Source organism: Homo sapiens, chromosome 17 (genome assembly GCF_000001405.40).
Source record: "Homo sapiens chromosome 17, GRCh38.p14 Primary Assembly".
In the NCBI taxonomy this organism is placed as follows: domain Eukaryota; kingdom Metazoa; phylum Chordata; class Mammalia; order Primates; family Hominidae; genus Homo; species Homo sapiens.
Genome location: NC_000017.11, coordinates 71,581,975 through 71,654,063, shown reverse-complemented (window position 1 = coordinate 71,654,063; position 72,089 = coordinate 71,581,975). Strand labels below are relative to the sequence as shown.

The window sequence follows — 72,089 nt, the reverse complement described above, 5'->3', positions numbered from 1 at the left end:
ATTAGCCTCAGCCTCCCAAAAATTAGCCAAGAATGGTGGTGCATGCCTGTAACGATTACACCACCATGCCTGGCTAATTTAATCCTTACAGGCATGCACCACCATGTCTGGCTAATTTTTATATTTTTAGTCTACTCACCATGTTGGCCAGGCTGGTCTCAACCTCCTGGCCTCATGTGATCCACCCACCTCGGCCTCCCAAAAATGCTGAGATTACAGGTGTGAGCCACTGCACGCGGCCTCTCAGGTAGTATTCTTTATAGCAGCGTGAGAATGGACTAATACAATACATAATGGACTAATGTAATATATATTCACTCTGTGTTCCAATATCCATTGACCTATAGAGACCCTAGTCTCTCTGTGTGCAGTTGAGAAAGTCACTCCTCTGAGCCATGTCATAAAGGAAGCTTAGGACCCGTAGGAGACACTACAGCTCTTGATAAAACCTGGACACTGAGAAATTAGAATCCAGAGGAGCAATCCGGGAAACGAGCCTCTAATCAATTGACAAAGATTTTCAGCCGGACAAAACTGGCAATAGCTCAGCTCCATCCCTCATAGCCAAGGTGATCTAAAGAAGGTGCTGGTGTCCTTAACAACTTGTCATCCTTAACAGATTCTTACCCATGGCCTAGGTCAAACTTCAGCATGCATCAGCATTATCTACCCGGAGGGCTTGTGAAAACAGATTGCTGGGTCTCATTTTCTGTTTCTGATTCGGTAGATCTGCAGTGGGCTGACAACTTTTATTTCTAACAAATTTCCAAATGCTGCAGATATTGCTGATCTGAAGGTCCCGCTTTGAACACTTGATCTAGGCTACAAATAAGTGTACTTGCATTGTAGGAACTCAAGAAATCTACAACTTCTACCCTATGTGCTTTATCTCTCTTCTTTTTTTCCCCCTCAGATAACTTTGTTTTTTAAATGATGTTGTCTTATATCTTAAATTTTCCTTCCTTCCTGGTCCGTTGTTGTTATTTTTTATTTTTTATTTTAGAATGAGACAGGGTTTTACTCTGTTGCCCAGGCTGGAGTGCAGTGGCATGATCATGGCTCACTGCAACCTCCACCTCCTGGGTTTGAGGGATTCTCCTATCTCAGCCTCTCAAGTAGTTGGGACCACAGGCACATGCCACCACATCTGGCTAATTTTTTGTATTTTTGGTAGATATGGGGTTTCGCCATATTGTCCAGGTTGGCCTTGAACTCCTGGCCTCAAGTGATCCACCTGCCTCAGACGTTCAAAGTGCTAGGATTATAGGCATGAGCCACTGTGCCTGACGCTGGGCTGTTGTTTTTAATGCAAGTTTAGTTACCTGATCTTAATATTATCCTCCACATCCAAGCCATAGTGTTTTTAAAATGCAAATTTGATCATTTCCCTAATTAAAACCTTTCAAGCATGTCCCATGTGCTTAGAGTATATTATAAGGGAAGCCTTCTGCCCATCTCTTCAGCTTTCTACTTTGCTTTATCAGCTAGAATGCTCTCATTTACAAGTAATAAAAGTAACTAAATGCATAACACAGCGTCCCAACACTCAGTGTGGCTTAAAACAATTTATTATTTAACATTGATTATTGCTTATGAGTCCATGGGTCGTCTGGGCAAATCTTCTGGTCTTGGCTGGACTCACATATATGTCTGTGGTCAGCTGTTGGTTGGGTCGGCAGCTCTGCTGATTTTGGCTTGGCTGTCTCTCGTGTTTGGGTGTCGGCTAACTGTAGACGAGTCTAGGATGGCCTCAGCTGAGACAGCTCGGCTCTCTTCCATGCGGTCTTTCATTATCTACAGGCTGGCCCGGGCTGGTAGTCATGACAGTGGCAGGATTCCAATAGAACAGAGACACTCAAGGTCTCTTGTGGTCTAGGCTCAGAACCAGCACACCATTAGTTTTGTCACGTTCTATTGGATAAAGCAATTTTTGTAGTTAGAGTGGGCAGATCCTACAAAGCTGCAAGGCAAAGAGCTTGGATCCAGAAACATCATTAATTGGGACCATCAATGCAATCAACCTGCCATAGTAAACAATATAAAATTTGCTTAAACCCTACATGGATTAATTATCTCACATGCTAGGAAGCCAAGATGAAGTGTGGACTACAGAGTTGTTTGACTAAATGACTCAACAATGTCATCAAGAACGTAGACACTTTCCAAGTTTCCTCTCAGCTATTCCGCTATTGGCTCAACCTTGCACTGGCTCATTTCAAGGTCTCAAATGGCTATCAGCAATAATTGAAAAAATACACTTCAGTGTTCATATTTGGTAAACTGTTTTATCCAAGAGCTTAGAGAAAGCCTCTTCTGTGTTGCATTGGTTCAAATTGGCTTATGCCTCCCTATTTCCAAACCAATCACTTGCTTTGAAATGCAAGTTAGAGACTTCCATACCAAACGTGGCTTAAACAACTGGAGGCCATTCATATCTCATATACAAAGATTAGAGTTGTGACAGTTCCGGGATAGGTTCATCAGGTTAATAATGGCATAAGAAAATCAAACTCTTTCCATTTTTTTTTTTTTTGTTATCCTTAGGGTTGACATTCTCCCCACCTCATGCTGCAACTCTAAGTATCATGTCCTTACTCAACACCCAAATTCTGGAAGAAGGAATGTGGAGAAGAGAGTTAGTCTCATGCTTTCTCTAATTCTACCTCAAAGGTCCCAGAGCAGATTTCTCCTTAGGTCTAATTGGTTGCATTCCTACTCCTGGCCTCAAGGGAAGCTGGAAAAATGAGCATCTGTATCTGCTTTCTCTCTCGTGGGAGGCAAACTATTTCAGCATGAATGAAAAAACTAAAAATGGCTATTGTGTGTGCCAAACTTTTTGTCACACAAATTTCAACACACCAAAATGCTATCTCTTTAAATAAAGGTCTACACAACACTAATTACTTGGTGTTCATTTATTGAATTCCTAGGCAACTGAGGGTGTGGACATTTCTTATGCTATTATCAGAGAACAAAGGTATTTCTGAAAAGCAGAAAGAAATAGATATATTCAGGTATTACTGGTAGATTAGGACATCAATTTTCTTTGGAAAAAGTTTTCAGGTTAACCTTCTTATTCATTGTCTGTGACTGAGTCACAGATAAATGAGGCTAAAACACTGATCCTCTGTGAAGTTAAGTGTCCAGTGTGAAGTTAGCCTGAGTTACCATGCTCTTGCAGGTAACCCTTTCATGCATAGAACTTGTGTGTAGAAACAACTAATACTCTGTTATATGTGCATCGCACACCAGCCACTCCTGTTTCAGTTTGGTAGGATGTGTCCTGTATCTTTGTTCTATCTTTTCATCTGTCATTCATCACATATCATTGCATTGATTGATGTACAACCCTCTTCTCAGGCTGCCTGTCACTTAGTAAGAATCATAATAAATTCTAAGTTCTACAAATGAGTTGTTGAATGAATGTGTTGTTATCCTTTCCAAGTTTTCCATTGCATCTAAGCAGGCTTGTACTAAACTCGAGAACCAGATGGTTAAAGGAAGAGTTTAGGGGCACAGAAGTCATCAGATCATTGTCATATAAGAAATATGAAAAATGATACAATAGAGTTTTGGGCACAGACTTTCTCATGTTGCAAAGATTTCCAATTACATAGTGGTTTTAGCCACAGATAGATTCATCAATTGCTAAACAGAACTCTCACTTTCTTCTTGTTGGTGCCTTTAAAAAATGTCGCTAAGGGAAAACATTGAAAACTATTTGTCTAAGAGCATGTTACCAGACACTCTATCTTGCTTATTTTCCCCTAATGGAATATAAATGGTGGGTTATGAGTCACCCATCACCATTCACCATCTTAAGCTCAACTATCAAATGCTGGCTTGGAGGAATGAGAGGCATGTGGTGCAGAAAAAGAGGGTATGTCAGAGAAGCCTGGAAACAAAGGGTACCTGAAGGTCAGTCAATGCTTTTTCCTTGTTGTTTAAGCCAGAGCTTCCTCTTTGAGGGGGCTGTGATTTCAGCCTCTTCAGTTGGGAGCTTAGTTGAACAACAGGAATGATTAGTTCATTTCCCAGTCAGAGTTTATTGTTGCAGGAATGGTTTTAATATACACAGGGCTTTGGCTTTGGTTTTTGCTTTCAAACTCCAGCAAGTCTTGAGTTGTTTATTGAATTTATGTTGAGAAACAGAACACAGAGATGAAGCTAATAATTGGCAAGAGTCCCAGTCCTTGTGTCGTTATGGTCATTAATTAGGGTAAGGGTAATGCAGGGAAAGGTTGCTGATTTGAAGCACTTGTGTCCAGAGATTTTTTTGGAGAAGGAGTTATAATGAAGAGTTCAATTTGCTTTTTGTTCATAAACATAGAGATTGCATTAGAAAACAGAAATGATGCATACTTAATAGATTTTTTTTTTTTTTTTCGAGACAGTCTCACTCTTTCATCCAGGCTGGAGTACAGTGGCTTGATCTCGGCTCACTGCAAACTCCGCTTCCCAGGTTCAAGTGATTCTCCAGTCTCAGCCTCCTGAGTAGCTGGGATTACAGGCATGTGCCACCACATCCAGGTACATTTTTGTATTTTTAAAAGAGATGGGGTTCTGCCATGTTGGCCAGGCTGGTCTCAAACTTCTGACTTCAAGCAGTCCATCTGCTTTGGCCTGCCAAACTGCTGAGGTGATAGGCTTGAGCCACTGCACCCCGCCTGATATTTTGTTTCATTGGTAAATTTGCCAAATGAGAATAAACTGAGCTTTTTCTTCATTATTATTTTCAACCCCAAACCTCACTGTATTAATCAGTGGAATACTTAGGATAAGAGCATCTTCACTGAAAATTCACAGCAAAATAATTACTAGGCTGCATACTCCACTCATCTTCCTCTTCAGAAACCAGAGGCTGATGTCATAACAAAAGGCTGATGTCATATCTTCCATGGAGCACGGTTCTATTCTATTGGAGAAGGAACAGTTTCCCAGTGCCACCCAGTTCCTGGGTCCCAGTGTGCACTTCATTTTGCAGGCTTGCCTTGGGAATTACTTCCTTATTTATGTTAGCATTATTGGATCTTTCGTCTACATTTTAGATACCATTTTCTGATTTTTGTCATGAAATATGTATATATTTTATATATGCTTTATCTCATTGAGCATTTTTCAAATTTAATTTAATTTAAGTTCGGGGATACATGTGGAGGATGCGCAGATTTGTTACATAGGTAAAACATGTGCCATAGTGGTTTGCTGCACCTATAAACCCATCACCTAGGTATTAAGCCCAGCATGCATTAGCTATTTATCCTGGTGCTCTCCCTCCCTTCACTTGCGCGCAAGAAGCCCCAGTGTGTGTTATTCCCCTCCGTGTGTCTGTGTGTTCTCATTGTTCAGCTCCGACTTATAAGTGAGAATATGCAGTGTTTGATTTTCTGTTCTGGTGTTAGTTTGCTGAGGATAATGGCTTCCAGCTTCATCCATGTCCCTACAAAGGACATGATCTTGTTCCTGTTTATGGCTGCATAGTATTCCATGACATATATGTACCACATTTTCTTTATCCCATCTATCATTAATGGACATTTGGGTTGATTCCATGTCTTTGCTAGTGTGAATAGTGCTGCAATTAACATACAAGTGCATGTATCTTTAAAAGAGAATGATTTGTATTCCTTTGGGTATATACGCAGTAATGGGATTGCTGGGTCAAATGGTATTTCTGGCTCTAGGTCTTTAGGAATTGGCACATTGTCTTCCACAATGGTTGAACTAATTTACATTACCACCAACAGTGTAAAAGCATTTCTATTTCTCCACATCCTCGCCAGCATCTGTTGTTTCTTGACTTTTTAATAATCTCCTTTCTGACTGGTGTGAAATGGTATCTCATTGGGGTTTTGATTTGCATTTCTCTAATAATCAGTGACGTTGAGTTTTTTTCACATGTTTGTTGGCTGTATAAATGTCTTCTTTTGAGAAGTATCTGTTCATGTCCTTTGCCCACTTTTTAATGGGGCTATTTTTTTTTCTTGTAAATTTGTTTAAATTCCTTGTAGATTCTGGATATTAGACCTTTGTCAGATGGTTAGATTGCAAAAATTTTCTCCCGTTCTGTAGGTTGTCTGTTTATTCTGATGATAGTTTATTTTGCTGTGCAGAAGTTCTTTAGTTTAATTAGATCCCATTTGTCAATTTTTGCTTTTGTTGGAATTGCTTTTGGTGTTTTATTCATGAAGTCTTTGCCCATGCTTATGTCCTGAATGGTATTGCCTAGATTTTATTATAGGGTTTTGGTTGTTTTGTGTTTCACATATAAGTCTCTAATCTATCTCGAGTTAATTTTTGTATAAAGTGTAAGGAAGGAGCCCAGTTTCAGTTTTCTGCATATGGCTAGCCAGTTCTCCCAGTACCATTTATTAAATAGGGAATCCTTTCCCCATTACTTGTGTTTGTCAGGTTTGTCAAAGGTCAGATGGTTGTAGATGTGTGGTCTTATTTCTGAGGTCTCTATTCTGTTCCATTGGTCTATATGTTTGTTTTTGTACCAGTACCATGCTGTTTTGGTTACTGTAGACTTGTAGTATAGTTTGAAGTCAACTAGCATGATGCTTCCAGCTTTGTTCTTTTTGCTTAGGATGGTCTTGGATATAAGGGCTCTTTTTTGGTTGCATATGAATTTTAAAGTAGTTTTTTCTAATTATATGAAGACTGTCAATGGTCATTTAATGGGAATAGCATTGAATCTATAAATTATTTTGGACACTATGGCCATTTTCACAATATTGATTCTTCCTATCCATGAGCATGGAATGTTTTTCCATTTGTTTGTATTTTCTCTAATTTCCTAGAGCAGTGGTTTGTAGTTCTCCTTGAAGAGGTTCTTCACTTCCCTTGTTAGCTGTATTCCTAGGTGTTTTATTCTATTTATAGCAATTATGAATAAGAGTTCATTCATGATTTGGCTCTCTGCTTGTCTATTGTTGTTGTACAGGAATGCTTGTGATATTTGCACAATGACTTTGTATCCTGAGACTTTGCTGCAGTTGCTTATCAGCTTAAGAAGCTTTTGGGCTGAGACAATACGGTTTTCTAGATATAGGATCATGTCATCTGCAAACAGACAGTTTGACTTCCTCCCTTCCTATTCAAATACGCTTTCTTTCTTTCTCTTGTCTGATTGCCCTAGCCAGAACTTCCAATACTATGTTGAAGTGAAGTGGTGAGAGAGGGCATCCTTGTCTCGTGCTGATTTTCAAGGGGAATATTTCCAGCCTTTGTCCATTCAGTCTGATATTGGCTATGGGTTTGTCATAAATGGCTTTTATTATTTTGAGGTATTTTCCATTAATATCCAGTTTATTGAGTTTTTAACATGAAGGGATGTAGAATTTTATCAAAGGCCTTTTCTTTGTCTATTGAGATAATCATGTGGTTTTTGTCTTTAGTTCTGTTTATGTGATGAATTATATTTATTGATTTGTGGATGTCGAACCAGCCTTATATCCTGGGGATGAAGCCAACTTGATCATGGTGGGTAAGAGTTTTCATGTGCTGCTGGATTCAGTTTGCCAGTATTTTATTGCGAATTTTTTGCATTGATGTTCATCAGGAATATTGGCCTGAAGTTTTCTTTTTTGTTGTATCTCTGCCAGATTTTGCTATCATGATAATGCTGGCCTTATAAAATGAGTTAGAGATATGTCCCTCCTTTTCAATTGGATTAGTTCAGAAGAAATGATAACAGCTCCTCTTTGTATCTCTGGTAGAATTCTGCTGCAAATCTGTCTGGTTGTGGGCTTTTTTGGTTGACAGACTGCTACTTATTACGGCCTCCATTTCAGAACTTGTTAATGGTCTACTCAGGGATTCAGCTTCTTCCTGGTTTAGTCTTGGGAGGGTGTATGTGTCCAGGAATTTATCTATTTCTTCTAGATTTTCTAGTTTATGTGCATTGATGTGTTTATAGCATTCTCTGATGGTTGTCTGTATTTCTGTGGGGTCAGTGGTAATATCCCCTTTATCATTTTTTATTGTGTCTATTTGATTCTTCTATCTTTTCGTCATTAGTCTAGCTAGTGGTCTATTGATTTTATTAATTTTTCCAAAAAAACTCCTCCTGGATTCATTGATTTTTTGAAGTGTTTTTGTGTCTCTGTCTCCTTCAGTCCTGCTCTGATCTTGGTTATTTCTTGTCTTCTGCTAGCTTTGGGGTTTCTTTGCTCTTGGTTCTCTAGTTATTTTATTAATAGTTGTGACTTTAGTGTGTCAATTTAAGACCTTTCTAGTTTTTCTATGTGGGCATTTAGTGCTATAAATTTCCCTCTTAACACTACTCCAGCTGTGTCCCAGAGATTCTCGTATGCTGTCTCTTTGTTCTCATTGGTTTCAAATAACTTCTAGATTTTTGCCTTAATTTTATTATTTACCCAAGAGTCATTCAGAAGCAGATTGTTCAATTTCCATGTAGTTGTATGGTTTTGAGCAAGTTTCTTAATCTTGAGTTCAACTTTGATTGTGCTGTGGTCTGAGAGACTGTTATTGATTTCAGTTCTTTTGCATTTGCTGAGGAGTGTTTTACTTCCAATTATGTGATCACTTTTAGAGTAAGTGCCATATGACACCAAAAAGAGTGTATATTCTGTTTTTGGGTGAAGAGTTCTGTAAATACCTATCAGGTACACTTGATTCAGAGCTGAGTTCAAGTCCTGAATATCCTTGTTAATTTTCTGTCTCAATTATCTGTCTAATATTGACTATGGAGTATTAATGTCTCGTGCTATTATTGTATGGGAGTCTAAGTCTCTTTGTAGGTCTCTAAGAACTTGTTTTATGAACCTAGGAGCTCCTGTATTGGGTGCACATATATTTAGGATAGTTAGCTCCTCTTGTTGAATTGATCCCTTTACTGTTAAGTAATGCCCTTCTTTCTCTTGTTGATATTTGTTGGTTAAAGTCTGTTTTGTCAGAAACTAGGATTGCAACCCCTACTTTTTTCTGCTTTCCATTTGCCTGGTAAATTTTACTTCATCATTATATTTTGAGCCTACATGTGTCTTTGCACATGAGATGGGTCTCTTGAATACAGCACACTGATGGGTCTTGACTCTATCCAGTTTGCCATTCTGTGTCTTTTAATTGGGGGCATTTAGCCTATTTATATTTAAGGTTAGTATTGTTATGTGTGAATTTGATCCTGTCATCATGATGCTAGTTAGTTATTTCACAGGCTTGTTGACGTAGTAGCTTCATAGTGTCATTGGTCTTTGTACTTCAGTGTGTTTTTGTGGTGGCTGATGACAGTTTTTCCTTTTCATATTTAGAGCTTCCTTCAGGAGCTCTTGCAAGGCAGGCCTGGTGGTGACAAATTTCCTCAGCATTTGCTTGTCTGAGAAGGATTTTATTTCTCCTTTGCTTATGATGCTAGGTTTGGCCAGATATCAAATTCTAGGTTGGACATTGTTTTCTTTAAGAATATTAAATATTGGTCCCCAATCTCTTCTGGCTTATAGGGTTTGCACTGAGAGGTTTGCTTGTTAGTAGGATGGTCTTCCGTTAGTGGGTGACCTGGTCTTTCTCTCTGGCTGTCCTTAACATTTTTTTTCCTTCATTTTGACCTTGGAGAATCTAATGATTTTATGTCTTGGGGTTGATCTTCTCATGGAGTACCTTACTAGCATTCTCTGGATTTCCTGAATTTGAATGTTGGCCTCTCTTGTTGGGTTGGGGAAGTTCTCCTGGATGATATCTTGAGGTATGTCTTCTAACTTGGTTCCGTTCTCCATGTGTCTTTCAGGTACCTCAATCAGTTGTGGGTTTGATCTTTTTACATAATCCCATAGTTTTCAGAGGTTTTGTTTGTCCTTTTTATTCTTCTTTTCTATAATCTTATCTGCCTGTCTTATTTCAGCAAGATAGTCTTCAAGCTCTGAAATTCTCTCCTCTGCTTGATCTATTCAGTTATTGATACTCATGGTTGCATTGTGAAGTTCTTGTGTTTTTCAGCTGCATCAGGGCATTTCTATTCCTCTCTAAACTGTTTATTCTGGTTGACAGCTCCTGTAATGCTACACTATCATTAGACTAGAAACCCCAGTAATCTTGATTTTAGTTGATTAACTTTGAATGTCATGACTCATTCCAAAGAAATATTCTGCACAGATAAAACTAATGTAAAATTAAAAGAAGCATCAGTGAAGATCCAGATTCTTAGGTTCTTTGCATTAGGTTAGAACATGCTCTTTTAGCTCAGCAAAGTTTGTTATTACCCACCTTCAAAGCCCACTTTTGTCAATTCATCCGTCTCAGCCTCTGCCCAACTCTATGCCCTTGTTGGAGAAGTGTTGTGATCATTTGGAGGAGAAGAAGCATCTGGCTTTTTGAGTTTTCAGTGTTTTTTCATTGATTCTTTCTAATCTTCATGAGTTTATTTAGCTTTGATCTTTGAGGCTGCTGACCTTTGGATGGGGTTTTCGTGGGGTCTTTTTTGTTGATGCTGTTGAGATATATATTATATATATAATATATAATTATATAAATATATATAATTATATATTATATATTATATATTATATAATATATATAATTATATATTATATAATATATAATATATAATATATATAATTATATATTATATAATATATATTATATAATATATAATATATATTATATAATATATATTATATATAATATACATATTATATATTATATAATATACTTATTATATATTATATATAATATATATTATATATTATATATATTATATATAATATATATATAAATAAAATATATATAATATGTATATAATATATATTACTTGGCATAGATTAAAATCTTCAGGAAAATAAGCAATTACCTACCAGAAGTTAGAGTGACCAAACTGACTTCCTCTCATCCTCCCCTTGTCCCTTCTTCCCTTAATTGGAAGCCTATGGTTGAAATCTGAATCTTCATTGATGCTTCTTTTAATTTTACGTTAGTTTTATCTGTGTAGAATATTTCTTTGGAATGAGTCATGACATTCAAAGTTAGTCAACTAAAATCAAGATTACTGGGGTTTCTAGTCTAATGATAGTATAGCAAGATTGTCCTAGAGCTGGGTTTCTTTGGCAAACTTGATTGGACAATTAAATTATAGGGATGATGATATTATTATTAAGAAAATAATATTGTGTGTGTTGGGGGGGGTTGTTGATTTTCTGCCTGTACTTTTGTCTTGTTGCAGAAGACAGCTGTTCTGCTCCCCAAGGCAATCCTTCCTAACTTTTTCAGCAGATTCTTTCAACATTTATGTACATATCTCTAATTAATGTTTGATAATATCACTATTTAAAAAAACTTTGCTTTAAAAATTATTTCTTAAACTACTATTATAGAAGATGGAGAGTTGGCTATCTTTTCCTTACTCCTTGTCTACAGGAATCTTATCAACTCTTCTTTAGAAGGGAGTAATTTGGTAATTGTTATTACATCAACATTCATTTCTGTATGATATTATAACTATGAAAACCTTAGTCACAGCTGAGTCATATAGTATATTATAATCATTTTTCCTTTAAAAGTTTTTGTTGATGATAATTGCCTTATTCCTTTTTTGATTTCTTTGTACTGATTATTAATTCAAGCTGAATCTTTGCTTCAGCTCTGTCTGTTTCTCAGTAAGATTATAGATGTTCGATAATCTATCATTGTTGCCTTCTGACCTGGTCTTCTGAAACTTTCTAACATACTCTAGTCAAGGTGGATTGCTCTCTATATTAGCTGCACAGCTGCTGCCCTGGGATTTCTCTTAACCATCATCTTGATTTCCTTCATCTTTCCAAGCTGGTTTCCTATTTCCCAGAATTCATGTCTTATTTTTTCTGCATGGATGCTGTGATAGTAGGTATGGAGGAGTAAAGTTTTGACACCTTATACATCTAAAGATGTCTTGACTCTGCTTTCACGATGAATTGGGAATTTAGCAGGATGTATAATTTTTACTTTGGAAATACTTTTTTCTAACAATGTTGAAGATATTTCTCTACAGTATTTTGGTATCTACAGGTACTATTGAAAGAAAATATAATCATAGATTTCAGAACCTTATTATAAAATCCATTTTTCTACAAAATTATGGGATCTTAGTTGCAAGAGTAGACATTTTACAATGTTGTGTCTTGGAATAGATCCACTTTCATCCATTGTCCTGTGGACTCTCTGGACATTTTAAAACTATAAAACCTATCTTTTTTTTGGGGGGGGATGTTGTTTTGAAATTTTCATGTGATTATTTCCTTTCTATGATTCCTACTATTTTATTTGTTTTCTGTTTCTGATCTCCTCAACTTTATCCTTCACACTTTATATTGAATTTTTCAAAAATTTCTGCTCTTGTATTTTTAATTTCAAAAAGCATTTTTTTAATTCAACAAAGATACCTTTCCTCTAGCATTCACTTCTTCTTTGCATAAATACACTTCTTATCTCTTTGAAAATAATAAATTCTCTTCATTTAGTCACCTGTCTACTTGCTTAGTTTTTATTCACTTGCTTTTTTTTTTTTTTTTTTTACTTGCATATTTTGTCTCTGTTTTCAATACCACATTTTTTTCCCTTCCAATGTCTGGGACTTGTTTACTGTGATCTTCCTGTAAGTCATATCCTTGTGCAAGCCCAAATACAGTATTTTAAATCTTAATTCTTGGTGTAGTCAGGTTTCCTAGAAGAGAGACTTTCTATTTTCTATATGGATGGCGAACTCCTGGCTTCCACAGTTCTAGAATCTAAGTGGGTGAAAAATGTTGGGAAGTACCTCTTCATCAATGGGCCTTATTTCTCAGTGTGGAGTCCTTTATGCTTTGCTCTTTTTAGAACATAAATCTCTAGTCTTTTGCTGGGATGGGGGATGGAAGCTTGCTTGGCTGCACATACAGATGTCACTACCCCTCACCAAGGTGATCCTGCAGTGGGGTCAGGGGAGTTCTACTTTTGTCTTAGATTTTCAACTAATCTTTTTTCCCCACCTTTACTTTTAATACCAGAAGTAACTGATGCTGCCAACTTCTAAATTTTTGAAAACATTGTATGGTACATAAAATGCCGTTTTGACCTCTTGCTTTGTCATTTTAGGATTCAGCGCTCTCTGGTATGCCAAATCCATGACCAGTGACCACTCATTCACAATCATCTGCCTTCTAGCTTAAAAGTCTGAACTCTGATCTTTTCATCTGTTTTTTTTTTTTTTTTTTTTTTTCTGGTGTGTGTGTGTTTTGGTCATTAAAAAATTTCCTTTATTGTCATTTTATTGATTTGTTTCCAAGAAATAGTAGCACAAAATTGCAGAGTACTAATGTTAATATTTATAATTACCTCTAGCATTAGTTCAAGTCTTCTAGGAAGCAGTTGTCATGATAGAACTAGATGTGCAAGGGATATACTGGGGGAAATGCCTGTAAAGGATAAAGAGGAGAGAGAACAGGAATAGGAGGGAAGAACCTTCAGAAGTGATGCAGTTCTTATGCTTGTGGAAGGAGAGAGAAAAGGAAGGAGATTTGAGTAGGAAGAGCCTCAGGCTACAACATAGCTCTGAGAAAGGCTTGGCCAGCCAGGCTGATGGGCAGTCCCAACACAAAGGTTGTCCATTACAAATGTTGCACATTGGGCCGAAATAGTCTTGCTCTAGAACCTGTTCTATGCTTCGTCATTGACTAAGAGCAGCTCAGGGAAAGAAAGGTCTTGAGGTGAATGTTGTGGTAGATCCCAAAGATGTGGCAGATGGAGACTGTCCACAGACTCTCCTTATAGCAGAGTCTTCCTGGAAGTAATATCTGGTCATTTCATGCCCATGACCACCACATCTCTACTCTACAAAAGCATCAATTGAGTACCAACTTTATGTAGAAGAAGTATGAGTGACTGTATTAGTCAATTTGGCTGCTTTAATAAAATACCAGAGACTGAATGGCTTATACACAACAGAAATTTATTTCTTACTGTTCTGGAGGCTGGATGTCTGAGATGAGGGTTGTATGAACAGCATGGTTTGATTCTGGCAAGGGCTGTCTTCCAGGTTCCAGATTGTTGACTTCTGGTTGTATGCACTTGATGAAAAGAGAATGTGCTGACTTTCTGGCCTCTTCTTACAAGGGTATGAATTCCACTCTTATTACATAATTACCTCCCAAAGATCCTACCTTCAAATACCATCACATTGGGGATTAAATGCCAATTTATGAGTTTTGGAGGGATACAGACATTCAGTCTACAACAGTTATTATTTAATATCTTTGCATAAAAGCAAAGTGATTATCTTTTCATGAAAGAATATACAATGTAGATTAGGAGAATGACATGGAGCACTAGAATTTCTCGTGTAAGCTGTTATTGAACTCTCATTTAATTCCATAGTAAAATAGAACATCACTAGCCCATTGCAAAAATCCTGACATTAGTAACTCAAAAATACATTATGATTATGTTTCCTTGCTCCTTCTCCATTGCCAATATTATTTGCTACCTGAACTATCTGAAATAACCTGTCAACTGGTCTTTTTAATTCTTCTCCTCCTGATGACCATTCATTTACCATCTAACAGCCCCAAGTGTGAACTTTTAAAAGTAGAATCAAATCTTGTTGTTTCTTCTAAGCACACTCTGCTGCTTTCAAACTGCTCTTTACGTGGCCTGCAAACCCTCACATGATCTGGTAAGTTTCTCTACCACAATCCCAGCCCTTCTGCCTCCAGAGCTTTGTGTTGTGTTTCTTTGGTCTTTGCCTTTTCCTTGCTCTTCCCACTGCCATCTCCTTCTCATTCTCTATATTTCAAATACTGTACAAGTTGCATACATTCGATTTGGTCTGCTTGTAACCCAGGGCAAAACCAAGACCCTGAGTTTTATGATCAGCCCAGGAAGTTCCTATTACCAATACTCAGATGTCCATCAACAGCTGCCTAACCTGAATAGAGCTGGTGTTTGCTCTCTTGGAAAGGCTGAGAAAAAAGAGAAAAATTAAAGAAGCTCTTCTGTCTTAGGTTCTTTCTGTCAACAGCCTAGTCAAATATTTCCTTTGTAAATGCAGATTTTCATGCAAACTGGTAGAGTGCTAAATATGAGAAGACATTGACATTTGGAGGAATGCCTGAATAAAATGAATTGTTTACACACAGTGTGACTGTACGCTTAATTTTTTATTATAGCTAAGTATGTATCTAGACTGCTTTCAGACCGGTGACCCATAATATAGTTCCTTGGGTACAGCAGGTTCTCAATAAAGTATCTTGAATGGAACATGTAAACACCAGAAGCACAGGATTTCTACGTAGATAACTATATTTCAATTTTGTGGTACCTAGCCTGTCACAAGTTGTGAGTACAATTTATTTACATATCCTGTTTTAAAAGTTGAGTACTCATGAATATTTGAGGAATGCTGGCTTGGTGGAAAGTGAAGTGATAGACACGGAGAGTTTATTACTCCCTGCTTCACTCATTCTTTCCTGTTTTTAAATTAATGTTCTTACCTACAAAAATGGGGAGGGTGAGAAAAAAGTCCCAAAGAGAGGAAAACAAGGAAATTTCCAGTAAATCCGTTGCTCCTTTTCCTATATTCTTATTTCTTTGTCATTTTTAAAAGAGAACAAATAGGAAGATAATTTGTTCCCTATCTTGTATACCATTGATATGGTTTGGCTCTGTGTCCCCACCCAAATCTCATGTTGAAGTGTGATTCTGAGTGTTGAAGTTGAAGCCTGGTGGGAGGTGATTGGATTATGGGGGTGGTTTCTAATGGTTTAGCAGCATCTCCCTACTGCTGCTTCATGATAAAGTTCTCATGAGATCTGGTTGTTTAAAAGTGTGTAGCATTTTCCCCTTTGCTCTCTCTCTCTCTCCTACTCTGCCATGGTAAGATGTGCCCGCTTTTCCCTTCACCTTCTGCCATGATTGTAAGTTTCCTGAGGCCTCCCAGCCATGCTTCCTGTATAGCCTGTGGAATTGTGTGTCAATTAAACCTCTTTTCTTCATAAATTACCCAGGCTCAGGTAGTTCTTTATAGCATTGTGAAAACAGACTAATAGAATCATAGTGAGCAAAATATTAAGTAAATTATGTAATATTAATGCTGTGTTGATTATCTATACAAAGGATTGGCAAACTTCCTGTACGGGCCAAATAGTTAAAATTTTAGTCTTTGTAGAGTATATGGTTGTTGTTGCATCTTCTTCTCTGTCTCCACTTCCTTTTTTTTTCTTTTTTAAATAATGCTTTAATATGTAAAAACATTAGCTCATGGCTGGGCAGTGATCAGATTTGTCCTGCAGGTGACCCTTGATCTATACAATGATCCAACTCAATTTACAGAAGTCAAAATCAGAAAGAAGCTGTCATCTGAAATTTTTATAAACATAGTGCAAAATATTAAACTAAATTTATGAGAAACTTTATTATTTTAATTATATACAAGGAAAAATTAGAACATGCATTTGCACATGAACAGAAAAAATAAAACCAGAAATATACAGCAATTCAGATATAGAAGCATTTCCTATTTTCTTGTGCCTTCTCAGTGAATGTTATAGAAACTGCATTTTTAAATTTATGGTTAGAATTTCTCAATTTCCAGTTAGATTACAGGTGAGAGAAAAATATAAATGTTCCACATTATGATGGGAAACAAGGATGGGTTGTCCCCCACAGTATCTGGGGAGTGTGATTAATGGATTAACTTTCTGCTAGTCTGGGTACCATCAGGCTGTGCATACAGACAGCAAAGCACTAGTATTCACAAGGGTGTTGCCAATGGCATGATGATAGATCTGATCTCTAAAATAAAATAAAAAGTATTTGCTGCTGGGCATGGTGGTTCACACCTGTAATGCCAGTACTTTGGAAGGCCAAGGCAGGTGGATCACTTGGGCCCAGGAGTTCAAGACCAGTCTGGGCAGCATGGTGAAACCCCATCTCTACAAAAAAATACAAAAATTAGCCAGGTGTTGTGGTGTGTGCCTGTAATCCCAGCTACTTGGGAGGCTGAGGTGGGAGGATCACCTGAGCCTAGGAGGTCAAGACTGCAGTGAGCCATGATGGCACCACTGCACTCCAGCCTGAGTGACAGAGTGAGACCTTGTCTCAAAAAAAAAAAATAGTATTTGCTGATTTTTTCTGGTGTAAATACTCAAAATGTGGTCCATTTCAAGCTGTCAGTGGTTTAATAATCAGATAGCAAAATTCTTGAATATGTAATAATCAGCTGTAGGAGCTTGTTCTGAGATAATGCTGGCTTTCTGTCATCCACTTAAGAGAGAGTTTTCCAGATCTCAGATTACTTTCTTTGAAAGCTATTTATTATGATGTCAGATTGATTCATGTTCAGTATTTTTAAAGAAACAATAGGTAAAACTCTGAGCATCGTTACATTATAAAAAAATAGTATTCTGTTTCAATGGTAGACTACAACCCATTGGCTGAATCTGGCACATAGCCTGTTTTTGTACAGTCTATCAGCTAAGAGTATTTTTCACATTTTTAAAGGTTTGTAAAAGAAAGAAAAAGAGGAGGAAGGAGAATATTAAACAGCAACCATATGTGGCCAGCAAAGCCTAAACTATCTGGCCCCTTACAAAAAAATGTGTGTGATCCAGTTCTGCTTTATCATCACCAGAATTTAAAAATAAGATATATTTTAGTCTTCTATAAAAGGCATAGAGTATTAAGTAGAAATCCAAAGACAATATTATTTTCTGAAAACAAGAGGTAAGAGAGGTAGAAACATGAGTGTAATTAACAGTGATGGATGCTCATTTCTTCACTGTAGTAACCTCTTTACTATCTCTATGTATCCCATAACATCATGTGGCACACCTTAAATATACACAGTAGAATTTATTTTTAAGAAAGACATGTTAACAAAAATAGAGCAATATAAATACTCAAGTTAGATTGTGTGTTTTTTGCTTAAAGATACTTGGCATTTTAATCCCTAAGAATACAAATTTCAAATTCTTGCCAGTCTTTGGAATGGCAAAGGCATGGAGCAACTGCAAGTCTAATTCACAGTTGTTTCTTATCACATTAGCATACCCTTAGTATGTGACTCAACAAGTCTACTCCTAGCTACTTCACCAAGAGAAATGAAAACATATGAACACAAAATGACTTGTGTAAGAATTTTAACACAGCGTCATTTATGACAGCCCCAAACTGGAAACAACTCATATGTATGTGAGTATGGCAGTAAGGAAACAAATTGTGGTATATTTAATGGAATACTACTCAGCGGTAAAAAGGCCCACTTGCTATTACATGCAACAGTATAGATGAATTTCAAAAGCTTACAGTGAGCGAAGAAGCCAGATTGAAAAGATCGTACACTGTTTAATTCAATTTTCTGTAAGAAGACCGAATAGTAAGTATTTTCAGCTTTTCAGGCCATATTGTCTTTGTTTCAACCGCTTAACTCTGTCACTGCAGCTCAAAAACAGCCACAATCAATATATAAGGAAGGAGTGTGACTGTAACAATCAAACCTTATTTGTGAACACGGAGATTTTAATTTCATAAGCATTTTATCTATCATAAAATATTCTTCTTGAAAAATCATTTAAACATGTAAAAAATATTTTTATCTTTAGACCTTTACTAAAAAAACTTGTGGGTCATAATTTGCAAATGCTGTGTTGTAGATGACACTGTACTAACGTAAATGTCATAAAGCAGATAAATAGTTGCCTGACGCAAAGGACGGGGTGGGGTTGATTGCAAAGAGGCACAAGGGTAATCTTGGGGGGTGATAGAAATGTTTGCTATCTTGATTGTAGTGGTGGTTATATATGAGTATATATTTGTTGCAACTCACCAACTGTACATTTAAAATGGGACGTTTTGTTACACGTAAATTATTCCTCAATAAAATAATAAAGTTAATTTTTCACAAAAAAAGAAAAAGAATAAACTGCAAGTAGAAGTAGATGTATTTATTTCACTCTTATTCTCCCCCAAAACTTTCACTAGCTTGAATGCTATTTTACAAGACAGCAAGCCTATCTTAGGAGGTAACAGAGTTTCCTCTGTTTTGGTTTTTTTTTTTTTTTTTTTTTTTTTTTTTGCAACAGTTAGGAATGGGGAGACTTGAAGGAAAAGAAAAGAATTAACTGATTATTGAGCTCTTAACTAGTTAGTTGAATCTATGGTATCACGGTCCTATACCAGTATCATGGTTACTATACCAGTAAGATACACCACGTTTAGAATCTTTTAAAAATTAATTTGATTCAGAGCTGCTGATTTCATTATCATTAAGATATACTGTACAATCATGGAAATGTGCTGAAAAATAAAGGAAGCAAAAACAATTTTAAACATTATATTGACATAAATGATAAAGCTACATAATAATGTCAACAATCAAGCTTAATATCAATTTAATGCTAGTATTATACTACATGCTTTACCTGTGTTATCTAAATCCTCAAAACATCCTTCTGAGGTTTGATCTCTTTATTGTCTTCCTTTTTTCATGGGAAAAGTGAGACTTGTTGAGGTTAACCAGCATGCTTAGACTTGCACAGATGGAAGCCAGGCTGTCTAACCCTAGAACCTTAGCTTGATAAGACCGAGAAAAGATTTTCTTTCCCAGAAGTCTTTATTAGAATAACAACAAAAACAACAACAACAAAAGACTAGGTATCCTGGCTTTAAATCCTCTGGGGATTTTGAAGGATGAGAATATAAGGGTCTTAATTTTCTAAGTCCCATTCCTTAGTATTGCTTTACTTAGTATTTACTTTGCTTTATAGTGTCTTAATTTTCTAAGTCCCATACCTTAGTATTGCTTTACTTAGTATTTACTTTGCTTATAAGTGTGCAAAAAAAGTTTGTGGAATGAAAGAATTATTTAGGAATTGTTCCCAGAGTGTTTTGGCCTTAATTCCTTATGTAAATGTTTTCTCACCATTTAAAATTCTTTTTTATTAAGATGGAATTCACACAACATAAAATTAATCATTTTAAAGTGTACAATTGAGTGGCATTTAGTACATTCGCAACATTTTGCAACCATCACCTCTATCTAGTTCTCTTTCCCTAATTTTTAAAATAAGTATAAACTTTAGGGTCTATACATTATTTTTGTGTCTTCAAACCCAGGACAAAAATATATATTCAGCTAGAAATGTTTTTGATCACAACTGCTGTCTTGTCTTTAGCAGTGTAAACCACTTCAGATGTTCGAGGCTTCTTGGTCTGGGTACCACCAACATACTCTCCTAGCTGTTGAATGAAGAACACATTGGCAAGTCAAGACAATCTTTTCAAGATCAGGCATTTGCTGGTTATGCAACCTGCATTGCTGATATTGGTCCAGTTGCTTTTACACTCCTGGAGTATGTCATTCCTTTTTGATCACTCACAGTATTTGCTGTCTTGATGGGAAATGAGCAAGAGTGTTACACTCAACCAAAGTATGTCTGGGACTAGGTTACAATTCTTAGAGTTCTCTTCACTGTCCTTAAATAGAGATAGGGAAACCGTGATTTGAAAGTTGTTGCATGCTTTCAGATGGTTTGGAAGTCGGAAATTGTAGACACCTGGGCTGTTATATTACTCATGGGCTTGTTTTATGACCAGGATTGATGCCAGATGAATGTTGCTTGGGCAGGCTGCGGTGCTCACTCCCAGGTGAGAGTTTATAATGCCCTTCTGATAAGGAGAGAGCCACGGGGCAAATTACTGCTGGGCTCTGAAAGTTCACCAGAGATGGCGATCAACAGCAGACATCTGTTTACTTCCTTAACTTTGTGTATGAAATTCCCAGATGTGTATGCATCAAAAATGAGGGAAAAAATGAGTTACATCTTCTTTTATCAGTTGTCTATGTCATTCTACTTCTTCATAATTGTTTTTTTAACTAGAGTAAGATGTATCTGTTTGTATTAAACTGCTTTCTCATGATATTTTGGGGAACCTACTGAGTGGGAAAGGAAAAGAAGAAAAATAAGAAAAAAAAAAGAAGCAATCTTTTGGATAATCAATCATCAATCAGTCTTCCTCCCAGACCATGCACCTGTTCCTTTCAAGTTCATTGCAGAAGTGAATGAGAAAGGATTTTATTATATTGTGACCTTCTGTCTAAATTTTCCTTTATGAAGCAGTTGCAGCAGATAGTGAGGCTCCAGGAACTGCAACTGCAAGCACTATAAATACAGTTAAACAGACACATCTGGGAACAATGGTTATTTTTATGATAGAATAAAATTTCTATGTTTAAATAACACCCCATGAAAACTAATTAATCTTTAAAGTGTTAAAAATGTCCAGAAAATTATATTGCCTTGTTGCAATACATAAGAAGAGGGCATTCAAATCTGATGTCTGCTAAACTCTGTGATGACTTTTTATTTTTCTGGTGTCACTGTTCAGGCTTTGAAAACCAGATATACAATTCAAACAAACTACATAAGCAGGTGAATGCTCCAATTTCATTTTTATAGTGTGACTCAGCAGCTGTACTCCATCTAAGGCAGGTTGGACATAATAATAATTCACTCTAATTACTCCTTTCTGATAATGGGTACTCTTGGCATAATCCCCGAAAGAAAGCTTTGAAGTTGGCTCAAGTTACCAGCAGGAATCATGATAACACATTTTTATGATTCTTAGAAGTTTTTGTCCCCAGAGATCTCCAGATAGTTCTCTTTCAATGATTCATATACTTAGTGTTGCCTTATGACATATTTCCTGGAAAACTTTTAATCTCAGATGTTTTCCCTATTTGCCTAGCGTTTTCTCCTGCTACCCAGAGAGCCTCATTCTATGAAATGACACCATAGTGAATATAATACATGAACTGCACATACAGAAAAATATCACAAACTATGATGGAAATGACTTTTTCATATGACACCATTTTTGGAATATCCATGTGACTTTCTGAGTTTATAGAAATGATCAAGAAACGTATATACATCAATGGAGAAAAGATCTTTTATGGGCCTGCTATTTTTGCCTGCTGCTTCAACTACAAGTCTAAATAAAAGGAAATCAGAGAAATGTTTCTCAAAAAAGAAAAATACTGAAGATCAAAATAGTTGTAAGATGGTACAATGTTCTCCATAGACTTGACCTTAAGCATTCTGGTAGAGTGGTCATTTATTTTCTCAAGGATTTGATTTTCATGTCATACCGCTCTTCAGCAAATGCCACCCAATGTCATTTCTGTTAAAGTCCTAAATATATGCATTCTAAACCACAGCTCAAATAATATTTAATTGTTATTCTCTTGTGTTGTAATTCTATGCCAGTGAGGGGGTGGAAGAGTGGTAACTTATCACCAAGTATAGCATTTCATAAAATCTTTGAGCAGACAGAAATAACTTCCTTCAAAAGTATACAGGGATACTTTGATGTAGAACATATTTGTTCTTGCCCTCTGGAAGTCACTCATCACAGGAAAGACAGTTAATGACTTTCCCCAGATACGCATTTCTTCCTGTTTCTGTCATTCTTTAAATACTTGTCTTTTGCCACTAGCTTTTAGTCATTCATTACTGTGTAGATTTGAATAGCTGCAAATTCCAGAGGGAGTAAAATTGAATAATATCTAAACTCATATGGCCAAACATACAGACAGGGCTTACAAAGTACCTCAGTACCCAGGGTCCTATTTGCTTAAATTGTTTAGGCACCACTTGGGAAGGAACTCACCCAAGAAAAGAGTCCACAGACACAGCATATGGATAGGGGTGGTGTAGGCAGAGTTTGTGGATGGGTATGTATTTTGGTATTGGGAGAAGATAAGAAATTATCAACTGGGGCATAAGTTAAATATGTATAAGTTACATAAACTGCACCCATTTTGAGCATATACTTTGAGAAATTTTGAAAATATAACTCTGTGTAATCACCTCCACAACCTAAATATAGAACATTTATCAGCCCCAAAATTGTGCCCCTTTGTAGTCAATTTCAATTCTTCAACCTCTGACCACAGGCAACCACTGATTAGATTTGAATTTTTTGCAGTTTCATGTAATTATAATCTTAGAGTTTATACTCTCTTGTGTAAAGCCAGTGTTGTTGTGATTCATCCATGTTGTTGCATAAAAGTAGTATATTCTTTTCATTGCTTATCGTAATTTCATTTCATGGATATGCCACATTTATTTATCCAGTCACCTGTGGATGGACATTTGGGTTTTCTCTCATTTGGGCTATGGCAAATAAAGGTGCTATGAACATTCACAAACATTCATGTACTACTCTTTTTGTAGATATGTGTTTGCATTTATTTTGGTCAAATATCTAGGAGTACCATGGCTGATGGTCAGTGTATGATTATCTTGTTAGAGTAACTGACAAGCTGTTTTCCTGACTAGTTGTAATATTTCACATTCTTACCAGCAGTGTGGAACAATTGTCCTACATACTTGCTGACTCTTGGGACAGAGAAGCTTTTTAATTTTAGCCATTATAGTGGGGTTATAATGATATCTATTTGTAGTCCTAATTTGCATTACCTTGATGAATAAAGATGCTGAGTTTATTTTAATGTCCTTATGGTTATTTATACATCTTCTTTTGTGAAGTGTTGGAACAAAACATTTTTATGTAGGGTTATTTGATCTATTACTGATTTTTCAAGTGTTCTTCATATTCTAGAAATAATTCCTATACCAGATATATTTATTGCGAATATTTTCTTCCAGTCTGTTTGCTATTTCATTCTCTTATCAGTATCTTCCTTCCAAAGGGCGAATGTTTTCTCTCTTTTTATGATGAAGTCTAAGTTGCCCATTTCTCTTTTATTAGTTGTATTCTTTGTGACTTACCTAAGAAATCTTAACCTATTCCAAGTTTGTAAAGATTTCTCTTGTTTTCTTTTGAAAGTTTTATATTTTCTTTTGGAAGTTTACATCTATGTTGCATTTCAAGTTAATATTTTATATAGTGGAAGGGAAGAGTCAAGGCTCACTGTTCTGTATGTATAAATACTTATCCCCATATCATTGTGCAAAAGACTATCCATTTCTCTGTTGGATTGTCTTGGTAGCTTTGTCAAAGTTAACATATATACATAGCCACATATATGTGTGGGTATATTTCTGACTCCCTGATATGGTTTGGCACTGTGTCCCCACCCAAATCTCATCTCAAATTTTAATTCCCCTAATCCCCATGTGTCAAGGGTGGGACCTAATGGGAGGTGATTGGATTATGGGGGTAGTTTTCCCCATGCTGTTCTCGTGACATTGAGTGAGTTCTCACAAGAGCTGATGGTTTTATAAGGGGCTCTTCCCCCTTCATTCATTTGCTCTCTTTTGCCTGCCGCCATGTAAAATGTGCCTCCTCCCTTTCCACCATGATTGTAAGTTCTCTGAGGCCTCCCCTGCCATGTGGAACTGTGAGTCAATTCACCTCTTTCCTTTATAAATTACCCAGTCTCAGATATGTCTTTATAGCAGTGTGAGAACTGACTAATACACTTGCCATTCTGTTCCACTAATATATATTTCTATTTTTATGATAACAGCACACTTAAGAATAAGTAATAAAATCAGATATTATTCTCTTTGTAATTTTTTTTCCCTGCTATTGTAGGTTATTTGCATATCCATATATATTTTCAACTTAGCTTGTCAATTTTTAAAAAAATGTAGACTTGGTTATATTTAAAATATAGGCTGTTAACTTGGTTGGGATTGCATTAATTTTATAAGTAAAATTATAGAAATCTTAACAATATTGAGTCTTTTAATCCATGAACATGTTATAACTCTCCATTTTATTTAGGCATCAGCATTGTTTTGTAGTTTATGCAATGTTCTGCAGTTTTTAGTGTACAGCTCATGCTCACGTGTTGTTAAATTTATACTTAAACATTTAATTGCAATTGTAATAGTATTTTTAAAATTTTAATTTCTAATGCTTCATTGGTGGCATATAAAAAACAATTTATATTTGCATACATTTGACAAACTTACTTAGTGCCTTTTTTGTTATTTTGTAGGTTGTTTGGAATTTTTAGATAGGTAATCATATCATCTTGCAAATAAGGAAGTCTAACTTTTTTTGTTCCAATATGTATGCCTTTTACTTATTATTATTTTGTTATTGAATTGACAAGGATCTGTAGCACAATGTTGAATAGAAATGAAAACAGTAGATACTATTGTCTTGTTCCTAGTCTCAGAAGGAAATCATCACTTCTTTTACTGTTAAATGTAATGTTAGTATTATGTTAGCTTGTTTTTTCATCAAAACCCCTACGTGACTAGGGAAAATTCCTTCTATTCCTAATTTCTGAAAACATAAATAATGAATAGCTATCAAACTTTGTCAACTTAATTTCCTGCATTTTTGATGATCGTATGGTGTTTCTTTTTTATTCTGTAAATATGATGAATTTGATCTTTTGAATGTTACAGCAAACTTACTTTTCTGTAATAAATCTAAATATTCCTTAAATATTTTACAGAATTGTGTTTCAGTTCTATTGCTGCATAACCAACCACTTTAAAATTGATGAGTTTCAAACAACCTTTTTTTAGTGCACATAGAGTCTGAGTCAGGCATTCAGACAGACCACAGCAGAGATGGCTTATCTTTGCTCTTCTACTTTGTGTGCCTCAGGTCGCTAGATTCAAAGGCTAAAGTCACTTGATATCTGAGGACCAGACTCAACTCACATGTCTGGTGGTTGATGCTGGCTCTCAACCAAAAGATATATGGGTAGCTTTCCCATATCTTCTCATTGTTATATATTGGAATCACCTTTTATAACTAGAGTTGGAAGTTAAGCAGTGTAATTCTACTACATTCTATTAATTAAAAGCAAGTCCTACAATCACTCAGATACAAAAAAAAAAGAATCATATTACGTTTCTTTATGGAGTGTGACAAGGCTTCAAAAGAGCATGTGTGATAAAAGATATTAATGCAACTATATTTGGAAAATACTATTGGCCAAAACCAATAAAGCCATCTGGGACTGGAATTTTCTTTCTAAGAAGATTTTTACTTACAAATTCAGTATCTTTCATTGGCATTAATCATTCAAATTTTCTATCTCTTCATCAGTCAGTTTTCTTAATTTATGATTTTCAAGGTATTTTTTAGTTTTATCTAAGTGGTCAAATTTATTATGAAGTTGTTTGAAATATTCCCTTATTATTTTAGTCTCTGTGGCATCTCTAGTGATGTCCCCACTTTTATTCCTGATGTTGGTAATTTGATAATTTGTTTATTCTCTCTGTTACTCTCTGTCTGTCTCTCTTTCTCCCCATCTCCCACCCTTTTTTTCTCCTTTTCCCTTCTCCTCTTTCTCTCTAGAGCTTTAAGTCTACCAGTTTACTGCTCTGTAACAAGAATAAAATTTTGGTTTTATTTATTTTTTCTATTATTTGTTCATTTTCTATTTCATTGACTTGCACATTTTTCATTAGTATTTTTTCATTTCTATGTATGTGACATTTAATGTGTTCTCTTTAATCTAGGTTATTTTTCATAGTGGAGGGTTAGATCATTGATTTTAGATCTTTTCTAATATAAAATTTTAATGCTATGAATTGTTCTCTAAGCCCTTTTAGCTCTATTCCACAAATTTTGATGTGTATTTTAAAATTTCTTCTCAGTGAAGCATATTTTATAACTTTGGTTTTGATTTATTATTTTATTCATATGTTATTCGAAAAGGTGCTGCTTAATTTTCTCTTAAGTTTTGGAATGTAATTATCGTTTCCTTAATAGCTGTTCAAAGTCCTGCTAATGCCATTTTTTCATCTTCTCTATATGAGTCATTTTCTATTAACTGATTTTTGTCTTGATTATGGACAACATTATCTTCCTGGTCATTATGACTGTTTTTTGTTTGTTTGTTTGCTTTTGCCCTGATGTTTGTTGTATGTCTTTAAAGGATGTTAATGTTGAGTAGTTAGTCGAGCCTGTTCCATTTGAAGCTTGTTTTTAAGCTTTGTCATGATGGGTTTAGAGTACTCTTTACTCTAAGGCAAAGTCTGAGTCACTACTAAGGTGTGACTTTCCTGGGATCACCATCTAATGTCCAGGTATTCCATGAGGACTCTGCATTTTGGTGAATAGTAACTAGGGCATTTTCCAGCCCTGTGTGAACTCTGCTAATTGTTTAGCATATATTTCCCTGGCATTCTGCTTTATGTAACTTTTATTTCCCTGGTACACTGCCTTACATAGTTTCATAGCATACATGCATGTGCAATTTTATATTAATAACAGATTCAAAAGGACCACATTATGATTTCTGAGAGTTCTTGCTCTACACACCTTTGTCTTAGTCAACTTGGGCTATATAACAAAATACCATAAACTAGGTGGCTCAAACAACAGAAATTTCTCACAGCTCTGAAGGTTGGGAAGTCCAAGGTCAAGGTGCTGGCAGAGTTGGTGTCTGGTCAGGGTTCTGTCCTTGAGTTGTGGCCTTCTTGCTGTGTCTCTACATGATAGAGAAAGAGAGAGAGCTCTGTTTTCCCCTTCTTATAAGGACATCAGTCCCAACATGGAGACCCACCTTCATGACCTCTTCTAACTCTGGTTACCTCCCAAATGCTCCACCTCCAACATTAAATTGGGGTTAAGGCTTCAACATATGAATTTTGAGGGGACACAATTCCATTCATAGCAACCTCCTTCTTTTTTGGTACTCTACGCTGAAAATTAAAGCCACCTGAGTCTGGCTGAACATCAATCTTTACCTAACTCAGTGAAACCACCATGCTATGTTTGGGATGGTCCTAGTGATAGGTATATACTGCTATGGTATATAAACCACTTCCAGTCAGTTCTGGAAGAAAGTATGAGACTCACCTCTTTTGTGTCCCCTCTCTCAGGAATCACAGTACTGTGCTACCAGTTTTTCAATGTCTAAAAACTGTTTCCTTGTGTATTGTATTCAGTTTTCTAGCTGTTGAAGGCAGAAGATATCTTAGTTCAGGCTGCTATAACAAACTACCATAGCCTGGGTGTCTTATAAACAACAGAAATTTATTCATCACATTTCTGGGGGCTGAAAGGCTGAGATCAGGGTGCCAACGTAGTGAAGGCCCTCTTCTCGATTGCAAACCCTTGCCTTCTCATTGTGTCAACATGTGGTGGAAAAAAGGTAAGAAACTTCTACGGGCTCTCTTTTTATAAGGGCACTATTCCCTTTCATGAGGGCTCCAACCTAATTACTGAGTTACCTCTCCTAGGCTCTACCTTCTAATACTATCACATTGGAGGTTAGGATTTCAACATGTAAATTTGTGAGGGGTGGAGGTTGGGGGAACAAACATTCAGTTCATAACAAGGAATTAAATCTAGTCCCATTTTCTCCATCAGGAGAGTTTTGAATACGGCAGAGTCGATCAGTCTCCATGCCGTTGACATTGATCTCTAGGTATCCCTTATCCCTCTGGGACTGATCTTAAATATCTGCAGAACAGAGAGTGAGACAATAACAACAAAAGCAGGATTGTTAAAATCTCTGTAAGACATGGAAAGCTAAAGTTGGTTCTGCTTTGTTTCCTAGGTAGCAGGGTGGAGCCCAAGTTGGCATGGAAATTATTTTGCCTACCTTAGCATTGGTGCATGGAACTGAAGAACAATTCCTGGAATGTAGGAGGAGATTTTAGTAGCCAGGCCAGCTTTTATCTGCATGGCAACTTGGGGGTCAGAACCTAGGATGCTAACTGTAGAAGCAAAACCGAACCAAAAAACAAACAAACAAACAAAAAAAACAAAGCCAACTTGTTATTCAGTAGTCTGGGAAGAAGGTATCAGAAGCAAACCTGTAACAGTACAGAAACTTAAACTCTAGGCATACTTAGAGCTATCCAAGGTCAGGAAAACGATCTTGATTTTATACATGTAGACCTTGTCTGTTAAAGTCGTAGGGAAAAAGGCAGAAGCACTTACTCTAACAGTACTCACGGATCGGTGTGATTAATAATCACAAGCAGAAGTGGGAAGAATTATTCAGGATGACCTTAAGGATTAGTTTTTGAGCCATATGTGATACATTGCCTGGGAGTTCTGAACTAGTACAGAGCTCTTTGGGGAAAAAAAATGCTACTTTTTCAGAAGTTCCATAGGTGGTATTTTAAACAGAGATACTGTTAACATATCTTATACCTGTAGGCTCTGTCTTTGGGGGAATATACAAGACCTATTTGCTTCAAAAGTATCTCCAGATACTTTCTTTTTTTTTTTCTTTTTCTTTGTTTGAGACAGGGTCTCACTCTGTTACCCAGACTGGAGTACAGTGGCTCTATCATGGCTCACAGCAGCCTCAACCTCCTGGGCTCAAGTGGTCCTCCCAGCTCAGCCTCCTGAGTAGAAGGGGCTACAAGCATGAACCACCAGGCTCAGCTAATTTTTGTATTTTTGTAGAGACAGAGTTTCCCCATGTTGCCCAGGCTGGTCTCAAACTTCTGAGCTCAAGTGATCCTCCCATCTTGGCCTCCCAAAGTGCTGAGATTACATGCATGAGCCACCACAGTTGGACTTACCAGATACTTTCTGAAAGGGTTAGAATATGTGGCAGGATCCTAGATGTGTCTATTGTTAAGACCATTTTGAGAGAATGATTTTTTAAAATTTCACTAGGTATTAGTTTTCTACTGTTGCCATAACAAATTATCACAACCTTAATGACTTAAAAACAACTCAAGTCTATTATGTTAGATTTCTGGAAGTCATACGTCCTAAAATCAAGGTGTCAGCAGGACTGTATTTCTTCTGGAGGTTCCAGGGGAGATTTTAATTCTTTGTCTTTTCCAATTTCCAGAAGCCCCCTGCATTCCTTGGCTTGCAGCATGTTTTCTTACATCACTTTGACCTCTACTTACATCCTCACATCTCCTGCTTTGACTCTCACCCTCCTGCCTTTCCTTTATAAGGACCCTTGTGATCAAGGATAATCTCTCCATATCAAGGTCCCTGACTTCACATCTGCAAAGACTTTTTTTTTCTTTGAGACAAAGTCTCACCCTGTAGCCCATGCTGGAGTGCAGTGGCACAATCTCAGTTCACTGCAACCTCTGCCTCCCGGGTTCAAGTGATTCACCTGCCTCAGCCTCCCAAGTAGCTGGGATTACAGGTGTGTGCCCCCACACCTGGCTAATTTTTGTATTTTTAGTAGAGATGGGGTTTCACCATGTTGGTCAAGGTGGTCTCGAACTCCTGGCCTCAGGTGATCTGCCTATCTCTGTCTCCCAAAGTGCTGGGATTATAGGCATGAGTCATTGTGCCCAGTTGCAAATACTTCCTTTGATATGTAAAGTAATATATTCACAGGTTCTGGGGATTAGGACATGAATATATTTGGGGAGCTTTTTTTAATTTTTTTTGGCCTACCACACAGGCTGGCATCTCTTCAGAGGATTCTTGACATGCTTTTCCTATTTGAGGAATGTTATGAACTGAATGTTTTCATCCCATAAAACTCACATGTTGAAATCCTACCCCTCACTGTGATGGTATTAGGAGGTAGGGTCTTTGGGAGGTAATTAGGTTGTAGGGGTGGAGCCTTCATGAATGGAATTAGTGCCCCAATAAGAGATACTCCAAAGATCCCTCTTGTCCTCTTTCCTCTATGTGATGATACAATGAGAAGATGGCCATCTGCAACTTGGAAGAGGACACTCAGCAGAAGCTGACCATGCTGGCACCTTGATCTCAGACTTTCAGGCTCCAGAACTGTGAGAAATAAATTTCTGTTGCTTATAAGACACCCAGGCTATGGTGTTCTGTGATAGCATCCTGCACTCACTAAGACATGAAATTGGCAATTGAAGGATGCCTTTCTTTGGATGATCAAAAGTCATCCATTGGCTCAGGCCTGTAATCCCAGCACTTTGGGATGCTGAGGCGGGAGGATCACCAGAAGTCAGGAGTTCAAGACCAGCCTGAGCAACATAACAAAACTCTGCCTCTACTAAAAATACAAAAATTAGTCGGGCATGGTGGCAGGCACATGCAATCCCAGCTACTCAGGAAGCTAAGGCAGGGAGGTGCCCGCTTGAACCCGGAAGGTGGAGGTTACAGTGAGCCCAGATCATGCCACTTCACTCTCCAGCCTGGGTGACAGAGCTAGACTCTGTCCAAAAAAAAAAAAAAAAAAAAAAAAAAAAAAATCATCTGTGGTCCTTAAATGGCACAACAAGAGTTGTCAACTTGGGGCTTCACTTTTCTTAGATAAGGTGTTGTTAGTCTTTACAAGCTATATCCTAGGCAGCCTGGAGAATACCTCTTTGGCTGCTAAAACTGTCCACACCATGCATCATGCTCTTGTATGTATCCCAGCATAAACTATGAGACTGTGGGCACATAATGTATAATGACAACACTCACAACAATACAACTGTCTCCCTGAATACCTATGGAGGAATTTGTCACTCCCTTTCTTGATGCTTACCAATTACACAAAGAACCTGTGGTTAAAGGGTGAAAAATCTTATATTTTCCTATGTTTTTGGCCTAGACTGTGGGGTGCGTTAGGCACCTGGTTTTAATGATTATTTTAATGGCATTTTAAGCCACAGGCTTAGATTGCTCCTCTCTCTTGCCAGTTCTTACTTGTCTTTTATGTCCTACAAGCCCTGTTCTTAAAACCCCACTGGGCAGAGATAGAGCTTTCTCCTGTGAGGTGTGTGCAGTGCCAAGCAAATCACTGGCCCTCCGCAAATAATAATAGTGTTTGGGGCTGTGACAGGAGATGGAAACTGGACATTTTCTGACCCTCAGTTCCAGCGTATTCTCAGAGCACATTCATTTTGGCATATACTTTGGAAACTGAAAGCTCTCTGAGGGAGTATCAATCACTTTTATGGTGATGTCAGTAACTATATGTATGTGGTCATATGTATGCACTTTGATTACAACATCCATAACTTCATTTCAAAAATGGCTGAAGGCCTACTATGTGTAAATCATGTTGTCGAGCATAGTGGGGTGAAAGATGATGAAAGTTGCTGTAGGTCTGTTGCGTGTGTATGTAGCATGCAAGTGAACACACATGAACACATACATAAGTAGAATGCATGTACACATGTGTATATAGTAGCTTTTTAAATTAGGTTGATAATTTGATTCTTTTTATTTGAAAGAATACTTTGGAAACCAAACCTAATTTCAACTGAAGAAGTTTCTTTTTACCATTGGCAACACTTGAAATAAACAGATGACTTAGGGGCCATCAAAGCATCCTTAAAGCCACTTGTCTCTCAATATTTTTTTCACTTTTGACTCTGATGATATCAAAATGACTTAATAGTATTTAAGTTCTAGAATCTTTGGCACTGCCAGTGTTTGTTCAGCACAGATTTGAGGAAGTAGAGAGGACACGGGATAAATTTCTATTCTCTCGTGTATGTGTGCATGAGTGTGTATAGACAGTGTCCTATTTAGATGCTTCTAAGCAACAAGGATGTTCTACGTGGTGATGGCAGGTATGAGTATAGGAGTGGCTTCCTTTGGGTGGAGGCACAGACAGCAAGTTTATTTGATGAATGCTGACGGCAAATATCATCCAAGAGAGAATATATGGGAAAGGCGCTGTGATAAGAGAGCCTAGGGAGCCTTCAGGATAGATAGAAAATCTCACCAGGGGAAGACAACATGGCTCTGGGAGACTGGGAAGGTCCTCAGCCATTCAGCACCGTAAGGACGAGCTCTGCCCCATGGGCCAGTCATCCCGACAGGATATGCCTCACAAATGCTTCATAGTCGATACAACCATTGCTGCCCTCGTTCCCTGCCACCAACACCTCTACTTCTTCCTCTGTTATCTTCTCACCCAGTGTGACAAGAACGTGCCAGAATTCAACACCCATGATGGTGCCATTTCCTTCCTTGTCAAACACCTGAAGTCCTTCTACGTAATCTTCATAGGTGCCTTGGTCCTTGTTCTTGGCCACCATCTGCAGCATGGGCAGAAAGTGCTCAAAGTCCAGCAACTTCACATTCATCTCATTACTCTTGGGGTTCCTCAGAACCTTGACCACCTCAGTGTTAGTGGGATTCTGACCTAGGGGCCTCATCACATCCCCACATTGGTTGTACAGGATCTTGCCATCACCTGTTCGGTCAAACAGCTGGAAGGCCTCCTTGAACTCTGTGGTCTGGTCCTCGGTGAAGTCACACATCATGACTGCTCAGCTCTGCGGGACTTTTCCCTGCAGTAATGGCCAGGAGTGGCTTTTTGTAAAGGATTTAAACTGATATCCGCCTCTCTACCCTGCCGCAGACTTTCCTGGTTAGTAGCAAAGGGTGACTTGAGATGTAAGAAGTTAGCTCCGGCTGCTTCTGGAGACTCCTAGCCCACAGTTGACTAAATGTCACTTATTTGGAGATAAAGACTGTTCAAAAGTTTGAAGAATTCTTCTCTCTTTCCTCTCCACCCCTCCCTGGGGAATGAGCCCTGAACCACACTCCTACTCTTACACTAAAATCCCCTAATTAATCCATTTAAAAATTTCTTCGTGAGACCTTATTCATTTTCAATGGCTTTGATGTTGCTGTAACAATGGATGCAGAAATCGTTTTGGTTAATGAAATTTGACTCTCTGGAAAGCCCCATTCCTTCATTCCCCTTTGAAACATGCCTCTAATGATTGTGACAATGTACTATGGCAATTAAAAAAAAATATATAATTCCCTGTCAAACTTTTTTAAGCTCCTCCTATTCTTAACAATGTCTTGGGACTATTGCTTTGATACTTTGTCCCCACAGTAGGCATCTGCCCAATGAAGAACACCATCAAAGTAATATTTTTAAATGACGTTTTTATTTTTATTAAAACATTTTTAAGGAGACAAACTCTTACACATTTATCACTTCATATTATAACTACTTTTCTTTTTAAATTCCTGTCCATTCTTTTGAATATCTGCAATAGTTTAAAAGATTTAGAATGGATAACTGAACTTAGCAGATATATGACAACTTCTTTTGTCATCTGTATTAGCCTGCTGATAAAGACATATCTGAGACTGGGAAATATACAAAAGAAAGAGGTTTAATTGAACTCACAGTTCCACGTGGCTGGGGAAGCCTCACAATCATGGTGGAAGGTAAGGAGGAGACAATCCTGTCTTACATGGATGGCAGCAGGCAAAGAAAGAATGAGAGAGATGCAAAAGTGGGAACCCCTGATAAAGCCATCAGATCTCATGAGACTTATTCACTACCACGAGAACGGTATGGGGGAAGCAGCCCCCATGATTCAAATTATCTCCCAACAGGTCCCTCCCACAACATGTGGGAATTATGAGAGTAGAATTCAAGATGAGATTTGGGTAGGGACACAGCCAAATCGCATTGTTTCACCCCTGGCCCCCGAAAATCTTATGTCCTCACATTTCAAAACCAATCATGCCTTCCCAACATTCCCCTAAAGTCTTAACTCATTTCAGCACTAACCCAAAAGTCCACAGTCCAAAGTCTCATCTGAGTCAAGGCAAGTTCCTTCTGCCTATGAGCCTGTAAAATCAAAAGAAAGCTAGTTACCTCCTAGATACAATGGGGGTACAGGCATTGAGTAAATACAGCCATTCCAAATGGGAGAAATTGTCCAAAACAAAGGGGTTACAGGGCCCATGCAAGTCCAAAATCCAGCGGGGAAGTCAAATTTTAAAACTCCAAAATGATCTCCTTTGACTCCAGGTCTCACATCCAGGTCATGCTGATGGAAAAGGCGGGTTTCCATGGTCTTGGGCAGCTCTGTTCTTGTGGCTTTGCAGGGTACAGCCTCCCTTTCAGCTGCTTTCATGGGCTGGCATTGAGTGTCTGTGGCTTTTCCAGGCAAACAATGCAAGCTGCCAGTGGATCTACCATTTTGGGGTCTGGAGGACGGTGGCCCTCTTCTCAGCTCCACTAGGCAGTGTCCCAGTAGGGAGTCTGTGTGGGGACTCCAACCCACATTTCCCTTCTGCACTGCCCTAGCACAGGTTCTCCATGAGCACCCTGCCCCTGCAGCAAACTTCTGTCTGGGCATCCAGATGTTTCCATACATCTTCTGAAGTCTAGGAAGAGGTTCCCAAACCCCAATTCTTTTTTTTTTTTTCACATATTTTCTTTTTTTTAAAATTATTATTATACTTTAAGTTTTAGGGTACATGTGCACAATGTGCAGGTTAGTTACATATGTATACGTGTGCCATGCTGGTGCACTGCACCCACTAACTCGTCATCTAGCATTAGGTATATCTCCCAATGCTATCCCTCCCCCCTCCCCCAACCCCGCAACAGTCCCCAGAGTGTGATGTTCCCCTTCCTGTGTCCATGTCTTCTCATTGTTCAATTCCCACCTATAAGTGAGAATATGCGGTGCCAAACCCCAATTCTTGACTTCTGTGCACTCACAGGCTCAACACCATGTGGAAGCTGTCAAGGTTTGGGGCTTGCACCCTCTGAAGCTACAGTCCGAGTTGTACACTGGCCTTTTCCAGCCACAGCTGGAGCAGCTAGGATGTGGGGCACCAAATCCCTAGGCTACACATAGCATGGGGACCGTGGGCCCACTCACGAAACCATTTACTCCTAGGCCTCTGGGCCTGTGATGGGAGCCGTGAAGCCCTTTGACATGCCCTGGAGACATTTTCCCCATTGTCTTGGGGATTAACATTTGGCCCCTCGTTACTTATGCAGATTTCTGCAGCTGGCTTGAATTTCTCCTCAGAAAATGAGTTTTTCTTTTCTATCACATTGTCAGGCTGCAAATTTTCCAAACTTTTATATTGTTTCTCTTTTAAAATTGATTGCTTTTAACAGCACCCAAGTTACCTCTTGACTGCCTTGCTGCTTAGAAATTTCTTCTACCAGGTACCCTAAATCATCTCTCTCAAGTTCAAAGTTCCACAAATCTCTAGAGCAGGGGCAAAATGCTGCCAGTCTCTGCTAAAACATAACAAGAGTCACCTTTACGTCAATTCCCAACAAGTTCCTCATCTCCATTTGAGACCACCTCAGCCTGGACCTTATTGTCCATATCTCCTTAGGCTTTGGTTAAAGCCATTCAACAAGTCTCTAGGAAATTCCAAACTTTCCAACATTTTCCTGTCTTTGTCTGAGCCCTCCAAACTGTTCCAACCTCTGCCTGTTACCCAGTTCCAAAGTCACTTCCACATCTTTGGGTATCTTTTCAGTAACATCCCACTCCTGGTACCAATTTACTGTATTAGTCTGTTTTCACACTACTAATAAAAACATACCTGAGACCAGGCAATTTACAAAAGAGGTTTAATTGGACTTACAGTTCCACATGGCTGGGGAAGCCTCACAATCATGGCAGAAAATAAGAAGGAGCAAGTCCCATCTTACATAGATGGCAGCAGGCAAAGAGAGAATGAGAGAGATGCAAAAGTGGAAACCTCTGATAAAACCATCAGATCTCATGAGATTTATTTGCTACCAAGGGAGAACAGTATGGGAGAAACTCCTGCCGGGATTCAAATTATCTCCTACCGGGTCCCTCCCACAATATGTGGGAATTATGGAAGTACAATTCAAGATGAGATTTGGGTGGGGACACAGCCAAACCATATCATCATCACTATTTCTTCTTTTTTTCCTTTACAATCTAATGGGAGCTCCAGACAAGAATTACCCTTTAATTAGTTGGGTTTTTGGCTACATTATTCTTGCTTCTCCATTCACTTTTGGTTAAATGCGTTTATCATTAGTGCATCTCCTTTTCCTCCTTCTCCTTGTTCTTTTTCTCCTATATCTCCTCCTCTTTCTTCTTCCTCTTCTTTTACTTCTTACTCTTCGTCCAGACACTGCCAAGTATTTCCATGAATTATCTTTTATACCCTTTATCACAGCTCTATTATGGACGTACTATCCTATTTTAGAGATGAAAAAATGGAAGCTCCAGAAAGGGAAGACACTTTCTGAAGATCAAAAGCTAGAAGTGGTTAAAACAGGTCAATTTTTTGCCAGCCCCTAAATTCCTATTCTATTCATTCACTCGTTCATCATTTTAATTATTCTTTCATTTAACAAATACACATTTAATACCTAATTATCTTTCAAGTACTATGTTGGGTGCTTAGTTAGATACAAGAAATAAGATATAATATCTATGCTCAGGTTTGTATGCGGTATGTGTGGTGTTTGTGTGTTTTTTGTGGGATGCCAAATAAGTAAATAATCCCACTATTGCATTTCCAGTGTGATTGATACAGTGGAGATAGTTACAAAGCGTCACTTAAGTACTCACGAAGAGTCACTCTGGAGAACCAAATAAGTATTCACAAGAAGGTAACATTTGATCTGTATTTTGAAGGTTAAATTTACATTCACAAATGGAAAAGACAGGAAGAACTTTCAAAGTTATAGAAGATTACATTTTCTTTGAGGAATAAAAAGAAGTTCAGGTTAGCAGGAACACAGGGACATCATGGAATTATAGGGAAATGATTGTAGACAGTGTTAGGGATAGGATGTGAAAGACAGCATTCAGTTCAGGAAACAATAGAGAGTTAAAGGGGGAGGTTTAAGGTCTCCTGATTTTTTTAAAGAAAGATGTGAATGACATATTTTAAAAAAGCAACTGTATTTATTCATACATTTAGCCAACAACCATTTATGATGCATTTATTGTTGGCAGGCATTTTGGAAAACAATAGATGAGTAGATTATAAACAGGAATCAGATATTCAGGAAATACACTCTTTTGTGGGAAAAATAATACATACTAAAAAGCCTAGAAAGTAACATTGTAAGATGATCTGATATAAATTTTATGAACATGCTGCAGAGACAGGGGACAATGGAAGACATGTGTGACAATGAAAAGGAAGAGAAAAGAAAGAGCCACAAAGATATTACCTTCCATCCCACTAAATATTACTTTCCTCTAAGAACAAAACTAAACATAAAATTAGTGATTAGGAAAGAAATGTTTGTATCTCAGTGAAGAAGACTCATATCATACTTAGAAAAGGTTTATCCAGACTCTGACGATAAATATGACCTATATTCTTTATGCTATAATGACTTGAGGTTCCTGGATGGAACTGACCCAATGATACTCTCCCTTGAGACAATCAAAGTCTCTTTTAAAAAGACTAGCAAAGATTTATGTCATACATTTCCAGTCCACAGACAATACTCAGAGGCCAACAGGGATCCTATAAATGACGAAGAGAAAGATAAGACGTTGTTAGACTGAGCTGAGCCTTCTACTCATGATTGGTGTACTTCACTTGCAAAAGCCTCATAAAGGTTGTCCTGCTGGTGCAGTCTTTAAACATAAATATCACAAAGTCTCTTGCAGGGTTTTTGCTGGGGAGCCGGGGTGTCTATTGTAATATCCTGAGTCTCTGGGTCCAGTCCTTGACATCAGCTTCCTTAAAAATAACTCAGTTTTACTGGTTAACTTAAGGTTCTTTACATAGCCTCAAAATACACTGATGCTGCACTTATTTATGCAGAAAAGTTGCTCCCAAACTGGGGAAGCTTTGATCTTCTGTCGTCAAAAAGCCAGTGTCGGTACAATGATTATAAAAGGCTTCTTAGATCATGTGTGAACAAATAAGTATATGAAGAAAGTAGTAGTAAAGACTTACTTTTTGTTGTCCTATTTATTTTTTATAAAAGAGAATTCAATTATGGATAAGTCATAGAAACACTAAACCTTTTCTCTTCACCTCTGCTTCTATTTTTAGAAGAGAGATTTTTAAAGTTCCAGAAGATGATGAGGAAATGACCTGTGTGCAAGCTGCCATGTCTTTAATAATTAAAGCATTTTGAAAGTTAGGTGAAAAGGCAGTCTCCAGGGATGGTTATGTCTGCATGGGAACAAATAGGTAAAGTTGATAATCTCAAGAGACTTCCAGCACAATGTAAGCACTAGACTTTACTCTTCCCAGTCTTTTTTGTACGTGGGACTTGGTGTCAGACTACACTTAGGTTATAAACAACGAGAGGGCAATGTTTCTTGCCACCTGGCTTGTTACCTCATGCTTATCTATGCTGCCATAAACATTTTGAACATTATTAAATGTACTTTTGAGAATAATGGTCATGGAAATGTTACCTATTTAGAATGGAACAGAATAACCTAGAAAGAAAAAGAACAGAAACGTGTCTAAGAAGTAACAATACATTTTTTCTTACTTCTAAAGAAAAGGGATCTCACCAATTTTAAAAGAACAAAAAGATACATCCACTAATATAATATATTCTGGATTTCACTTTGAATCTCAATGAAAGCATGTCGATTCAAGTTTCCTTGCAATGTAGTGCCAATTTTATTCACTATTCTAAGAGATGGTAGTGGCACACTAAACTATAGAAACCATAAACCTCTAATCTACTATAATTCAATGGTCTCTGTTATATACTTAGTAAATAATCAGGGTAATGGAGTGACCCTTAAAACCAGAGGGCTTTGCTGAGTGGCCTTATACAGTCTATATTTTCTGTCTACCTCTGTTTCTAATTCTTCAGTCTGAGCCTCATAATTTCTGACTTCTCTTTCCATGCAAGCACGCTCTGAAGAATTGAACTGATTTCTCAAATGTAGATGCAATGGTGACTATGTGATAAGCTAACATAAGTTATCAGGGTTTTTGTATCCGCTGACAAATGCCAGGAGGATATATTAGACAATTCTCTCAACTACCTGGCTGTCCTCTCATGCCCACATCAGAATAAAAAGAAATATTTTTTGCACGGAAGTATTTTTTCCATGTTTGTATGGAAGCAGCCAAATCCATATGGTCCTCTGAGCATTTAGTAAAGGAATAATAAAAGGCAAGGCAGCCAGTTCACTGCAGGGGACTCCTGAGGGTGGAAGAAGAATTTCAAAAAATTACACACACACACATGAACATTCACACACACCACACACACACCACCCCCACACACACTTTGAACCATGATTCAATTAAGAAACTGAAGGTAACACCTTGTAGGTATATAAAGAGTAGAAAAGAAAGCCCAAGGGTTTCAGTATGTACACAAAAGGACAGGCCAGGGCAATTCTGATAAGTGTGTTTAGCTTGATTACACAGTTTCAATAATTATCTGAAATAATTAGGTAAATATCAAAAGCTCAACACATTTTTGTTGCCATCTAGATATTGAAAGAGCCATAATTTCTCTGCCTGTGAACATAGTGATTATTTTCCTATCTCTATAGGCTTTGCTGCATTCTGTGTTTTCTGACGTTAAGTAAACTCTTTTACAGTCTTTGTTAGCTGATTGTAGGCAACGAGTTTCAGAAAATTTCAACTTGTCATTCTTAAAGCACTGTTTCTGTTCATATATGATCCATCAGTAGGGGTTTAAGATATGCCAGTAGTTAATATTAGTGACAGGAACTTGAAACAATATTATGTTGGACTTTTCTCATTATTTTTTTTTCTTGTGTTTGTTCATTGTTTATGAATTATTTCTCTGGGGAAGTTGTAATTCTACAAAGGCAGAAATTAAGTCCTTATTTTCTTTGCCCTAACATACTCAGGGCTCAAAACTGATGAGTTCAGGAATGGTTTTGAGTATAAAAAGTTAATGAATTAATGTCATTAAGGCCTTTAAAGCTTTGAAAATATCACAGGGGAATTTACTGAATATAAGATGTTGTTCCAAAGAATGCACAGTGTAACATCAGGAGGCTGAAAGTGAAATATTTTAAAAATATGAGAAAAAAAACATCACGAGCATAGACCAGGAAGAGGTTTGTTGATTGATTGAAAAGGAAGGAAGAAGAAAAGTCCAAGCAAAAGACTAAATACAGTATAATTGGATATCATCCAGGCTTCTATTTCTTGAATTGCTTTAGGAGATACTTCTGTGGTATGTGATATTTGTACCCATCTTCTTTTCTGTCTGTTCAGTCTAAAACGATTTCCATGTACAGTAATTATTTATATTTTGGGATGAGGACAATAGTGAAGGACATGATTTAGACAATTTTCATGAAGTGGAATGAGGCCATTAAATCTGCTCACATTTATTACAGCTTTTTTTTTTCTTTCTCAGCATTTGATCGGATTGCACAGCCTTGCCCCTCTTGAATTTAGGCCATGAAATGGGAGTGAATGTTATGTTACACTTCTGCTGAATTCTTTTTTTTTTAAATTTCAACTTTTATTTTAGATTCAGAGGGTACATGTGCAGGATTTTTAAATGGATATATTGTATGATGCTGACGTTTGGGGTATAATTAAACCCATCACCCAAATAGTGAGCATAATACCCAATAGGTAGCTTTTCTACCCTTGTCCTCCTCTCTCCCTCCCCCTTCTTGTAGTCCCCAATGTCTACTGTTCCTAACTTTATGTCCATGTGTACCCAGGGCTTAGCCCCCACTTATAAGTAAGAATATTCAGTATTTGGTTTTCTGTTTCTGTATTAATTCACTTAGGATCATGGCATCCAGCGGCATCCATGTTGCTGGAAAGGACATGGTTTTGTTCTTTTTTATGGCTGTGTAGTATTCCATGGTGTATAGGTACCACATTTTCATTATGCAATCTGCCATTGATGGACACCTAGGCTGTTTTCATGTCTTTGCTATTGGGAATAGTGCTGCCATGAGCAAACATGTTCCGTAGTTCCTCCCCCTGTCTGGGTAATCTTAGAAGCACAAGTTGAGATGGAGCATTCTTTAACCTACATTTCTGTTTGACTGTAATGTGTAAATCCTCCTGACAGTCATTTTCTTATGCAATATGTAGGATGAGTAAAAAATATATTTTCATCCACTGAGTGTTGGAGCTGTTCTTGATGATTGAAGAATAATCTGCCTTGTTCTGACTGAAACAGGGCATTAGATAGATGATTCCCTGAAGACCACTGGCCTGCTAACATGTAAGAGGTTGGTTTGCGTACTTATTTCTGGGATGATTCCAAATTCCCCGGTGGTTCTGATCCTACTGAAGAAAAATATACAATTTACATACCAGCTGAGAAACTGAGGAAAATCATAGAAATATTTTCATTAATCGAGGAAGAAAGAACATAGGCAGTTCCTCTGAATAGCACACTCCTGCTTTCTGTGCAGTTTCGTTGATCTATTAATTTTATGTAATTTGTCCTCCTTCTTGAGTTAGTTTAGGAGTTTCCATCGAGTAACCCTACTCCAGAGCCATCCTTCTGGATCACATTTAAAACAAGAGTGGAGGAAGTGTTTGAATTCAGAGAAGCTCAGTTTCCTTCAGTATCTTTGACCTCGAGACTGCAACATGACACACAGGTAGTGCTGTCAATAGCAGAAACAATGGGCTCCTTAGCTTATGTTGGTAGGTTCTCAGCTACTGCCTTCTTTATTTCAGCAACTTCAATATGTAAGATTATCCTCTGATAATCTGTCCATGTGTGAAAAACATTTTCAATCTCTGGGAGCTTCTCGCATTCTTAGGTATTTTCCAAAATAGGTTTTTTTTTCTTTTCTTTTTGTTTGTTTGTTGAACATAGCTCTTTACCAAGGTAATTTTATTCTTTCTCTTAGAAAGCAGAAAATGGTATATGAACAGCTGGGGTTGGGGGTGGGGAGAACAAAAAGTAGAGCATGGTTTTATCTGATGTCATATTACCTATGAACAAACACAACACCAAGCCTTAATTCCTATAATTGACCAAGGAAAAATGATTAATATTTGTAATATTGTGAGTGGGTGGAAAAAAGAGTGTAAAACACACTACATAAATCATGGAACCAATTAAATATGTGTTGGGGCTGGAGGGAGGGTAAATTCACTAAGAAAATGTGTTTTCATTATTTTTTCTTTCATCTCTTTTCAGAATGACACAGTAGGAGTAGATAAGATTGAATCTCTATTTTTTATTTATCTTATTAAAATTGCTGGTGCTGAAGTTTCTTTCAGGTTAGTTCTCTGTTAACTTTCTGACGGAACACATATTTTTCATGAGTAATAGGCAAAATAACAATTTGTTCACAATGTGGTACACTTCCCAGTGAGATAATATAACAGAAACACCTAACATGCTTCCTAAATCAAAAATACGTCAGTCCTATATTTCTCAAAGTATTAAAAATTGGCTCAGCATTTGTGGGCACCTTCTACAGCGACACACCGAGTTTGAGAGTATTTGAGAAAATAGCAGAAATCATAACTCCTGCCATAAGAGAACTCATAGTTTCATATAGAAAATTGGGATTCTGCATCATGAAGGTTAATAAACTCAACTTGGGTTTGATGTTTAGTTTTCTTAGTAAGGTAAGAGAAATCTAAACCTCCAGCTTTACATTTGATAAAGGTGGAACTAGTAATGCATTTTCTATCTACCTTACATGTGCTGTGTAGATAATAAATTATTGTATAACTCTAAAAATCTCTCTCTGTGTATATATATAGATTCAGAGGGTACATGTGCAGGGTTTTTTTTATATGGATATATTGTATGATGCTGACATTTGGGGTATAATTAAACCCATCACCCAGATAGTGAGCATAATACCCAATAGGTAGTTTCTCTACCCTTGTCCTCCTCTCTCCCTCCCCCTTCTTGTAGTCCCCCAAAAATATCTCTCTCTCTCTCTCTCTATATATATATAGATATATATATAGATATATATATATAGATATATATATAGATATATATATAGATCTATATATAGATATATATATAGATCTATATATATAGATATATATATAGATATATATATAGATATATAGATATATATATAGATATATATATAGATATATATATATAGATAGATATATATAGATATATATAGATATATATATAGATATATATATAGATATATATATAGATATATATATATAGATATATATATAGATATATATATAGATATATATATAGATATAGATATAGATATAGATATATATATAGATATATATATAGATATATATATAGATAGATTATATATATAGATATGTATATAGATATATATATAGATATGTATATAGATATATATATAGATATGTATATAGATATATATATATAGATATGTATATAGATATATATAGATATGTATATAGATATATATAGATATGTATATAGATATATATAGATATGTATATAGATATATATATAGATATGTATATAGATATATATATATAGATATGTATATAGATATATATATAGATATGTATATAGATATATATATATAGATATGTATATAGATATATATATATAGATATGTATATAGATATATATATATAGATATGTATATAGATATATATATAGATATGTATATAGATATATATATAGATATGTATATAGATATATATACATAGATATGTATATAGATATATACATAGATATATACATAGATATATACATAGATATATAGATATAGATATAGATATAGATATATAGATATAGATATAGATATAGATATATAGATATAGATATAGATATATAGATATAGATATAGAGATAGAGATAGAGATATAGAGATAGAGATAGAGATAGAGATATAGAGATAGAGATAGAGATATAGAGATAGAGATAGAGATATAGAGATAGAGATAGAGATAGAGATATAGAGATATAGATATAGAGATAGAGATATAGATATAGATATAGAGATATAGATATAGATATAGATATAGATATAGAGATATAGATATAGATATAGATATAGAGATATAGATATAGATATAGATATAGAGATATAGATATAGATATAGATATAGAGATAGATATAGATATAGATATAGAGATATAGATATAGATATAGAGATAGAGATATAGATATAGAGATATAGATATAGATATAGATATAGAGATATAGAGATAGATATAGATATAGAGATATAGAGATAGATATAGATATAGAGATATAGAGATAGATATAGATATAGAGATATAGAGATAGATATAGATATAGAGATAGATATAGATATAGAGATATAGAGATAGATATAGATATAGAGATATAGATAGCGATATAGAGATAGAGATATAGATAGAGATATAGAGATAGAGATATAGATAGAGATATAGAGATAGAGATATAGATAGAGATATAGAGATAGAGATATAGATAGAGATATAGAGATAGAGATATAGATAGAGATATAGAGATAGAGATATAGATAGAGATATAGAGATAGAGATATAGATAGAGATATAGAGATAGAGATATAGATAGAGATATAGAGATAGAGATATAGATAGAGATATAGAGATAGAGATATAGATAGAGATATAGAGATAGAGATATAGATAGAGATATAGAGATAGAGATATAGATAGAGATATAGAGATAGAGATATAGATAGAGATATAGAGATAGAGATATAGATAGAGATATAGAGATAGAGATATAGATAGAGATATAGAGATAGAGATATAGATAGAGATATAGAGATATAGATAGAGATATAGAGATAGAGATATAGATAGAGATATAGATATAGAGATATAGATAGAGATATAGATATAGAGATATAGATATAGAGATATAGATAGAGATATAGATATAGAGATATAGATAGATAGATATATATAGATATATATATAGATATATATCGATATATATATAGATATATATAGATATATATAGACATATATATAGACATATATATAGATATATATATAGATATATATATATAGATATATATAGATATATATAGAGATATATATATAGATATATATAGATATATATATATAGATATATATAGATATAGATATATATAGATATATATATATAGATATATATAGATATAGATATATATAGATATATATAGAGATATATATAGAGATATATAGAGAGATATATATAGATATAGATATATACAGATATATATATAGATATATATATAGATATATATATAGATATATATAGATATATATATAGATATATATATAGATATATAGATATATATAGATATAGATATATATAGATAGATATATAGATATAGATAGATATAGATATATATATCTCTATCTATATATATAGATATAGATATAGATATCTCTCTATATAGAGAGAGACTGAGTTTTATATATTTTTATATATATAGAGTTATATCTATTTATATATTTATATATATCTATATATTTATATATATCTATATATTTATATATATCTATATATCTATATATATTTATATATCTATATACCTATATGTATTTATATATATCTATATATCTGTATATATTTATATATATCTATATAATCTATATATATTTATATTTATATATATCTATATATCTATATATATTTATATTTATATATATCTATATATCTATATATATTTATATTTATATATATCTATATATATTTTTATACATCTATATATATTTTTATATATCTATATATATTTATAGATATCTATATATATTTATATATCTACATATATTTATATATATATTTTTATATATATATATATGGAGAGAGAGAGAGAGAGAGACTGAGTTTTGCTCTTGTCTCCCAGGCTAGAGTGCAGTGGTGTGATCTCGGCTCACTGCAACCTCCGCCTCCCAGGTTCAAGCAATTCTCTTGCCTCAGCCTCCCGAGTAGCGGGATTATAGGTGCCTGCCACCACGCCTGGCTAGTTTTTGTGTTTTTAGTAGAAATGAGGTTTTGCCATGTTGGCCAGGCTGGTCTCGAATTCCTGACCTCAGGTGATCCCCACCTTGACCTCCCAAAGGACCAGGACTACAGGCATGGGCCACTGTGCCCAGCCTAAAAATGTCTTTATATTTTTACACACATTTAAGATTAATGTGTGGATGATGAGAAATATGTATTACAAAAGAGGAACGTATAGAAACAGTACAGTAAGTTCGAAAGCTACTAGAGTGGTTCAGAAACCAGGAGCTAAAATGCAATTTTAGGGCTATGTAGCGGGAAGGAAAAGAAACAGACAAATATTTGAGACACAGTAATTCTGAAGCTTGGGCAGAGAAGTTAAAAAGTGAACTAAAATATTGAGTCTATATGACTACAGGGACTGTCTTATCACTTTCAGTGACCTCATTCAGAAGGAGGTAATTCTGAAGTGGTGATAGAGACAAAAAGTTTAATGTTAGTCATGTTGGGTTTAGGTGATGTAACCTACCTAGGTCGAATATGTTTGTAATGCAATTGACAACACTGAACAAGAGCTCAGGAGAGAAACCCACATAAAATCTTGATTTACAATAATCAATGAGGTTTTTGAGAAAGAGGCCCCCCAAGAAGAAAATGCCTACAGTTTTAGCATGCAACAGATTTATTAAAGATATATTAGAGACATTAAAAACTATAAAGAGGTGGGGCGCGGTGGCTCACTCCTGTAATCCCAGCACTTTGGGAGGCCCAGGCCAGTGGATCACGAGGTCAGGAGATCGAGACCATCCTGGATAACACAGTGAAACCCTGTCTCTACTAAAAAAAAATACAAAATTTAGCCGGGTGCTGTGGCGGGTGCCTGTAGTCCCAGCTACTTGGGAGGCTGAGGCAGGAGAATGGCGTGAACCCGGGAGGCAGAGCTTGCAGTGAGTGGAGATTGCGCCACTGCACTCTAGCCTGGGCGACAGAGCGAGACTCCATCTCAAAAAAAAACAAAAACAAAAAGCTATATAGAAATACCGTGAACCAGGTGATGCCCACACAATTGAAAGCTTGGAAGGAGTGGATAATTTTTAGAGAAAAGCAAAAGTCACACAGTTGGACTCACAAAACATAGCCATGTTTAGATTAACATTAGGAAATTATATTAGCCAAAAAAAAAAAAAAAGTATTTCCTACCACCACCCTTCCCTCCAAATGGAACTGAGGCCAGATAGTTTCACAGGCAGTTTTTACCACATTTTAAAGGATCTGTAACTTATATGTCTTTTCCATGGACAATAGAAACAAAAGAAAGCCTTATATTTAAAAGCTATACAACAAAAGGAAATCTGTTAATTTCAATTCAAGAACATAACAAGGATCTCTGTTAGCAATCCTTCTGCTCAATATTGAATTAATGGTTCAAAACAAAGTAATACATTTAAAAACAAGTGATGTAAAGATTACAATACTTGTTATTATCATTTGATACGATTGTCTTCTAGAAAAATTTCATATACTCCACAAAGTTTTGGAATTTATAAGAATTCAGGAAGATTGCCAGGAGAATACTCAACATACAGAAATCATTAGCATTTCTGTATAGTTGCAATAAACATTGAGAAAACAGATACATAATGTATCTAGAAAAATATCTAACAAAATAAGTGCTAACTGAATGACAAAATATACCATGTTCATGGATGGAAAGATTCAATAATGTGAAAACATATGGTTTTTCTCCAAATTAACTAATACATTAATTTTAAGTACAATTAAAATCCCAGTTCCTAGAATTCATATGAAACAACAAAGAGCCAAAAGTGGAGGGATGATTTTGAAAAAAATAATAAAGTGGAAGCACACAACAGATATCAAGACACTCTGCCACTATAATAATTAGGCCTGTTTGATATCTGCACAAGAGTGAAAACAAATAAGTCAGTGAAATAGAATGGGGGTCCAGAGAAAGATCCGTACATGTATGGAAACTTTATGTGTTACAAAGGTAGTTTAAAATTAATTGGGAAAAAGACAAATGTGTAAGTGGTATTAGATTCTTTGGTTATTAATCTGAAAAAATATAGTTAACACAATACTATAATTACTTATAGGTAGATTAAACATTTGTGTGTGTAAAACTAATTTTTAAAAAATCAAAAGAGTATTTATGATCTCAGGGAAGGATTTCTTAAACAAGAAAAAAAACACAAACCATAATTGAAAAATATTCATAAGTGTGGCCATTTTAAACATAAAACATAATTTCAAGGAAAAAATACCATTAACAAAATAAAAAGAAAATCCATACAATTAGAAGCTATAAACAGCAGTGCATTTAGACCCAGAATTTATAAATTACTTCAAGTCCATTAGAAAATGAAAAACAACCCAAAAGAAAAACAAACAAGTGAACAAGATATTCACTAAAAGAGAACCTAAAAGTTTCAGAAGCTTAATTTTACTAGTAACCAGAGAATTTCAGAATAAAAATCAAAGAAAATTTCTTTTCATATGGTGGCTCATGCCTGTAATCCCAGCACTTTGGAAGGCCAAGGCAGGTGGATCACCTAAGGTCAGAAGTTTGAGACTAGCCTGGCCAACATGGTGAAACCGCATCTCTATTAAAATACAAAAATTAGCTGGGTGTGGTGGTGGGTGCCTGTAATCCCAGCTATCTGGGACGCTGAGGCAGGAGAATCGCTTGAACCTTGGAGGCAGATGTTGCAGTGAGCTGAGATCGTGCCATTGCACTCCAGCCTGGGTGAAAAGAGAGAAACTTCATTTAAAAAAAAAAAGTTCATGTTAAAAATTTGAATAGTTAAAAAGCACAGAACAAAACCTTCTAATTCTCAATAAGGAGGATAATGAACAAATTGTGTAATATTTATAAGACCTCATAGAAGATACAGTGAATGAACTAGAGAGCTACACATATCAACGTGAGTTAATCCAAAAGGCATTACAATGAGTTTTTCAAAAAGCAAAAAGATGGATACATTTTTTTTTGGCATCAAAACACAGAACAATTTGATATGTATTTCTCTTCTGGGCTGCCGTCACAAACTACTACAAATTTAGTGCCTTAAAACAACGTAAATTAATCATTTCAGTTTGTAAGTCAGAGGTTGAATTCTTAACCTTAATCTATCTGCTAAGTTCCTTTTTTCATGTAAGATAACACATTAACAGTTTCTAAGAAAGGGAATGTGAACATGTTGGGGGGTTATTTTGCTCTGTATCACAATTTATATGTTTAATGGAAAATATCTATTGTAAAATTACAGAAAGATGCATGGGGATAATTGGTACCCAATTCAGGATATTGGTTACCTCTAGATTGAGAAATTAGAGAAGAATTGGATTGAGAAGAAATTCAGAGAAAGACTATTGTTCCTCCATTATTTACTACTTAAAAAGATGGATTTAAAACTAACAAAATTCTAGGGTTTCATCAAGTTAAGTGAAGGAGAGGGTAAGAGAAAAGAACACTGTATTTTTTTAATCATAACATTTATATTTATCAGTATCTGAATATTTCATAATAAAAATATTTAAAAGGAAAGGAAGAAAATAGAAAAAAAACTTGTGTGAAGAATCGGTAAAATATTGAATCAGTGAAGTGGATATTGTGATAATTGAAAAGAGATAAAGCTAGAATGGTTAGGCCAGACACTTAAACCTCAGTAAAGTAACAGAGGGGGTTTTTAGCTTTGAGTGACGAAGAGATGATGATATTAGGGACTTAAAAGAATATGGCAAAACTCAAAGCAATCATGATGAGTGTGGTAAGGAGTAAAATGTTGAGTTAATAAACAGAGCCACCAGAGTAGATGGTCAACTACAACAAATAGTATCAGGCATTTAGAAACACACAGTTAAGTTTAGAACGGTCACTACAAAGAATGTGATTGAAGAAGGTTGGAAGGATAGACAAGAGCGAGTGCAGACAAGGATCGACCGAGTTAGGATCACCCACATTGGCAGTATACTCCACAGTGTTTTTCTACTTTTCTTAACACTTTTTGGAAGCCTACTATTTTAAACAGTAGGGGGGAAATGGATTATATTGGGGGGAATTTGCATGAGAGACAAAGGGATAATGGATTCTAGAATTGCAAGAAAAGCATCAAAATAGATAACTATGGGTTTCAAAATAAGGAAATAGGTAATTTTTTAAAAGGCAGATCTGAAGATGAGAAGAATTAGAACCCAAAAATTAGATGGGCCAGGATGAGCAGAATACAAAGTTAAGTAATTATACCAGATGTGGAGCAATAGGCTAGTTAAAGGGTGATTGCATGAAAATCTGAAAAACTTCAAATTTGTGACCTAACATGAACTTAACATAAATTTTGATGAAGTAGCCTTGAAAGTTTAGTGAGGTGAATGATAGTGGGCATTCTAACCTGTGAATGACTGTTCACACATCTCTCGGTTTCCTAAGACTTACTAAGACTGTATCCCTCTCCATCACAAGTCATATGGTTTGGCTCTGTGTCCCCACTCAAATCTCACCTTGAATTGTAATAATCTGCACGGTTCGTGGGAGAAATCCAGTGGGAGGTAATTGAATTATGTGGGTGGGTGTTTCCTGTGCTGTTCTCATGATAGTGAATAAGTCTCACGAGATCTGATGGCTTTATAAATGGGAGTTCCCTTGCACACACTCTCTTGCCTGCCACCGTGTGAGATGTGACTTTGCTCCTCAGTCACCTTCAGCCATGGTTGTGAGGCCTCCCCAGCCATGTGGAACTGTGAGTCAATTAAAACTTTTTCCTTTATAAATTACCCAGCCTTGGGTATGTCTTTATTAGCAGTGGGAGAACAGACTAACACAATACCCTTTTGGCGCTATTGTCTTTTTGCTTTCTGCCGTCCTTATCATGGTTTATTCTGATGATGTACCTCTTATAACCTGTATAGCAAAGGGTGTTTCAAGGGAGAAGGTAATAAAAAATAGTGTTTAGAATTTAAATCAAACTTTTTAGAATTTACCCATGCTTTTGAAGTGACTTGTATGATATCACACAGAGGCAGAAAGTGGACTAGAATGAAGTTCTTACACATCCTAGCCTAAAGTCCTTCTCTGGGACACCCCATTGTCTTTTAAAAATAAAGAAGGCACCCAGATCATGTAACAGTTGAGTAAAAAAGAGGGCTGGAAAGATAACTGGGAAGACGCTGAGCCTGCATTTCACTGGGCTTTTTCATCCTTGGATAAAGCTAGAAATCTCGATGTGATTAGTTTTATATTGTGTTTAGAATGGATATTTCTACACACGGCCAGCAAATGAAGGTACATTTCCTCTTGGTGCTAGAGGGCATTATGGGTGGGAATGACACCATTAACTGATGGTTTATTGCTTGGGAGAAATATTTGGACATCCTGTTGGCTTGATCAGCAGTTAAACCCCTGGTTGCTGTTTTGACCTTGGTTCACCCAGAAGATTATTTCTGTAAACCTAAAAACTGAAACCAAGTAAGAACACATGCACAAAAGAAGTCCAAAGGAAGAAAGTAAAATCTTTTGTTTATCTCTAGGGCGTGAACTTCTGCCAAAGACTATACTACTGTTCCCTCTCTGGAAACAAGGTGATTTGCATTTCTCCTGAGTTTTAGCTCCTGATTAACTATGTAAATAACTTTATTCAACAATGCCTTCTTTTCCCCTTGATTTTTGACCTTTAGAGCCTCTTATTAGTGTTTTTGGGAATTACTAAAAGAATATTAAATAATGGAATTTCAGAAAATAGGTGAAGGTTTAGTGAAAAATGTCATATTAAAGTATAAGCAGCTTAAAATAAACATAGTTTTATTAACAATTATGTTTCCAAATTGCTAATCATAATTATCTTACTATATGATAAATAACATGAAAATCTTTGGAGTCTAACTCCCTGCAGCTAACAACACATAAATATGAATGATAAGAGTTATTAGCAATACATCTTGTCAGATTCATGTGTTGCAGTTAGGTTGGGCTCCAGACCCCCTGCCTGAGGATCTCTAAGTGTGATAGGAAGCACCGCTTTTTGTAGAGAGCTTTATAGAGCCCTTGAACATGGTGTCCTTTTTGTTCGTTTGTTATGCTTTGTTTCTCCAAACACCACTGTTAGTATAAATATTATCCTGGATACTACTCTAATGAGGAAAATAAGGCTTAGAAATTTCTCCACAGTAGTTCAAAGCTGGTAAGTGCTGATCTGGTCTTGAATCCAAATGTTTAGACGGCATGTTTAGTGCTTTTCCTTATTAAATCAATGCAGAAGAGTTGATAACCAGTAATAATTTCATTCTCTGCCCTGTTTCTTACCTGGCTTAGCCAAAGCTCTATTTTTTATTCAACGACTGTACCACGCTTCATGTATGGAATTGCATGGACATAATAAACCAGGAATTTGCTACTTGCAACAAAGACATTATAATTTTTAGAGATATTCGTGGAAGGTTCTAAAAAAGGAAGAAAACTTTGATTTTTCTGTAATTATTCAATTCTAAGCAAGAGCCAAAGAATAGTTTTATAAGATCACTGTTGATTAACATCTGCCAAAAGTTTTCTTGCATGTCAAACAAAACAATCCAAGACAAAATAATAAAAAATAATGTAATAATAAAGCAATAAAACAACAGCATTAACACACAAGACAAAATAAAAAATAATGTAATAATGAAGCAAAAAAACAACAGTATTAACACGCAAGACAAAATAATAAAAAATTAATAATGAAGCAAAAAAAAGTATTAACACACAAGACAAAATAATAAAAAATAATGTAATAATGATGAAAAAAAAACCCAACAGTATTAACTCTCAGAATCTGCCCACCAAAAAAGAAAATAATAAGGTAGCAAAGAGGCTACTGAGTTTTAAGGTCCCTAGGTTTCTTTCACTCCAGTAAAGCTTGGCTAAAATAACACAAATCCTATAGCTTACTAATTTTTCAGGCCAATATTTGGGTATAATTTGTGTGCTTTATAGGCCTGGAAAACCCACAAGAGGCCACAAATTGCTGACGTAACTGTCTTTGAATTTAACAAAGCCCATTACCGTGTCAGTGAGGAGGACGGGTGGAAACTCAAGGGGCTACGTTTTCTAGGCACCCAGAGGGGCTTTTCATTGCAGCTACTGAAATAATAAACTCCCTTGATTTTTGGCGCTGACCAGAGTAGTTTTAACAGTTCACTTCTAATCGCAGATAATTCTTTTTTTATTATGTCATTTTAGATGCTGTTATTACACATACAGCAAATGTTGCTATGTTACTGAAAACCGTAAACTGCACAAATGATATCAGTCTTAACAAAAATGAAACTGTCTGTAGACTAGGGTTTAAGGGTAAGGGTGTGTGTGTTTATGTTTCAATCTACCCACCATTCATTTCCAGAATAGACTTTATGATGTCTGGAATCTGAGCTGAACTTTCTGTCCTCTCTCGTTTCAATTAAAAGAAATTAAGAGCTTGCCCATTATCTTTCCAGTAAATTTTCATGGAAATTCTGGAGTAGGGAAATTTCCAGCAAGCACATTTCATTCACTTCCCAGAAATAGAGATTAAGTTTGTATAGTCTGAACAGGAAGTGAAAACATGTTTTTTTTTCTTAGAAAAGGCAACTGCTTTTAATTAAAAAGAACAAAAAACAAAACACAAACAAAGAAAAACATGAGACAAACTATACTTGATGACTTCTGGAAGATTTTTATCCTGATAAATGATAATATGCTTAGTACAACTTCAAGGGACAAAAATGAACCATTAGACAAAAAAAATTGTCTTTTTTTTGTTTTGTTGCTTAAATTAATTAGGATTTACCATTTAATTTTTTATTTTAATTTTATTTATTTATTTATTTATTTATTTATTTATTTATTTATTTATTTATTTTTGAGACAGAGTCTTGCTCTGTTACCCAAGCGCTGGAGTGCAGTGGTGCCATCTGGGCTCACTGCAACCTCTGCCTCCTGGGTTCAAGCAATTCTTGGGCCTCAGCCTCCTGAGTAGCTGAGATGACAGGTGCACACCAACCACACCTAGCTAATTTTTGTAATTTTAGTAGAAACCAGGTTTTGCCATGATGGCCAGGCTGATCTCAAACTCCTGGCCTTAACTAATCTGTCCACCTCAGCTTCCCAAAATGCTGAGATTGCAGGCATGAAGCACTGTGCCTGGCCAATTTTTATCTTGAAATAATTTAATCTCACATAAAAGATTCAAGAAATAATTATATATACATTTTTACTGAGATCCATCAATTGTTAACATTTTACCACAGGTATTTTATCATCCATTCATCTGTCTAATTTTTACTTTTTAACCACTTGAGAGTAAGTTACAGAAATCTTGGCCCTTTACTTCTAAATTCCTAAATGTATATTTCCAAGAGTAAGGACCTTCACTTACATAATTACAGAACAGTGGCCAAAATAAGGAATTTTTTTCTTTACCATTGATATTGTTACCTACAAAGCTTATTTACAATCCATCAATTGTCCCAGTAACATCCTTGTAGTCATTTTTCCTACTTCTAGATCTAATTCAATATTATGCATTGCATCTAGTTTCCATCACACCACACCTTTGTGACATATGCACATACATGCACACTTCATACCTCCATAACATCAGGTCATTGTGGCACTAATATTCACCAAATAAGATCTTGGGGTTCTTCCTATACCCATCTCCCTTTTCTTCTTGGATATACAATAAAATAATAGTAACAGCAAACAAAGGAAGTAAACAAAGAAAAGATCTTGAGAAATTTATGTAATTATGTCTTTTTAAAATCCCCTTTAAAGGATGATGCTTAAGTATGGGAGACTGAATGAAAGGTGTAAAAGGTTATGAATCGTCTTCCCCTAACTCATGATGCCTCTGTAGGTTACACTCTGCAAAACTTGCACAGGAAGGCATTCAGTGCACAGAATAGTTCCAGCACAACAGGAGAACACCTCACCTGGCTGACAGGAGGTCTGTGAGCTGTGGGAAGAACCCAATCTTTACCTGAAGGCTTGAAGTCAAAAAGGAAATGGCAAGACATTGAACAAGGGGAAAGGTGAAGTCAGTAGCCAAAGAAATTGCCAAAATAAGCCTCAAACCAGAGGAACTAGATAATCAAAACAAAGGCATAAGCATGTACTGATATGTAGAGGAAGTCACCATAGAGTGTGATTTGTGAGAAAAAAAAAGAACAAAAGTAAAGAACATGTTCATTTTTAATTTTGTAAACATCCTTTGCTGGATATATATAATTAACTTGTGGCAGTGGAGTTATGAATAATAAGTGAATTTTATGCTCTTGTTTATCTTCTTAAAGTTTTACAATAAATATTTCCTTTTACTATTAAATCATTTCACATATGCAGAGACAACTAGCTAGCTAGAGACATACTACATATTCAAATAAGAACAAAAATCAGTTACCAATTGAGTGATAGAAGCTGGGTCTGAGACAGCAGCCCTGTGAATGGCGAAAGCTCAGAAGAGCGGACTAGTTCAGACTGATTTCTGGGGAGACTCCCAGAGGGACTGGGGTTTTTGAGCTCTTCAATGGACTTGGAACCACTGGAGATGCTGTTCATCATATTAGTGAAGTCACTTGTTACATGAACCCCATTTACATAATTGTATATGTGTAAATGAGTACCTTGGTTCCTTCATAGTTCCTAATAACTACTTAGGATGTCCACATGTTATTTTTCTTACCTTATAGTAGATTTGGGGTCTGGCGGATGGTAAAGATGATAATCTAAAAGTGTTTGCTAGTGTTACTCCACAACACTAAAAATCTCACCTAAATCACCCTATCTACATGCAATGTTCAACAAGGCTTCCTTTTCGGTTATATTAGGACACTCCAAACTTATATGTCTGGCTCCGATTGGGGTCTCAGGGAATTTATGGTGTTTTCCTTTGCTGAGTAAAATGTCAGTGTTGTATGTTTCATCATTGATGGAATCACCATTTTCAGGAGCACAAAATCACAGAGGTAGAAAATGAGCTGGTGAGGGAATTTAAATGTGTTTTACTTTTTATTTTTTAGCTGGAGTCAGTGAGGCTGTGTCCTTAGCTACATTCCCACCAACACCATCTGCCAAACCACAGTGAACTTGCACACATTCCTATGGATAGTTTCTAGGTGCTTACCAGTCTTTGGAAAGTGGGTATACACGTGCCAAATCATTTCCTTCTGAAAGCCAGGTACTGCGGGGTATAGGTCTCTTGGTGGCTTTGTTTCTACGTTTGAATTTGAAGTTCTAAGGGGCAACATATTAGCTGAGCACACTTACAGATGATATTTCAAGGTGGCTGTTGATGCATAAATAAAACTTAGAAGTTTATAAGGAGCAACCAGCAAATTTGGGGGTGAGATTCTTATATTATCTATTTGCTCTCTGCTCTCCACCAAGCCCTTTGCTTATGTGAAGGTAATAAAGCATTGTACACAGAAGACAAGTAATGAAGAGAAAGGAGATCTTCTAAATTCTGTCCCCAGAGTCCCCCACACTTGCTGATTGACTGATGCTGCAGTTGTCCTCCTTTGGCTCTCACTAGGCTTCTTGTTGGCTGATTGAGAAAGAGAGTCCTAGTTTCAGGATTACCCAGAAGACCATGGCAAGACTGGCACAAAAATGGGCTGGGAGTGGGTGAGTGGAGGCCACATCCTTACGCGACCTTACAGGATAGTTTGTCTGGAATATGGAAATTTAGGATGCTTCATTTACAATCAGAAGATTCTAACAATATAAAATTTCTTCTTATTTCTTATAGCTTCTAGGTCTTGAATGTCTAGTATATGCCAGACACAATTCTCTTAACAACCTCTGAAAAGCAGGAGTATTCTTGCTCTACATATAAAGAAACTGATGCTCAAATTTAAGTGGCTTTCTCAAAATTACGTAGCTAGTAGAACAAAGACACATGCTTTAAAGCTGTGTCTATCTGACCTCAAATTCCATGTTCTTTTCCGTAAATGTATTGCTATTTTATTCACTACTGATTGTCTTTCATGTTTGCTTGCTCAAAATGAATTTAATATTCTCCATTAATCAAATGATGCCTACCAGTTTACCTGAATAAAAAGGAAGGTAATCTTTGGCATCTCTGACTTTCTGTTAAAAATCTTTTTCCAGTTTTTGCCACCCCATCCTCAAATATTCCAGCCCTCTAGCACATCCCATTGTTAGCACCATCTTGCTTTCTGAGGCAGATAGAAGAAATGCCTGATCTCTCTAATTTCTCTTATTTTTCTTCCTGGTCAACATATCTGCTTTTCCTGTCTCATTCATATACACTGATAATTTAATTTATGCTGAAGTAAGAATGAGATTATAGAATGTGTTATAGCCCTCACTCAACACACACAAGATCTGTGTATAGGTGAAGGTTTCCATAGAGATAAAAATCTTAATTCTATGGGATGATTCTAATGGTGGGGACATGAGCCCCCATAGAAGATTGTGGGCATGTTATGGAGTGGCTGTATGTTTCTCTGCTCTGAGTTCATAACACATAATTGTCAGGGTTGACAGAGAGTCAGTCTGTGCATTTCTGATAAATTTCAAGTTAGCTTATTAAAATGTTTTTTAAGAAGCTATTAGATACTATTGGAGCCCCAGGAGCATTTCCCAAAAAGGGCTCAAAGAAAGCCCCAAAGATGCCCCAAATGTGCTCAAAAGTACTCAAAAATGCCCCAAAAGAGCACTTTCTTGCTCTGTCTGCATCAGAAAATAACATTCTACATATAAAAGGAACACGAGCCTCCAAAAGGGGCTGAGATTGTGAAGTCTCCAAGCTCAGTTGAATATAAGCCTGGCCAAATGTGTTGTCCTCACTCTCCTCTGCTATGTTGCCAGCTGGTAGAGTTAGTTCAGTTTTACTGTTTAAAGTTTCCTTTTGGGCTAATAAATATTTCTAAAATATTGTATTGCTTTAGCACTCACACCATGGCAATGTAAATCAATTCCCACCTCTATTATGTAAGTTTGTGATTTTTACCCCTACAAAAATTCCATGGCGATATTACAGGCTTTATATTGGCTAATAATAGACTATGGTGGTGGTCTGGTGGAAACAACTATGGGTGGGATTTGGAGGAGAGAAATGGTCATCTCGTGGGCGGCAGAATTCATGGAAGAGATGGAAGCTGTTGTTCGGTTTTCCCCTGGCTGGGGATGCCCATTTTGCTTCACGTATTCCAAGGGGCCACAGGTCAAGGACACAGTTCTTCATTTTTATCTCAACGGATAATTTGCGTAAGGTAGCATCTTTTGGGAAGGGAAAATCAGGGTAGAGAAAAAGGCCAGAAGCTTATTCATAAAAAAGGCCTGAGAAGGTTGGAAGTTTTTAGGACAAGGCCAAGGAACTGAGAGATCATAGCCTTCAACTTCATGATGATTAAGAATTTGCTACCCTTGCATGCATGTGTGCCCTAATGAGCAGTAATGTGCCTGTCTGCAATAATCATTTTATAAATATTAATGCAGCTTTATGAAATTGGTACTTGATTTTAAGTGTGACATTTTATTTGTAAGTGCATATTTTAATTATGTCCATAAAACATTGATTAATTAAAATTTGCTGCTGTTTTGTGACTTGGGAGCCAGACAGGTTTGTACTAAGGAGCAGTGTCTGAGGTGTGCTGTTTTAAGGCAGAGAAACAAGGTGGGAGACAGTCAACTAAAGGAATATCTGATTGTTCATGAGACTACATATTTTTGGAATTGAGCATTGCTCATCAGTACAGCTCAGTTGTACTATGTCTGCAACCCTGACCTATCAGAGTGGAGTTACCATCATTTTAGGAATATAAAAATTTTCTCTAGGAAGAAATCTGAAATATTTAAAGTACTAATGATGAAAACTGTATTTTAGAAGTGTTATAGAATGAGTTGATATCCCCCCCCCCAAATTTATATGTTGATGCTCTAACTCCCATGTGATTAAATGTGGAGATAGGGCTTTTAGGAGGTAATTAAGGTTAAATGAAGTAATAAGAGTGGGGCTCTAATCCTATAGGATTGATGTCCTTATAAGAAGAGAACTCTCTGTCTCTCTCCCACATGTGAAATATAATGAGAAGGTAGCTCTCAGCAACCCAAGGAAAGAGCCCTCACCAGACATTGACCCTGCTAGTACCTTCATTTTGGACTTCCCATCCTCCAGAACTGTGAAAAAATAAACGTCTGGTTTTTAAGTCACCCAGTTTATTTTGTTATGGCAGTCTGAGCTTATTAAAATAAAGTTACTCAAAGGGGAGGAGCAAAAGGTTATTAGAAATAAGGCAGAGCTATCTAATTGTAGCAGGGCATCATGCTAGGGCCTGGGCAACAATAGAATAATGTTAGCTTGGAGGAACTGGGACTTGGGAACAAGATAAGCCAGAGTTTGGGAAGTTTGTGCAAATGCAGGAAGACAAGATAATAAATGAAGGGAGGTGAGCTGACAAAGAGGGATGTGGATCTGGTTCTAGAGACACAGAAAGGATTCAAGGATGTAAAGATGATAGAATTCTCCGGTAAAGCTTGGTGAGTTATAATCCACGAGTCTTTTTTTTTTTTTTTTTTTTTTTTAACCTGTGTTACTCTTCCTGTGGGCATGAATGCCCTTAGGCCATGGACCAACAGTGTATACAGAGGTTAGCGGGTTGTAAAAGGCTTTGGCTCTGACAGAGACAGCCGCAGAGATGCTAATGTAGAAATACTTAATGTAGATGATGGGTTGATAGGTGCAGGAAACCACCATGGCACGTGTATACCTATGTAACAAACCTACACGTTCCGCACATGTACCCCAGAACTTAAAGTATATATATAAAAAAAAACACTTAATGTCCAAAAAATTGAGGAATGACTAAATGAATGTACAGTGATACATGATATTAAGAATCAGATTGCAAGAATCATATTGATATTTGTTAAGTGATGAAGTATAACCTAAGACATATCTATACGATATGAATGTGTCAAGTATAATCAAAATTATTTTTTAAAATGTATACACACATACAAATGATGAAAACACAAAACCCCTAATGAGTAAAATAAGTTATTTCTGGATGTTGGGGCTATTCTAATTTTATGTCTTGTGCTTTTAATAATTTTTTCCAGAATAAATACATCTTACTTTGAAACCACAATTTAAAAATTACTCTATTTTTTTAAAAAGTTGATAAGGGTGAAGAATGAGTTGGTTGAAGGGCTACCACAGAAGACATGGTCACTTTTGCTACAACTTCTTTTAGATTGTTTGGATATTTCTTCAGTTCCTAGGTTTACATAATGTTGCAATGGAGGGAGAGGCTAAACAGAAGATTTTAACCACTCCCTATTCCCTCCACACACACACAGAAAATTGGGTAATGTGACCCCTGTGTTTCATTAGCTCCTGACTACACACATGTAGCACCCAACTGCTTTTTTCCATATTCAAACAAGACAGAGTGAAAAACAGGACAAGGCACTGACAACAATGTAACCCTATCGGGCAGCCACAGACACCACCTCTCATATCCATATTTCTCACAGCACCAATGATATCAGGTCAGTCATTATTATCTCAATCTCAGGAAGGTCGGATCACTTATAAATCTTTAAGAGAGGAGATGGCTTGAGTGCCTTTTGCCTCATAGCTGGTGTTCTTTGTGAGAGATATAAGATTCTTGGGGTGGGAAAAAAACGGAAGACTGTGTTATTAGCTGTTGTGGGGTTGGGCAGAGGGGAGATTGAGTATATAAGAATCTGAAAAATAATTGGCACCAACATGGGATAAAAATGGATATGTTACATCCACTGAATGTAGCAACTGACTTATAAAAACATCCTAAAATAAATACTGCTGTCTACAATTGGTAAATATATGAAAAGTGGCTTTTATCTTTTTCCTTCAATCCCAGTTCTCTAACACAACCTTAGCTCACTTTGAAGGCACTTTTGCTGTATTATTTTTGTCAAGATAACAGCCTTCTGCCAAGAGTTAGTGGAGTCATGCAGTATTCATCTGTCATATATAAAAGCTGACACTGTCACCAAACCAAGAGCACCATGTCTTATAAGACTTTGTAAACTCAAAATAATGACAGTTGTCAACTCTCACAGGGCTGAGAAACTTAACCTTCTAAGATATAAATCTGAGAAGTTACTGTTTTGCTGATGTGTGATGGAGACTCATGCAGATCAGAGTTTATGAAACAAAATAATAGCTTTTTCCTCTTTTAGGCCACAGTGAGATGCAGGAAGGTTTTAGTGATTTTCTTTACCATTTCATGATGGATCCAATTTGAGAGGAATGTGTCAAATGTGGAGAAATGTCTGGTGCCCTTGCAGAAATGCTGGAAGTAATGACTCAGGAACAAACCTGGTGTGAATGAAACCCCCATCTCAGTCTTGGGAAGACTCGTTCTTTTTTTTACCAGCTTGTATTTCTAGGGAGGAACCGAATTGGTTCAAGTGAAACACTAATGGGTTCAGCCCTCAAGTAACTTGAAAAAAATCAGATGTCAATGTTGGAGATCATAATAAGGTTAAGCAAATAATGAGAAGAGACATGTTTCAGTGATGGTCATTATATTAAGAGACTAAAGTGGCTTTATTTGTTCCTCTAAAAATTTCCTGCAACATAGGATCATGGCAGCTAAAGAGCAGATTTTTTTTTTATCTCCAATAGATAAATGAGTATTTATCAGAGACTGACATTATTCAAGTCAGCTGGGTTTAACCTCCAAGTCTTCTGGTACTCTGAAAAATACTCTTAAAGAATGTTTTTCTGTTTCTTTGTTTAACCCTTTTCACCTGCCAAGTGTCCCCTGGAAATTTGAAGACTCGCCCTGTCACAACTCAGTATGTTGAGTTCCACTTCTCTCAATGATTGGTGATCTGGGGCTACTCTTGCTATGGTCAGAAGCAGACTTTTAGCAATGAAGCAATCCATCAAGTGCATCATTTCTTTTCAAAGTGCATAGGAGATTGAAAAGCAGATTGAAATCTTGCAAATTTGGAACTCGTATATGTATCACCTGTTAACATGTAGAGACATTGAAATTGTAATTTAAAATAAGCATATGTTATGTTGATGAAAATATCCTTTACTATTGCCTGAAGTTTAGTGTTTGTAACTTATGGTACTGAGGCCGAGATGCCCAGGTGAGTGCCTAAACTGAAATATGCTTCACTCACAACCTGGAGCAGATTCTGTCTTGGATCTTTTGTACTGTTGAGCTAATCCATATAAATTGAACTCTTAGATGATTCAATGGAATGCACAACTGAGACATTGTACAAACAGTGGAAGATCCGAAAGCACAGAAATCACTTGATCCTCTTCATCAGGGAAGTCAGCCTATTTTTCACATGTTTTGAAGAGCATGGGAAGATCATGGCAATCCCACTGTTACCTTCTACTCTATATTATGCTACACATGCTCAAAATCCTCAGCCTCAGGAACACTCTGGTCTTGTTCTTTTGAAGGAAAGGAAAATAGAAGAGATTTGAATTAACTGATCTCTACCAGACCTTGCAGTTAAAAATTTCTATCTAGTTAACAAGTACTGTTAGTGATGAATCACTCTGGGTACATTTTGGATTATGATTTACCTGGAGCATTCTGTTTATTCTGTAAAAATGCATTTATGTTCTTAAGGTCTGCACATCACCAGAAGAATTAGGGTTCCATTTTGGAAGCTTTATTATGCATAAAATTAATTGAATCAAATTTAGCATGTTCATCTATTTAAGAGGGACAATGCTTTCTCTGGACAAATATAGTGGAAATACAAATACTGCTTCGGACTAGAAGGTGAGGGTCTCTGTAATCACAAGTCTTGTGTTAAAAGATATACTTCCCCCATAGCATATTGTATGCACAGACATCCATAACTTCCTAACAGGAGTGTACCCTAGAAAATAATTGGACCTTTGACCTTTGGAGATGTATAGTTTCTTATTACATTTAACATGGAAAGGGAGGTTGGATGTGTATATGGAAGTGACAAAAATGAAGGTAAGTCTTCTTTAAGTATTTTGTATTATGGTTCAATTAAAATTAAAAGAACAGATAAGAGGAAACTTGACTGATAAATTTCAAAACATTTACAGTGAAAAAAACCCATGCATACCAAAAATATAAGTGTACAAGATTTACTTTGCTAAATCATCTTTTTTTCTCTCTTGAATGGTTTCAGATTTTTTTTTTAAATATAGTACAGGGACTATATATACAGTAACACCAAGCTTTTAACAGCTGTATTTTCCCCCTTTTGCTATCGTAATTATGGTCTCGTTAAGATTCCAATAAAAAGGCAAGAAAAACCTTTTTTAAAAGGAAAACAGAAGTGCTCACAGTGTCTCTCTACCAACATGCTATGCTTTTAAAATATTTGCATTTGAAATTCCTCACTGCAAATATTCTCAAACCAAAGGTAAATATAACACTTAGATTACTCCCAGAAGAACATTCCTTCTGCTATTAATACCCTGAATTCAAATCTTTTTGCAAGTCTGTATAATTTTACTCTATGTGCTTTATCCTGCAGTTTGGCAAGCTGTAAGTGTTAGGAAACTAGATGCATCAGAAATGAATAGAAGGTGGCATCTCTTGCCTGGGTGAACACTTTTTTTTTGTTTCCCATTTCATAAAGCAGCCTATTTACAATAGCAGATTCATGGGGATAGACTCTTCAGTTAGACAAGAACAAAGAGTGGTCTTCTCAAAAGAAAACATCAAGCACAGATCAGTAGATCATTAGACTAAGTTAGGAAAAAAATAAGTATTCAGCTCTCTTCTATATTATTTTATGTGTTGTCTTCTCTCTTTCAACCCATACCACCTTCTCTTCATGGCAATAGCCAGTGTTTGTTAAGCCTCAGTGTTTTCAACCTTCCTGCTATGCAATCAGGAACTCCTCACACTGCGTTATATTTAGAAACGGTTGTTTCTGACATGGGTTGGTTCTGTGTCCCCACCCAAATCTCATCCTGAACTGGAATCCCACGAGTCAAGGGAGGGACCTGGTGGGAGGTGATTGGATCGTGGGAGCAGTTTCCCCTATACTGTTCTCATGATAGTGAGGGAGTTCTCACGAGATCTAATGGTTTAAAAGTGGCAGTTTCCCCTTCACTCTTTCTCTCTGTCTCTCTCTCCTGCTGCCTTGTGAAGAAGGTACTTGCTTCTCCTTCACCGTCCATGATTGCAGGTTTCCTGTGACCTCCTCAGCCATGTGGAACTGTGAGTCTGTTAGACCTCTTTCCTTTATAAATTACCCAGTCTCAGATAGTGTCTTTATAGCAGTGTGAAACAGACTAATATACTTTCTAATCACAGATTGTTTATGTGTTGACCCATTATCTGGACTTCTATGTTTTTATAGGGTTAATACATGAAATTAATCCAAACTAAGGTATTACAGATATTATTTCAAAAGTAGTTTATAATACCTCCACCAAGAATGTGAAAATAAGGTAATTTAAGGCCTTATTATAGACAGGATAATAAAAAATGTAGAACTTCCATTCTATATTTTCTTAGTGGCTTGATGTACTCCCTATGAACAACTCCACACTTGAGCCCTAACCACAGCAAAAAGTTGGATATAGAAAAGGATGTAGCCACAGTGAGGACATGGCTTGTATTTTCCAGAGAGGTTTCCACTGCAACAATTGGGAGCAAGACCAAGATGGTGGAAATTTTGAGAGCAAATCAAAGTGAAGAAGTACAGTCAATAATGCAGATAATTAAGAAAAGTTGCCTAAGAAGACCAGGAGAGAGATAGAGAAGGGGGAGGTTTTTGCCTTGTTTTTTCAATGATGACTGATGTTTTTGAGTTGAATTGTCAAAGAGAAGGGATTGGTAGAGACAGAGAAATGGAACATCATAATTAAGGAGAAACAACTGAGTGAGTTTCCAGACCGGGAAACAGACAAGGGTCAGAGTCCACTGAACAAAGTAGAACAATTTGGTGTGATTTTGTTCTTTGATTCCATGTTTATAGTGCATTAGTATTTTATCTTTGACTATTATATACATTTATTCTATACATACATATGTACAACATATTCCCTGTTGATTTGTTTAGTTCTAATGTTTCTGGTTTGGTGTGAATATTAGTAAAATAATATTTTAATTATTAAAAATAGAATAGCAGGAGGACACCACTCCCACAGAGGATGGAAGGTAGGAGGCAAGGATGTATATGAAGATAAAATGGGTCAGAATTCAGATACTAAGGAGCTTTTACCTAAGAGACTTCATTTTATATTTTTTTCTGAAACAACTTAACTAGTTCATCCTCCAGGAGGAAGAAGTATGATACAGATAGGGAGGTGGGATAAGAAATTTTTAGAGACTGGTAATGTCTGAACTGATGACTTTTGGGCATGAGAGAGAATGATTTTCCTGGAATATATTCCCATAAGTGGGATTACTGAGTTAAATATAAGATTTTTTATGGTTTTTTATAAGCATTGCCAATTTTTCCTTCCAGAAAAGTTTTGCCATTTGTACAGCATCCAACATGAGAATGAGATGTGGTTACCTGAGCCAGCCCCACCTGGTCTGGCCCCTGCCTTTCTCTGTAACTTCCTTTCTTGCAATTCTCACTCATTGACTCTCCCCCAAGCATGCAGGCCTGCGTAATTCCTCCAACTTTCACCTTCATTCCTGCCTCATATCTTGGTTCTTACATCTCTCAACTAGATGCCCAAAGGTCATCTCCTTAGAGGGGCATTCCTTGAAGTATCCCACGTGACACTGCCCTACTCCTCAGCTAGGTCACTCTCTAACCCCTTCCTTTGCTTGATTTTCTTTATCGTACTTATCTTTATATGAGTTATACTCTTTATTTTTAACTTTCAATTTGTTTTGTTTCATCTAGTAGGATATATGTTTGAGAAAGATGGAAACTTGGTAATACTAAACACGATCTTTTGAACTACCTGAAAAATACTTGGCAAAAGGTAGACACTGGGTAATTTTTGGATAAACGAATGAATAGAAAATAATTACTTTTCATTTAACTACATTCTTACCAACACTGGATATTCTCATCTAAAATAGTGTTGCTACACAGATATTTCAAAATTTTGAACACCATTTAGGAAGACATTTGGGAAACACAGATGTATTAGAAAGAATCCTGTCCTAGGGTCAACCACTTTAGTACTCATTATTCATCAGTAATTTTTAGGCAAGCTTTTTAACTTCTCTATGCCCGTTTCTTTTCTTTTTCCTTTTTCATTTTTAGACTCAGAGGGTACATTTGCTTGTTTGCTCCACGGGCATTACATGCATCACTGTGGGGACTGGGTTTCTAGTGTACCTACCACCCCAATATTGAACATCGTACCCAATAGATAATTTTTCAACCCTCACTCCCCTCTCAACCTCCCCAGTTTTGGAGTCTCCAGAGAATATTATCTCTACCTTTATGTCTGTACGTACCTGTGGTTTAGCTCCCACTTATAAGTGAGGACGTGCAGTATTTGATTTGCTGCTTGTGAGTTAGTTAACTTAATGGCAGTAGTATTATTTGTTATTCAATTAATAGTTTAAACATATTTGTGTTTTTACTTAAACAAGTTATTTGAAGAGGAACTCCAGATCACTAACATATATAGAAAGTCAGTATTTTACTAATACCATTAATATAATCATATAAAAATTACCATTACACTGAAAGAGAAGGGGAGAAATTGAAATTGTTTTTAAAAATTATCAGTGAATATTTTTAAAACTAAAAAGAAAATAAAATGCTATTGCTAATTTCATGAGACATTTGTATTCCCTTTTATAGATTATGTCCTATTCTTTTCTCATTTACCTATTGGGATCTTGGTAATTTTCTCATTGATTTCTGTGAACTCTGTATATGATAAAGATATTATTCATGACTAACATTTGTTGCACATTTACTGTAGTTTAATATATTACCATTAATTTTGTTTACATATGGACAAATTTCAAGAGTTAGATCTATGAAATATGTTTTTATTTCTTCCGTGGTGTTTGATTTAGCAAGACATTTTATTACCTTAGGTTTGATCACTTTTTGCTTTAATTTTTTTTCCAGTGTTAAACATTATATTTTTTAATGGCTGACTTTTAATCTTCTTTGAATTTACTTTGATATACGGCATGGAAAAGGTATCAAACTAGGTATTTCCCCAAAATAATCAGACCAGTTTCCCCCAAATTTTCATTGAACTGTTTTCTTTCTCTCTGATTTTTGCTGGTGTGGCTTTGTTTTTATGGATTTCATACTATAGATTAGCATTTTATCTATGAGTATCATATACATTCATCGTATACATACATATGTATAATCTGTTCTTTGTTGATTTGTTCAACCTTTCTAGTCTTACTGACTAGCTTTAAATATTAGTACAATTCTATTTTAACTGTTGAAACATTATAAGTTTTTATTTCACACATTTTAAATAAATTATTTGAAAACCAACAATTATGCAACTTTTAATATGACTATTTTTATTATTCAGAAACTTGGTGTGTGTCATTATATAATAAGTATATGTTTTGTTTCAGAATTATAATTGTCTACATAACATTATCACAGGAGACATATCCTTAAGAGTATTTCTAGAAACTTTAGAGTTTTTTATTTGATGTCCTGTTATGAATGAAAGATTTTATCCATTCTACTTTCTGGTTTTGATAAAGATTTATATAAACGATCCTTCTGAGTCACTGAATACTTTAATTCTAATATATTTTCAACAGAACCTTTTGGAATTTCTAATACAACCAACTTATTTAAAATAATGATAAAATTCTTATTTTCTTCTTTATAATATACAAGGCTTGAATTTACAATGAAATGTATTTCATTGTCTAGGACTTCCAAAATAAAGTTAAATGTTACCAGTTGGCTCTTTGAACTTACGTAATCTGCTGACTTGACATACTTACCTGCATTAGGCATCGTGCTAATTATTGGCTTGTAAAAGTATTTCTTTATCATGTTAAATAGTATCCTGCCACTTTTGTGTTGAAGAAGAATTAGGTACTTAATCTGGTAAAATACCTTGTCATCTTTTATTTGGATAATGATGGGTTTTGTGGTAGTTCGTATTTGTCCAATTAATGAGATGTACCATATTGATAAGTTTTATAATATTAAACAATTCTTTCTTTCCTTGGTTATGTTTTTCACTCTTGAACTGGTTATTCTGGCATGATGTCTAAACAAACTGACTATAAACGCAGATGCTCAGTGATAGGAATATATGGCAGTATTGATTCCTTTGACTGCCCGAAGCTGTATGTATATTCAAAGGCAGACAAAAAGCAGAGGTTAAGCAACCAGCTGGTAAATTTGATCAACATTGACAAATAATCTTGGCCACTGAGCTCCAACATCCAGTATTTTTTTTAAGAGCATATTTTGGCCTAAATTCTTTAGCTAATTACTTGAACTTCCCTTGTGCTGATATACGGGTAAGAAACTTGAAAGGAATTCTTTCCTTATTCACCACTTTGTTTACTGGAAGTGAGGTCTGGTGTCTTTAAAAGGATAGAAATCTCTAAAATTGCCATGTTACATAAGGCATAACCTATTAAGCAATGGACCATTGATCTACCTGAAAGAATGATCATAGAGCATTCTATATATGACTGGGGTTCCAAGCAATGTTATAAAGTGAATAATAACTATTATTTCTTTATAATTTTGGAGTATTGGAATGAATTAAATTAATATTAAATAAATGTTTCTTTCTTTCTTTCCTTCTTTCTTTCTTTCTTTCTTTCTTTCTTTCTTTCTTTCTTTCTTTCTTTCTTCCTTTCTTTCTTTCTTTCTTTCTTTCTTTCTTTCCTGAGATGGAGTTTTGTTCTTATTGCCAAGGCTGGAGTGCAATGGTACAATCTCGACTCACTGCAGCCTCCACCTCCTGGGTTCAAGTGATTCTCCTGCCTCAGCCTCCAGAATAGCTGGATTACAGGCACCCGCCACTATGCCCAGCTAATTTTTGTATTTTTAATAGAGATGGAGTTTCACCATGTTGGCCAGGTTTGTCTTGAACTGACCTCAGGTGATCCGCCTGCCTCGGCCTCCCAAAGTGCTGCGATTACAGGCGTGAGCCACCACACCCGGCCTAAATAAATATTTCTAAAAAGAAAATAAAAATCACCTGCAATTCTCAAAGTTAATACCTGTTCTTTACATATTTGTTTTTCTTTCCATCAATTGAGATCATAGTGTGTTTAATGTTCTAGTACTTTATGCTTCTCGCTTAACATTTTAGTAGAAATAATGTCCCATGTTTTAAAAAATATTTAATTTAACATTTTATGGTAAAGATGGTCCATAATTTGTTTACTTATAGCGGGTGTTAGATACTTAGATGCTAATAGTATTTTAAATTATCAATAAGCTATGGAGATCACCTTTATACATAAATTGTTGTCCAGTTTGACCATTTCCCTTTGAAAGATTACTAGAATAATAATACAGTTTTAAAGATGATAAAGTACCTTAGGAAGATGAAAAGAATTAACCTTTAGAGAAACATATACTTTAAGCAAACCATCTGCCCACTCCAAGGCTTCTACTGTCACTATTTTATAACCCTATGGCATTTTGCATTAAAGGCAACTGACACAAACACATATTAGTGAATTTGCATGCATTTTAACTACATGTATGAGTTAAATAGAGAATGTACATTAGTGAAACGAAAATACGTAGAATATTCATCATCATTTTAGGGAGTAATTTTAAATTTTTATTAAGGAGTTATCAATGAGGATTTGAGCACAAAATTCTCCTTACTTCTTATATATGTTCACACATATACATGTATATGCACACAAACATACAGACACACATGGTAATTACAATATCCTTAGCAAAGTCAAGCCAGACTATAACTTGAATCTTTGGTAACCTTACCTAATTTTTCAATATTGGAGCCATTTTCATACATGTACGAAGAACCACAGTTTTTTTGTGCTATCCTGGACCCAGGTCTTTGTGAAGTCATGTGGTGGTGCCTTAATATTTTTGTCATATATCAGCTCTCTTACCTGTTCTAACAGTTTATTCTAGAGGAGGAAAATAAAAACCTACAAGGAAAGAAAGTTCTCACTGCTCTGAAAGCTGCATTTATGAAATTTAACAAGGAGACTGATTAACATTTTTAAATGCTATCAAATTTAAAATTTAAAATATGGACAGGGTCTGCATCCAACAATGAATAACAAAATTTTGTGGACAAACCCCCCTCCCCCACTCTGTGACAATGAGTAGAAAAGTCAGAAATAAAACATCTTACACTCAAAGCAACAAGGAAAGCAACTGACAGCTGACTTCTCAAAAGAAACAAACGACATAAACCTATATAGAAGAGGAAAAAGTGCAGAGAAAAAAAATCACTGTCAAATCTGAATGTTGTGTCTAGTTAGAAATACTCTTCAGCAATGAAGATAAAATAATGGCACTATTAGGGAAGCAAAAATTGAGGGAACTTTTCTGCAGCAGTCTCACATAAAGTCCGCTTTGCTATAATATACCTGAAAATGACTCATTGCTCTAGATCTATGAAAATAAATTATAGAATATTATGAATAATTTTAAGCTAAAAATTTGAAAATTTACAATAATAAAATCCCTAGAAAAATGAAACTTACTAGTACTGACATGAGAAGAAACAAAAAAGGAAATAGTCCTTTATGTATTTACAAAAATGAAATCTAGAATTTAAAAAGTCCTACACAAAAAAATTACAAGTCAGTGTTGAATGGTAATTCTACCAAATATTTAAAGGAAAAAAATATAATGGAAAAGTAAATATAACAGAAAAACTGATAATTTCCCAATTCTTTTTATGAGGTCAGTATAACTTTCATACCAAAACATGGCAAGAAAATTACAGATTAACCTCCCTTATAAATATATATGCAAGACATTCTAAGAAAAATATTAGCAAATCCATTTTGAAATATTGAAAAGGACAACATGTTATAACTAAGATGGATTTATACAGAAATAGAATATTAATTTAATATTTGAAAACCAAACCTATCAAAGTAATCACCCCATTAACAAAAGTAGAAAAAGCATATGATCATTTCACTTGACGTACTCACTTGATATAATTCTATATTCATTCATAATAATAATTTCTAAAAAACCTTTTAATAACCATAAATAGAAAATAACATCCTTAATACGATAAATGTTGCCTGAAATATATCTATAGCAAATGTATTATTTATTATTGAAATATTGAAGTTTTGGGATTGGGAAGGAGACACTATCCTCATTTCTGGAAGCATTATGCTGAAAGTTTTAGCAACTGTTATAGGTCAACGGTGTCAAAAATATATAAGAATTGTAGAGGAAGAAATAAAATTGTCAAAACTAATAGATGGTATCATTATAAATACAGAAAATATTTACAATCAATAATTAAATTTAGCAAGGCCATTGTATACAATATCAGCATAAAACTTTAATTGCATATGCAAACATTAACAAAACAAACGTTTTAATTTTAAAAGTATCTAAATTAGCATCAAAAAACTCATCAAATACTTAGGATTAAGTTTAATGAAAATGAGGAAAGATTATTAGACAAAATCCATAAAACATTGAGAAAAATTAAAGAAAATCTATTTTTCCATTTGAATCTCTATATTTCTTGTCAAAATACTGGT

The 72,089-nt window shown here is 35.8% G+C and overlaps 1 pseudogene; it reads right to left on the bottom strand.

Moving 5' to 3' along the window:
* Positions 1-32,432: 32,432 nt before the first annotated feature.
* MYL6P5 (MYL6 pseudogene 5) lies at positions 32,433-33,126 on the bottom strand (annotated as a pseudogene).